The sequence below is a fragment of the Coffea arabica genome, chromosome 4e (assembly GCF_036785885.1).
Source record: "Coffea arabica cultivar ET-39 chromosome 4e, Coffea Arabica ET-39 HiFi, whole genome shotgun sequence".
Taxonomy (NCBI): domain Eukaryota; kingdom Viridiplantae; phylum Streptophyta; class Magnoliopsida; order Gentianales; family Rubiaceae; genus Coffea; species Coffea arabica.
The window spans coordinates 10,090,792-10,162,880 of record NC_092317.1 but is presented as its reverse complement, the minus strand read 5'-3'; the positions used below and the strand labels follow the sequence as shown (position 1 = coordinate 10,162,880).

General features: G+C 34.8%; 5 protein-coding genes and 1 pseudogene across 7 annotated transcripts; 2 read left to right on the top strand and 4 right to left on the bottom strand.

Moving 5' to 3' along the window:
- The first annotated feature begins 21,466 nt into the window (after window positions 1–21,466).
- On the top strand, window positions 21,467–22,928 carry LOC113741474 (uncharacterized). Its single transcript, XM_027269008.2, has 2 exons — window positions 21,467–22,155; window positions 22,494–22,928. The coding sequence occupies exons 1-2, from the start codon at window positions 21,596–21,598 to the stop codon at window positions 22,528–22,530; spliced, it is 597 nt and encodes a 198-aa protein (XP_027124809.1). The 5' UTR covers window positions 21,467–21,595; the 3' UTR covers window positions 22,531–22,928.
- A 12,565-nt stretch (window positions 22,929–35,493) lies between these two features.
- On the bottom strand, window positions 35,494–37,283 carry LOC113742241 (elongation factor Tu, chloroplastic). The gene has a single exon (XM_027270033.2). The coding sequence runs from the start codon at window positions 37,113–37,115 to the stop codon at window positions 35,637–35,639; it is 1,479 nt and encodes a 492-aa protein (XP_027125834.1). The 5' UTR covers window positions 37,116–37,283; the 3' UTR covers window positions 35,494–35,636.
- Window positions 37,284–39,002: 1,719 nt separating this feature from the next.
- On the bottom strand, window positions 39,003–45,642 carry LOC113742985 (probable serine/threonine-protein kinase WNK3). Its single transcript, XM_027271030.2, has 8 exons — window positions 45,156–45,642; window positions 44,986–45,023; window positions 44,622–44,849; window positions 44,292–44,515; window positions 44,030–44,187; window positions 40,816–40,993; window positions 40,591–40,728; window positions 39,003–40,466 (listed from the first exon to the last, which is right to left on the bottom strand). Exons 1-8 carry the CDS (start codon window positions 45,246–45,248, stop codon window positions 39,598–39,600), a joined length of 1,926 nt encoding a protein of 641 aa, XP_027126831.1. The 5' UTR covers window positions 45,249–45,642; the 3' UTR covers window positions 39,003–39,597.
- Window positions 45,643–49,540: 3,898 nt separating this feature from the next.
- Window positions 49,541–54,712, bottom strand: LOC113741440 (uncharacterized). Of its 3 annotated transcripts, none has more exons than XM_027268970.2 (7): window positions 54,477–54,712; window positions 53,965–54,136; window positions 53,068–53,154; window positions 51,039–51,293; window positions 50,825–50,911; window positions 50,530–50,663; window positions 49,541–49,770 (listed from the first exon to the last, which is right to left on the bottom strand). In XM_027268970.2, exons 2-7 carry the CDS (start codon window positions 54,106–54,108, stop codon window positions 49,668–49,670), a joined length of 810 nt encoding a protein of 269 aa, XP_027124771.1. In that variant the 5' UTR covers window positions 54,109–54,136; window positions 54,477–54,712; the 3' UTR covers window positions 49,541–49,667. The 3 variants fall into 3 exon arrangements, with proteins under 3 accessions (XP_027124771.1, XP_027124769.1, XP_027124773.1); XM_027268968.2 differs by having other exon boundaries at window positions 53,965–54,125; window positions 54,477–54,709; XM_027268972.2 differs by lacking the exon at window positions 53,068–53,154 and having other exon boundaries at window positions 53,965–54,125; window positions 54,477–54,703.
- A 6,991-nt stretch (window positions 54,713–61,703) lies between these two features.
- Window positions 61,704–64,459, bottom strand: LOC113740727 (berberine bridge enzyme-like 22; annotated as a pseudogene).
- A 729-nt stretch (window positions 64,460–65,188) lies between these two features.
- Window positions 65,189–66,817, top strand: LOC113740726 (berberine bridge enzyme-like 22). Its single transcript, XM_027268256.2, has 2 exons — window positions 65,189–66,166; window positions 66,230–66,817. Exons 1-2 carry the CDS (start codon window positions 65,189–65,191, stop codon window positions 66,815–66,817), a joined length of 1,566 nt encoding a protein of 521 aa, XP_027124057.1.
- Window positions 66,818–72,089: the final 5,272 nt, after the last annotated feature.

Genomic DNA, 72,089 nt, shown 5'->3' with positions numbered 1-72,089 from the left:
GGTAAAAGAGAAATATTAGAACAAAGATAAGTGTTTATTTAATGGTGATTTAGACGTTGATGAGTAGTTAACAGTGATAACAAGTAAGGATGAATGAATAGAGACTGTAAACCATTTTTTTCCTTTTTTTTTGTTGAAAATTATAACTCAAGGGCATTACAAGATTTTTGAAAAAAAAAGGTCGAGCATTTCGGGCCTAAAAAGTTACTTAAACAATGAAAATACGAGAGGTAGGTGTAATTTTTAGAACGTGAGGGGAACTTTTTGTAATTCTTAAAAACTTTAGGAGAAATATGTGAAATTATTCCTTTTATAAATAGTTAGAGATTTAATTGCAATTGGCTTGTTAAAAAGCCAAGCCAAATGCTAATACCTCTCCCTAAAGATGTTTCACACAATAGTAAAACATGTAGAAAACTCTCACGTGTAGGGATGGCAACGGGGCGAGTTTTGGGTGGGAGATCCCTCTCCTGTCCTCCATCCTGTTGCCAAAAAATTCCCCTTGCCCCGCTGCACTTCCCCCGCGGGTGCCCGTGGTTGATAATTTGGTTTTTTTTTTCTAAAAGTTTTTATTCAATAGATCAAAACTAAATTTAAAAAATAAAATAAAATACAGAGATGAAAAAAGGAGAAATAGAAAATAAATTATATCCTACTTTGTGTCACTTCTGTTTTAATATCAACAAATGTGTCCTTATCTTACTTAAATAGAGATATTAGAGGATGAGCGACATACTAACATCATATACTTTTGAATTAAAAAAGATTAGACGTGTTTACATACATACATAAAAGAGACTAATTTTTACATGTTTCGGAGCAATTCTATGTGCCTTAGCCGTAAGACTCATAAAACGATCTTCCTCCATCCTATGCCAGCTACCAAATTGATACAATTGTGTCCTGTTATATATTCTGATTGGACGTAATTGCAATTCCAATTCTGATAGAGACACTTAACAGAGATTGGATTGAAAAAAAAAATTTGGCAAAGAAAGGAAAGCAAAGGACAACGAACAATTACATCTTTTATTGTAGAGTAAGTTTTGATGGATAATAGGTTACAGTGATAAACACACTTAAACAGAAAATCATGTTGGCATCCAGCCCATCCCTGAATGCAAGTGTATGACCACTTTTTACTTTGTAACATGAAACATACTTTCCTACGTTGATTCTCCCTTTAATGGAGGTAACATTTATTCGTTGTAATTAGCTCCATTACCGTAGTCTAGTTTTTGTATGAAATTACCCGTTATTTACCATTATTTTCTATTGCATTCACGTCCTTGCCAGGTTGCAAGTTCCACAAATGAAATCTATAGTCATTACATGGTCTTATTGAGATAATATTAATATATTTAGGAAGCACTGCACTACAATTAAGAGGGACTAATCTTTCACAAGTTTAGGAGCAAACAAAATGAAAGAAGTCAACAAGATTGAAAAAGAGACTTCGCTTAGGGATCAAATTTTAGGGTATTGTCGCTTCCAGAGGGGATAAAAAAATGGCTGACCCACACAGTCGTGGATTGGGAAATCTTGATCACATGACGCGTGCTGTACGGTACCGTACTTGAGAGCTCTTTCCATATATTGCACAGATTTCAATGTGTTGTGTTTTCTAAGGACATGCTCTGTGTGCGTGTTTCATAAGTCATAGCCCCATTTTCTATGCATAACACATTTTCCACGTGGGTGAAGACATTTACGTTTACAAGGTTCCGGCCACTTTCTACGTCATGATGTGTCGTTTACGATCCTCTATTCCTTTTTCATCTGTTCCAAATTGTAATCTATTTTTTAATTAAAAAATATAATTGTATTTTAATTTTTTTAAAATATCCTTATTCAATATAAGTAATTGTTACTATAAACCTACCATATTTAATGAAAGTTGAATCTTTTTTTACCATCAATTCAATTTCCCATAAAGTTGTACCATATTTAATGTGAGGATATTTTAGGAAAATAGTAATCTAAATTTATTTTTCCAACAAAATTAACTACTTTTTTTTAAATTGTATGAAAAAAGAAACAGCACTATTAAAATGGGACGGAGGGAATAGTACAAAATACTTTGGTGAAAGAGAGGAAGTCAAAACCGGTTTATTAATGGTGGTGATTTTTGGCCCTTAACATATCTAGGATGTATCATTTTTCATCTCTATTCTCATTTCTGGCCACATCATCACGTTTAATTCTAGTTTTGAACTAAACTGAACCAAAGCTGAAAAAACAAAACAAAAAAAAATCATTCTTAAGCTTCTAAATTCATTCTCCAAAATTTAGAGTATTGTTGTAAAATTGGAAATTTCCAAGATCAGTTGTTTTTTTCTTTATAAGATGAATGTAAGATTCAATGTTTAAAATTTTATTTGAGGTGTTTTCATGGTCCAACCAAGATTTGTTTTGTTCATAATATCATTTTATGAATGAATTTTTAGATCTTCATAAATTATATTCTATCTTTTAATGTTGTCAAAATCACGTAGCACTTTATTTGATCATATGAGTAGAATCATGAAAAGAAATTATAAAAATATTATTTGAAACTAAATTGATGTAGTAAATTACCTTATTTTAAGTGCTACATAATTTAGACCAAAAAAAAATTTACTAAACTCTAGAAATTCGCTCATAATACATTATTACAAAGAAAACATTTCGTTTGGACCCTGAAAACACCACAAATAAAATTTTAAATACTAAATCTAGCATTCAACCTTTACTTAGTTTGAATATCTTAAAAAGAATAATATGAGTTTGAAAACTTTCAAAGAATGAACTTAGGAACCTAAAGAATGGCTTTTTTTCTTTTCTTTTCCTTTTTTGAGCTTTGGTCCAAATTAGTTCACAATTAGAATTAAAAGTGAAAATATAGCTAAAAATGAGAATTGGGATGAAAATGGTGCATTTTGGATATGTGAAGGGCCAAAAGAACACCATTGTAAAAGTAAGGGACTAAAAAAGGTGAAACCTCATACTCAAATTTTTTTTTGACTAAAAATTGTCCATTCTAATTAACCTTATAATTGGTTACCACATTAGTTTTTTGCAATTACTTACTAATATTTTGATATTTACTTAACCTTAAACTTGATTGCATGTTAGGCCTTTGTAAGTACTTAATAAACATGTTTTATAATTAATTGGTAGCATAGACCTTTTAATTTTTTTTATTAAAATTGTAAATGCTAATTAGTTGTAAAATTGATTGTCAGCTCATGCGTTTTTGTTTATTTGATTGAATTATCAACCCTTGTTATGCTTAAAATTGATTGTCACCTTATCCTTTTATTAATTATTTGACTAATATTGATAACACTAATTAGCATAAAATTGATTGCCACATTAGACAATTCTAATAGTTTGACTAATATTGCCTATACAAATTATGCTTAAATTTGATTTTAACCCAGGCCTTTCTAATAGTTTGACTAATATGTTAACACAAATTAAGTACCCTTAACATGTTTTGTCACTTTAGACTTCTGGAATTGTTTCGCTAATGTCGCCAATAGTAGTCATTCTTAAAATTGATTATCAACTTGGGACTTTATAAGCACTTATTAAACTTGTCAATACTATTTTGGCCTAAAAATAATTGCCACTTTTTGCCTTTATATCAATTACTAAACTTGTTAAGACTAATTAATGCTATATATAATTGTCACCTTACACATTTATAATTAATTACTTACTAAATGGATTAGTACCAGCAATATGCTAAAAGTAAGAAAATGAATTATTGAATTATGAAGTTGTCAAGATTTTTAAAAATCATAAATATAATTAAGCTAGGAATACACATACACAATGACGTGAGTATATGTAATATTCTTTATCATTGGCATGAAAAGAAATTAGGTGAGAACATGTTATTAGGGAAACCATGAGGTAGGAATATTATGGGTTGATTGATAAAAAAAAATTTTAAAATAGTAATATTTAATTATAATGTATAAAAAGGGTAGGAAAATTAAAAATTCATTAAAATTATTTTTTTAAAAAAAGTAAGTAAAGAGAAATGGATTTGATTATTATTATATATAAAAAGAATAAATAAAACAAAAGTATACAAACACTAATTACGCCTGGGTGACGACAACTGGAAATATAAAGTTGGCATTACATAGAACTATCTAACTCAACAACTTACTAATTAGTCTTTGAATTGGTTGTCACTTTAGGACTTTATAATTACTAATAAAAGTTGCAATTGATATGAAATTGGGTGCCAGTTAGGACCTTTTAACGATTATTAACTAATATTATCAATATTAATTAGGCATATAATTGGATGCCACCATAGAACTTTATAATTACCAACAAAATTTGCAATTGCTAATTGATCTCAATTTTGAAGACCACCTCTAGACTTCCTCATTTAAAATAATGTTGTTAATGATGCTAGTCCTTGAACTGGATGTTGCCCTTAGAACTTAATAATTACTTACAAAAGTTGCAATTGGTAATCAGACGTAACATAGGATACTATTTCAGGATTTTTAATTATGAGCAAGCTAGTAGTGCTAAAATTTGATATCTCTATTGGATATTATTATGAGAATTTGGCTAATAGGTACCCAAGAGACAATCATTAAAAAGGGCCTCAATTATTAAATTTTTTTTTGACAATTGTAAAACTAATTTGAAAAATGTCTAAATAGTAGTGCGTATTAAATATGAGTGTGTGCATGGTAAGTTAGATATAAATCCTTCGGCAAAATCTTATCGTAATTAATGTAGACTTTTTTTACACGTCATTAAATCTAATAGCTCTTTAAAGATTAACTATGCCAATTAGTATAATTAAAAAGTGCAAGTCAGCTTAGGAATTCTTAATTACTTCCTATTTTAATCCAAATTCGTGGCACATTTTCACCCACACAACCGGTGCCCTAGTTTTAGACTTTAAGTATTAGCTTTGCCAAAGATTAGGGGTGAGCACGGATCGCGTACCCGTTCTTAATATGATTTGGTTGACCCGACCCTAATATATCGGATCAGCCATTTTGTGACCCTAACCCGCTTCTAATGTCTTCGGGTATCCGAAAAAAGAGGTGGGTCATAGGGTACCCACCCCTAAAAAAAACTATTTTTCAATAAAAAAAATTGCTTTCCACTTAATGTCAACATGTTTTTCAATAAAAAAACATGCTTTCCAATTAATATTAGTACATATATAGTAATTAAAGTCCATATATCACCATTCTCACACATTTCATCCAACAATCAAATTGATCTCATAAATTAAGTACATATTAGAATTATAATATCTAATAGACAAAATGAAATTTCATAATAATTTTGAGTACATCACCATTCTCACACATTTCATCCTTCTACAACACAACAAACACAAGGATAATAAGTATTTGGCAACTTCCCCAACTTCCTCAAGGTTGTTATGGTACAAGACTGCATCCCAAATAAGTTGATTGTGAAATCAAGTTCGGAAAAGAATTGAATAGAACTAATTATTTTTGGAAAAAGTATAACCAAAATAACTTTGAAAAATCTTCCCCAACTTCTTTATATCTTTGGAATAGACCTTATGGTATTAAAGGTGATGAAAAAGAAAAATAAATTTCTTACACTAAATAAAAGAGACAAATTTAAGAGACATAATTGCAATAAAATAAATCAAATAAATAAATAAATGAAAGACACAAATGTTTTAATTATCTAGCTAACAGAAAATTGAACCTCCAAACACAAATCTTTGATTGAGTTGATGCAAAATTTGCAGGAAAAATCGATGAAAGGATGAATAAAAATAAAAAGAATGAAAGGAATGAACAATTTTTGTAACAGGGCTTCACAAATATTTTTTCATTTTGTTCATTTGATTTATGTTTCACCGAAAATATTCGCTTTCTTCAAACAAAATGAGAAGAGGTGGATCATATGGGATTAGAATATGAGACTGTAAGCCACTTCACTTGCACTTAGAATTAAAAATTATAAAGTTATAAAATGATCCCTAATTTTTTAATATTTATATAATATACCCTGCGGTTCGGGTACCCGCGGGTTTTTATTTTTCTGATCCATATCAGTATCCGATTTTTGCGGGTACCCAATCCTCATTTACCCCGCTAAAAAAAATAGGATCGAATATCCTATTTTTCGGATCGATTTTTCGGATCGGCAGGTTTTTTGGCCCATCCCTACCAAAGATAAGGAAAACTCCCGATCCAATGCCTCGCGTTGTTTGGTTTGTTAATAAGTGGTCATTCATATTGTCTGCATCGATTTCAATGAATGACTAGACTAACCACTTCGTGTTAAACGGCTTTCAAGCATCGATTTAACGACGTTTTGTCAAGAGAAATTCGAGGTTTGGCCGACGATTTCGCCCGTGCTAAAATTTTCTTGTCAGCGCAAATATTTTTGGGCCCCAAAGAAAACTTCGCTCCAAAATTTTGTGCCCGGGGGGATGTCGGCTAGCAGTGGAATGATGTAATGAGCTAGCAACCAAGTGAACCGTAACTTCGTTCCACGGTTTTCTAAATTTTAATTTTTTTTAACCTCAAATAGCTTTTAACTTAACGACCCACAGAATTAATCGACTTTTTAACGAGTTACATAATGTTCGGCGACCGATGGGACAATTAAGAAAGTCAACCAACGCCAACTGTTTTTCCCACTTGTGACATCTCCAATATTAGGGTTAGGACTTACGAGTTACACACTAAAAAGTCAGTAAAAGTTAATTGAGAACAATTCATCTCATCTGGACACCCTCACTTTTGGAATTGGTCTCTCCAATATTAGGGTTAATGATCAAAGAGCTCTTTTAGTTTAGTACCAATAGTATGGCATAGTACGTAGAATATATTCAGTTAATATTGGAAGCTCAATCCATTTTGGAAGTGTTTCATACTAATAATCCTCTGGGTAAAGTTTCGTCATCCCAAACAGAAGCAAAGAATAGACAAGAGGAATCACAAAACCGATTCAACTGGCCTTGTAAGCATGGAAGCGTTTATTAGTAGATGTCAAATCTAATTTGAGCACATTTTTAGCACATTAAGAGACTATCTGCATTGCGTTTTTGGGGATTTTTTTTTTTTTTTAGTTTTTGTAAAAAAAAACCTATAGCACTTAATTATTGAGGCGTAATATATGTGAGGTAGAAAAAAAAGTAATTTAAAAATTGTACTAAGAAAATTGTACAAACACATCTTTCTGTGCCCTCTTTTTTTTTTTATAGTATAATTCTTGAATCCTTAGAATGGAAAAATTAAGCTGTATCCATGCCATGCTATGCTTAATCACTTTTGTTCGAAGCTCTACTCTCCAATCTAATGCTTAGATTCAAACTACCGTGAATTGAGCTAATTACAGAAGTACGCATTACCTCTATGAAATGGTGACTCAACATAGCAAGTATAAATTATGTGGAAAAATGGCATTTAGGAATATCAACATGTTCAAACAGCTTTTGGTGTTTTTAAGTTTACAATTTGCTGTATTCCAAAATTCCCCCATCAAAGCTAGTCGTACAACCAAATATCTAATTAGTCCTCTTTACTTTAAAAAAAATATATTAATTAAGCTATATCCATGCCATCCTATGCTTAATACAAAATAAGGTTTATGTTTAGTTTGCTAAATTAGCAAATCAATTTAGGAATATCAACGTTCTTTATTCCCAGTCCCAACTCATTATGGGAGATCGCAGTCTTTATATATATATATATATATATATGTATGTATTTCTATTGCACTATGGAAGCCATTCTTTTTCTCAATAGAAAAACAAAACCAAATAAGTAATGCAGTTTTCTTGGGTACAGGTAGTTTGGACTCTTACTTTGGTAACTCTGTATTTAACCATTTTAGAACAAAACCAAATAAGTAAAATCTAGTAATGCATAATCTTGGCCGTGTCGTTGTCGATACGGTTAGTGTGAATATATTTTGTTCGTGTCATATCAAGACAAATGCCCGGTTTTGACAAAAAGAAAAAGGGGGGGAAAAATGTCTCGTGCCTTACGTTTCCATGTCTCTGTCTTTTTTTTTACTGTTTCTTTTATAATATATATAATAAACACTTCGTGCCATAGGTCAAGTCATTGGAATCGAGCCAACGTGATCCACAAAGACGAAATCCAATCAAAGCATCGTTTCCACATTCCAAAAAATTAAGAAACTTAAATTATAGCAGTAGTAAAATCATTGAAACATCTCTCGCGTCACGTTGATTTTTTGCTGAACCGTTGACTGCAAAGAATGAATAAAAAAGAAAACAATAATGACAAGGAGAAAATGAAATTTTGATCCAGGCTGCTGAAATTTTGATCCAGTTGAGACAGCATGGGCTTTAATTTCAAATTCTCTAGTGCAAGAAATATCTTGTGCCATGGAGTGTTATGCATGTTTAGTTATTGGGTAGTTCTGTTGGATGCTCAGGAAAATGAAATGGGGCTGGCCCAAAATCTCAGTCTCAATAGATTTGAATTCCCCTCATTTTTTTTTTCTTTTGAAATTTTAGTAACTTTCACTCAAGTGGGCTAATCTTGATTTTTTGTATATACAATTCCCCTAAATTTCCAGTTTTCATTTTGAGTCGAAACTTGTAGTAATACATTTCAATGTGATGATGATGACCATCTTTCTACTACCGTACACGAATTAAACATTGTTATACCCCTTATCCCTACAAACTAATTTTCGTTTTTGAAACCCCTTTGATGATCATCCCCCACCTTGGAGCATTCCATAAAACTTGTAATACATTTATTCTGAATACTACTATTTAGGGATAAGCTTTTTTTTTTTTTCCCTAATTGTTCTTTCTATTTCTTTCTTCTTTGAATAAGGATGATAACGGGTAGGTTTGAAGCAGGAGATAACTCTCTCTAATGCAACATAACTCCCTCTGTCCTTGCTCCACGGGCATTTTTTTTTCCCAATATTATCACTACTATGCATGCCTGCAAAATTCCCTTAATTCTTTGCAGATGGATGATCAAACAAGTAAACCAGAACTTTGGTTTTGGCTCCTGGTCGTGAACGACAATCTCAATTGGAGATGTCAAATCATGTTATCTCTACAATTAAAGGAAAGGGATAAATTCAGTAATCATAAAACATCAATGACAGATGAATTATAGCACTAGTCGTCAAAGGAATTACATACTTCCAGTTACGGGAACACAATCTCTTCACACATGTAAGTCAGTATTCTGTTTGTTGAAAAAAATGTAAGTTAGTATTCTGCTCAGAATGCATTTCTACAAGCTGCAAATCTTCTCTATTTTTGTTGTTGGTAATTTATCCTAAGAATTTAGTTCTTCCTTTGATAAAAGGGAGCTGTATAGTCTTCTGATTGATGAGTAACTTGAGCCCTTCCATTCATAGTTTTCAAGCATGGCTATGAGGATTTTTAATCTCAGAGGAGTGAAGAACTTTAGATGCTCTCTAGTTCTGCTAGCTTCTGTTTAAATTTTCTGCTTGGAGAAGTTAAAAAACAAAAAAAAGGGAAAGAAAAGGATATGATAGTTGATAAGCATCTAACTGGAACAGCTCTAGAAAACCGGAAAGAGTAAATACCATACAGAAGTCTCTTATTTTGAAAAAAATCTCCACATAAATCTCTCCCTAGACTTCTTGATTTTGAAGCCAAAGTGTTGTTACTGAAACTCAGATGAAGCTAAAAAAAAAAAAATTTGAACTGCCAAATTAACATTTTTTGGTTAACAACTATTAACATTAATTAGCTTGTCATTAAGTTGAAGCCCACAATATACTTGCACAAATGAACATCTATCAGTAGATCAAATGTGAGTTATCACATGTTGCTGGAGGGTAGGCTTGCATGGAAAATCCAATAAAAACAAGAGCAAAGTGATCGCTTCTGAGAAGAAGAATTCTAGACAGTATTTCTTGAATCTCTGGTCCTCTTTTATACAGTAACTTCTTGTTTTCATTAAATTTACTGTTCTTTTCATTCCTTACTAAAAGTCATACGATACTCCTCAGATTGTGTAGTGGATCCATTTTGTTAATAATGCTCCAGTTTCTTCTCTGACATCCAGTGGATACCAAAGAATACCTCCACCACAACCTAAAGAGAGAGAGAGAGGGGGGGCGGAGGCAATTACGGTAAGCCAAAGCAGTAGTAAGTCTATGAGAAAGTTGCTGGAGCATTTAAACATGATAGAGTGAATGCTTGTCGAATTAATGATTAAATGAAAGGTCGAACTCGATGTAAGCTGCTCCATTACTTTAGCTCTGTTTGCATGGCAGTGGATAGATTAAGAGAACCAATTCCTTGTATGCTCTGGTGTAGAGCATGCTTTGAGCAATTAATTGCTGTCATTTTTTTGTCATTTTTCTGAAGTTATTCAAAATAGAACGTGCAAGGGAAGGATTTTACTGACTGGAAATTTCCCAACAATCAACAGTAGTTTGTGATATGGTAAGATAGGAAAGAACAGAGGAACGATAAAGATGTACTCTCAGTCAGTGAAGTGGTACAATGACTGCATTGGACTCATGGTTCGAAGTCTCGGCCGAGTCGTCACCGTCTCGGCCCCTACCGATACGATACCGTGACGATACGATACCGAGATACTTGATTCGCCGAGAAATCGGCCGAGACGTCACCGCGACGGATTGACTCGGCCGAGTCACTCCGAGTTATCCCGAGTCAAGACGAGAAATCGGCCGAGTTACACCGTGACGGATTGACTTGGCCATTTCTTTTGCTATTTTTTATTATTTTTGTTTAGCATACTTTTTTTATATTATTAATAATTTTTAGAATATTAAATACTTTAAAATTTGCGTCTCACCGAGACCGCGACCGATATGCTGAAACCGATGTGGAACGTTCCGGGCCGCGACCGTGACCGCGACCACGACTTTGAACCATGATTGGACTAGAGCTGCATGCTTTATGACCTTCATTTTCTATATAGGATGACACAATTACCATTGACCTTCCTACAGTATTCTAGGCTTGTCTGCTCTCAATATACTGTGATAGATAAACTTAGGGAGGATCATTGCTTTGTGGACTTGGGTATCAGGTTGCTCTTAGCAGTGCAAGATGTTACAATGACTCATTAATCAATTGGGCATTGGTTAAACTTGTAAAGGGAATGGTTACATAATTCACACCTTGGACTCATATTTAATCACAATATTAGATGGTGTATTATTGGTTTGTCTGTCAGGATCCATTTTGGTGTCATTCTTGGCTTGTTGGGTGAATTTTATGGTGAACGCAATTAAAAGGTCTCTTGTAAAGGGATCGGATCATCCATCATACTCAAACGCTATTGAGCTATCAACAGTCTAGGAAAGATCCATCAGCAGTCTAGGCAGTTTGGAGTCAATGATCAATCATTATCCATTAATCCATTTCTCTTTTCTCGATCTTAGTACTAGTTCAACCTGAACCATCTCATTAATTCCTATCCACAGCCTTTCTTCTTTCCTTTCGTGCACTTCAACAAATCCAATACTGAGGTGCATAACTGGAAAGATCTAATTATTGCGAGTCCAATCCTTTCCTTACTCTCTCTCTCTAAAAAAAAAGATAAAAAGGGAAAAAAAAGTTGAGTGCCATCAATCCCATAACAGGCAGGCTTGTAAGCAAAAAAGATCCACTTAAATATAGACAGCATACAGTTTAAGAAAGGAAAAGTCAAACATAGTAGTACATGTATCTTTAAAGGAATTATAGTCCAGGCATCTCCTCCAACAACAACAAGGTCTCTGTTTGCCCTGTTTTACATGTACGTGTCCAACGCATATAAAAAAAAAGTACTTACTAAAAAACTGAAAATGAAAAGACGAAGTGGAAAACAGAATTCCAACTTCTCAGAGGATCACACTGCAGTAGTCCTGTTAAACCCTGTTTCAGATATATCTATGTATTAACAAATGTTATAAAACCAAAATAAAGTGAAAAATACTGGAAAGAAAGAAAAAATTCACCAGTCACGCAGAGAACGATTGGCTAGGATTATTATTGTGAACCCAAAGAAGAAGATGGCGACGGATTTCTGCTTGAGCAGGGGATCGAGGTTCATCCAGATGGCCAAGAGAAGCGCAACAGCGCAGAAGAAAATTGCAACGTGCTCCATGACAAGAGATGTTTTGTGGTAATGGCGACGTATGTAAACAGATGCCAACAAAGCTAATAAGGCCATCTCGACAGCCATGCAGAACCAAGGAAAGGTTGAAGCTACAAGGAGAGTTGCACGAGTTTGGAGAGCCTGCAAGATGACGCTAATGGCCGCGAAACAAGCTCCAATAACCAGCAACACCCACTGCATGTTCATCACGTTGTCAATCTGGGCTCGATCATGATGACTTTGATCGGGTTGCTGCTGCTCCACCATACGCGCAGGCTGCAGCTCCTCTGTTTCAGATACTTCACCACTAGGCTCAACTTGGGCAGTAGGCAACTCTGGTGGAATTGGCCTTACCCTCCTCCATAGAGGGAGCTGCTTGGCCAGGTCGATCACGATATTGACTGCAAGCCTGAATTTTCCCCACCACATTCCTTATCGGAACAATTAATGTGTGCTTCAAGGGAATTTTTTTTCGGTGGCAAAGGGGAATGTGTTTCTGCAAAGCTGAACGAAATGCCTAGGAAATGTCTTGATAATATGGCATTAGAAGGACTAATGTTTTTGTGCCTTAGCCTTAGGACTCATAAAATGATCTTCCTCCATCCTATGTCAGCTACCAAATTGATACAATTGTGTCCTGTTCTATATTCTGATTGGACATAATTGCAATTCCAATTCTGATAGAGACACTTAACAGAGATTGGATTGAATTTTTTTTTTTTTTGGCAAAGAAAGGAAAGCAAAGGACAACGAATAGTTACATCTTTTTATTGTAGAGTAATTTTTGTCAAAACTTTTAAATTAGAATATATTAAAGCAACTATAAAATATTCTAAATTTTATTTTTTTGTCAATTAAAAAAATCTAAAACTCTAGATGGAAAAAATCTAAAAAATTGATCTTAAGAAATTATCTTTATTTTTGGTACGTGAAATGAATATGGAGCTCAGTCCGTTAGCATTAACAAAAATGTTTGACGGAATGAGCACTAGTACACGGATTTAAGAGTTAAGTGACTATATTGAAACAAAAAATATTTGAGTGGTCAAAAGTGTATGAGTGGAAAAAGTTTAGTGGCCATCAGAGTTTTTAGGTTCAGATTGAGAAGTTTAGTGGACATATTGACCCTTAAATTTTGACATGTGATTTGCACGCATTTGGTTTATTTTGTAAATTAAGAGCAAAATCCGACAAGATGACCACATATATACCGTTTAGTTAGTTGAGTGGCTGAATTGTGATGAAAAATAGTTTGATGATGAAAAATAGACGTAGGAAATAGTTTAATGGGCGCCAAGATATTTTGCCCAAAAATTAATGGTACTAATTGGAAACGCTAGAAAGAAAAATTACTACACTAAAAAAATAAATCGGGGCAGGGCAACCCACTCTTCTGCTCCTCCGCCTTGATTTATTGATGAAAGCACGCCAATTTAAGATCATCTGGGTTGATTTAATTGGAAAATGAAAAGCATTTTTATTTTGCTCAGGATGAAATTCCATAAAGTATGTCTTCTGCCTGAACTTCTTTTCTGGTAATTATTAATGTTTGATTACTCATCTTAATAGAATGCATACGTATCATACTATAATTTATGGTAGATGATAAACTTGTAATGGTAGCTTCACAGTTTTCAAGCGGTGTGAGTATCTTCACTATCATAGGAATTAAGACTTTGACATGCTTTCAGGTTCTACTAGCTTCTTCGCAAATTTTCTGATTGGAGAATGAAAAAGAGGATTCTCTGATTCTACATCAAAGTGAACATAAGACACAAGAAGTACCTTATTTCAATAGGAGAAGTTCTCAGCATGACTCAAATCCTAGCTAATATTCTTGATTGTGAAGCCCAAAATTGCAGTTGAACGAATACAGATGAAGCTGAAAAAGCTGTTTAAACTGAGATGTAGTGTATCATTTTTTTTTTTTTTGGGTAGAAAACCGAACAAGAGAATGCATCATTTTTTTTTGGTCTAATAAAAGCATTTTTTTTTACATTTTTAGGAAAATCCAGAAATCAAACTTTTCGTTTCTTGGTTGCAGCCCAAAAAGTTATTGTCTTTCAGCATGTCCATGTCAGTTATCACGTGTCTGGGGGTTTGCTTTGGATGGCAAGACCGATAAGAGCACAGAGCACTACTAGTCTTATGTAACTTTATTCCTCGTGTATATAAGCTATCCTTTTCTTATAATTCTTTTTGTTCTTTGCCTAAATAGAGGGAATAAGGTGGAGCAGATGGTTTAACACCAACAATAAATGCCGTAAGATTCGCTTTAGATTGAAGTGGATTCATTGTTGATGATGCCTAAGTTTCTTGTCTAACTTCCACTCATATGATAGCCTATCTCTTTGAGCAGTTTATCACGCTCACCCCTGCTCTCCAATCCTTCCACTCAAACCCAAAAAAAGAAAAAGAAAAATCAAAGTGAAAATGGCAATCTATATCCGGGGTACTTGGAAAATAGAAGGCATTTTAATGGCAATCCACTGCAGTGAGTTTATAAGAAAGTTGCCAGAGCATGTAAATTGGATAGAGTCAGTGAAATGGAAATGCAGAACAGTGAACGATGCTTGTCAAATTAATGTCTGTGTGAACGATCATACTCGATAGAAGCTGCTGCATTACTTTTCCTATGTATGCATGCCAGTTGATTTGATAATAGTGTAGCGTTTTTGTTGTTTGCTCTGGTGGCAGAGCTTCTGTTTAGCAAGTATGTAATGTCATTGCAAATTTTTCTTCAATCCAATCCAATCCTAAAGATTTTGCTCCTCTGAAAATCACCAAATGATCAACAACATTTTGTAATAAAAGGAAGGAATAGCAGAATAGTTGCCATATTCCATCCGTTGGTGAACTGGTGAAAGATTAGAGTTCTATTGTGCATGACCTCTGCTTTCAAGACAGGATGACAGAATTTTCTTCTTGCAGTAACTGGCCATCTTTCCCAGATGCAGTTCAAGAACAAGATTCTGAGGACAGAACGCAGCGAGCAGCATTCGTTCAGGACCTTATCAGGTCAACTATGTTATAGGCTTGACATTCGAAATTTCGAATCTCTTCTTTTTCTTCTTTTTTGTGAAATAAATAATTCAGTGCCATCAATCCAATAAATAATAGGCTTTACACTCTTCATAACAGGAAAGATGCACTTACGTATAACCAGAAATTCAAATATAGCATGATGTCCACATTCCAAGAATGGAATAGTACGAACATGGTAATCCTAATACATCCTTGAGCTTATTTCCGAAAACAACAACAGCAAAAACAACAACATCTGCCCTGTTTACACGGATTCGTAAAATACACAAATGAAAAGACAAAGCGAAAAAGCATGAGCTTAACTTTTAGGAGAATTTTGTCGTCATCAAATCAGCGAAGATGTTCGAGCATTTCAGAGAATAACACAGTAGTACGTCCTGGCAATTCCTGTTTCAGCCGGGTAGATATGTATATAACAAAACAAATTCAAAATATGCTGAAAAATGCCAAAAAGAAAAAGAAAAAGTTAATAAACAAATACCTGAGCAGGAGATTCAACGATTAGCAAAGATGATTGCGAGGATTGCAACGATGTAGAGTGCGATGGATATCCCCATTAGCGGAGCCGGAAGTGCCACTGCAATGGCCAGCATGAATCAGTGGCGCCCATGAAAATTGCAACATGTGCCATGATAAGAGATGCCGTCTCGTAACGGCGGCGGATGTAAACGGAGACCAACAAAGCAAGAACGGCCAGCTCCAGAAGCATGCAAAGCCAGTGAAAGGTTGGAGGGAGAGGTGCAGGAGTACGGAGAGCTTGCAAGGCGGCGCTAAAGGCTGCAATACAAACTCCGATGACCAGCAACGCCCACTGCATCTTCATCACATAGTCAACGAAGTTGGGGTTCTGATCATCGCCATTATTATTTGGTTGCCGGACGGCAGGCAGGGACAGCTGCTCCTCAAGTTGAGATGCTGCACTGGGTTTGAGTTTGAGTTGTACGGTTGGCAATTGTGGTGGGAGTTGTTGGATTTTCACGGTTGGCAATGGTGGTGGGAGGAGTTGGGCGGCCCTGTTTCTAGACTCCCACCATTTCCGTACCGGGAAGCCCTTAGCGAACTCCATCAAGGTGAAGAAGAAGTTGATGGCTGCAAAAGCCTGAGTTCGCCCAAAATTTCTGAGACGGGTAAATCTCCGGAAGAAAACTTCTCAATGGGTTCGCTGCCGGTGTTGTGTTGTGTTTATATAGCAGTTGGGATCCTCTATGGCAGTTGTGTTTAAATGGGTTCATATCCTTTGTGAGACTTTCATATTCTGGATGTGAAAATTACTTTCAAAGCCTAGTGAAAACGAATAAACACGTAAACACACAAGTATGCAAACACACAAGCATATAAACGCAAATAAAAGTCTAATTATTATATTCGAGAGCCCTAACTATAATTTAAGGGGAAAATTGAAATAATAATAATCTAATTATTATATTTATCTAACTAAATATATTTTCAGCAAAAATTAAAATCTATCTATTACATAAACTAGCTAAATACATGTCTTGAGCACCTATCTATTACAACTTGACATTTTAATGCCTCTCAAATAATCATCAAAATTAAATAAAACAAATGAAACTTAAAATGAATAAAAATGACTAATTAAAGAAAAAATACTCAAAACATGCAATTACACTAAAAAATCATTGGATCACCTCCCTTGAAGTGGTGATCAAATAGGGTGAAATTTGCCCTGCTTATGCTCCAAAATAGAGTAAAAGAACTCAAATATTAGATTTGTGCAGCTTCTTTATTTATTAATCTTTCACCCAGGTCAGGGGCGGAGGGAAGGGGGGGCCAGGGGGGGCAACCGCCCCCCCTCCAATTGTTAAAAAAAAAAAATTCTAAGTAAAAATTTTTTTATTATATTGTTTTGCCCCCCAAATATTGATAAAAAATTTCACTTTGCCCCCCCTCCAATTGTTATAAAAAAATTTCTAAGTAAAAAAATTTTTATTATATTGCTTTGTCCCCCCAAAATATTGATAAAAATTTTCACTTTGCCCCCTCTCAAGGACCCAAACAATAATATTTGAAAGTTATTTGGACTTGATCCAAATAACAGAGACTCGCCCCCCAAATTGCAATTCCTAGCTCCGCCACTGACCCAGGTGTTTTAAATTTTTCATAGGACCATGACAGCTTTTTCATTTTTATGGTAGAGGGAACTCGGACAAATGGGTGCCGCAGATAAACTCGCAAACTGGAACATCGCACAAAAACTTTAAATCATACCCTTCAAATTGAAAATTTCTCTTTTGACAAAAAAACTTGAGAATTTCTCAGTCGATTGGCCCTCCAAAGAAAATATTTTTGACCTAATCTAGGCTTTCCATCCAATTTCCATTCACACTACGTTAACCACTCAATCAAGGAGTTGCCTGAATGACAAATTTCAGTGTCGGCTGTCAAGACTAATTTCATCCATGTCGCTTTCATTTCTGATAGAATTCATCCATGTTAGTCCCTTTATTCACTAATTTAATCCGTATTTTTTCCCTTATGTCGCTTTCTTTTTTCCCTTATGCCGCTTTCATTTCTGATAGAATTCATCCATGTTTGCATCTTAGACTAAGTCTAAGATGCAAGTCTAAGATGCAAACATGGATGAATTCTATCAGAAATGATCCATGTTTGCATCATCCATGTTTGCATCTTAGTCTACGACGCAAACATGGATGAATTCTCTATCATTTTTGATAGAGAATTCATCCATGTTTGCGTCGTAGACTAAGATGCAAACATGGATGAATTCTATCAGAAATGAAAGCGACATAAGGGAAAAAAGAGCAAAAATTCTCTATCAAAAAGAGCAAACATGGATGAATTCTCTATCAAAAAGACTAAGATGCAAACATGGATGAATTCTATCAGAAATGAAAGCGGCATAAGGGAAAAAAGAAAGCGACATAAGCGTAGTAGACTAAGATGATCTCGTAGAATTCATTTCTGATAGAATTCTCAGACCCCATCAGATGTCTGACAAATCTTACTCCTCATCGAGTGATTAACTTGACTCGGTTCTCTTCCATGAGAGTATCCTTGAGCCCAAGGATTAGCCCAACAGCCTTTAGCAAGGTTTTTTTCCTAGCCCAATGAATCTAAAGTCATATCCCAAACAAGTTCACCGCAAATTTTCGGTATGGGACAAATTGGAGGTATCACATTTACCTCTTTAAGGCTTGTGCATTCCCGCGGAACCTAATCAAAATCCAAACTATCACCTGCTTTGATTAGTAAATTTTGCTGTTACTATAATTTGATGAATGAATTGGAAATATATAATAGTGTTTTTGTTCCTACATTGGCCATCATATTCTTCGTTGAAGGCATATACTTTGCCTTTTTTTTTAATAAAAATTTATCAAGATTACTGGAAAGTCATAGAAATTAAGCATATAATTTCAACAACTGTTTTGGTTGAAAATACAATAAGATAAATTATCTCTAGACACATGATGTACATAATTTGCAGATAAACTTTCATTTTATGAGTTGTTTTATATAACCTACTAACTAAGGAGATTGCTTTTTAAAACAAGTAAATTTAATACAGTACCTTCTTCCAATCTTTTGGCATTAAAACCGCAAGAAATTATTCCGCAATATGATAGCATGAAAAGAAAATTTAAGGATTTTGAAGAGCTTATGGGTCTTCAAAACTTGACGAAGTATCAAACGTGACGAAAGCACTCACGTTTAAATCCAATTATTCAACAAAAATAAAACTAATACCACTCGGGTTTAAATAATTCTCACCCCAACACTTCACAGTTCACAAGCAGAGCACTCAAAAGTCAAAATCCTCCCCAAAGCTTCACAGTTCACAATCCACCCCAACACTTCACAGTTCACAGTTCACAAGTAATGTGTTAGAAAACATTTTTCTTCTTCCAAGTTTTTGCTGCCAATGCTCTCCCGGGCTGGCGTCTCAATCAACATGAGGCCACAAAATAGAGTGGAACTCAATTGTATTGAGACTAAAGATTTTGGGCCGGCCGATTGCACTTTCAAGGGAGGGAATAAAGTGAATCATGGCTATTTACACCCAAAAAAAAAAAAGTCGTAGATAGTCTATCATGGTTAGCAATTCTAGTTATTCCTATCCACATCCTTTCTTATTTTGTTGCATGCAATGCTATAAATCCAATCATCAGGTGCAGAATTGTAAAGCTCTATGTATTGACATTCCAATTCTATGTTCTCCATTTTTTTTTTAAAAAAAAATGTTTCGGTGCCATCAATCCAATAATAGGCTTTAGACTCTGAACAGGAAAGATGCATCATCTTCTATATAATTATAAATTCAATCGCAGCACATTCTGTGACCTTCATTTTCCAGCGGTAAAATGTCTGCATCGGACCTTCATTTTTCAGGGTTGCACGCTTTATGACCTTCATTTTCCAGATAGGATGACACAGTTTACCGTTGATCTTTCAAGGTCAAGATTTTGCCAAAAAGTATTCTAGGCTTGTCTGCTTTCAATAATACTGTAATACATAAACTCAGGGAGGATGATTGCTTCATGGACTTGGATATCAGGTTGCTCTTAGTGGTGCAAGATGCTACAACGACTCATTAATCAATTGGGTATTGGTTAAAACTTGTAAAGAGAATGGTTACATAATTCACATCTTGGAATCACAATATCAGATGGTGTATTATTGGTTTGTCTGTAAGGATCCATTTTTGTGTCATTTTTGGCTTGTTGGATGAATTTTATGGTGAACGCCATATAAAGGTCTCTTGTAAAGGAATCGGATCATCCATCATACTCAAATCCGTATTGAACTATATATCATCCACCTTAAAACTAATAGGAGATACTACTAGGAAAGATCCGTCAGCAGTCTAGGCAGTTTGGAGTTAATGATCAATTATTATGCTTGTTCCATTAATCCATTTCCCTTTTCCCCATCCTAGTACTAGTTCAACCTGAACCATCTCATTAGTTCCTCCCCACATCCTCTTCGCCCAATCCTTTCCTTAATACCTTTCCTTTTTCACTCTTTGTTTTTCAAAAAAAAAAAAAAAAGAAAAAGAAAAGTTCAGGTCCATCAAACCCACAACAAGCAGGCTTCAGAATAGGAAAGATCCACTTTAATATAAATAGGATCCACATTCTCAATCCTTTGGTTAGTTTTGTTCAGGCTTCCAACACCAACGCCTTCAGAGGAGGACTTATTCAAGAATCAACAGAATCAAACTCCATTCGATTGTTTTCTCAAGTAATGTAAAATAAAGTTAGATTCTCTTTGTTAGACTCGTAAAATAACTCAAAGTAATCATGATTTGTTTAGTTTGTAAATTGCAGAAAAACTTTATTAGACTACTATCTTCTTTAGGCACACACTGTCATATCTCTATTTTGATACATCACAGTGTGAAAACATAATCCATTGGATATAAAAATAAAAAAAAGTCTTACTCCAAATGACATATGACTTATATGACAAATGTAAACTAAATCATGGTCCATCTCCTTAATTTTAGAAATTCCTATATTTGTATCTATCATTTGAATATGTCGTGATTTTCAAAGTTGTTTTCTATAAATGAACTCCGAAAAGTCCTTACTATACTAAAAGCGCGAGTTGGAGTTGCTACAGTGCTCATGGACCGGTTATCCGGTAATTTTGAGCAACTTCAGTGGCTTTTTCATAGGCAGATAGACTGGTTATGCTTTAAATTTCGACAATTCCAATGGCATTTCATAGGAATTTGTTTGGGCTTGCCCTCTTGCTCTAGAGTTCAGACGCTAGAATTCTTTCCCCTCTCCCTCCAGTGGCATTTTTTAGGAAGCATATATGTGCCATATATAAAGCTTGATGCCCTTTACGGTGTTGTATTGTTAGTTCTTTTTTCTTCTTTTTATTTTTTTTGCCTTTATTATAAAGGATAAAATGGATTTATTCTCTAACAATTCACCGATTATGCGTGAAGTCCGACTCCGATTATCGTTATCTACCATTCCGAAATGTTCACACGTTAAAAAAAATGCATGAATTAAAAAGAATTTTTTCAAAAAAAAAAGGGGAAATGAAATGCCTGAATTACCCATTTGCTTGTGATTTAATCTAAGAAATAGTCTTCATTTCAAGGTTCCTGCCAAATTAGTCGAACCGTCAACTATTCAGTCTCATGGCGCATACTTTTCAGTCTCCCTAAATTAAAAATAATATAATTACGTCAGATGATCCAACCAATTAGGCATTAGCATGTCCCAAGTTAAGTTAATGCGGCGGCCAGGACCCGTCCGTCCCTATAAATACAACCGCGCGACATGCCAAACTTACATCCTCCTCCTCCTCCTTCTTATGCTCTAGTTGCATCTTGAATTTTCCTGGTAGTATACAAACACTTCCTGTCTGTCGTTCTGCTTGCTTTAATAATATATTACTGCCAGTTTTATACGTAATTGCCCATATAATATACATTCTGTGAGCACTGAGAAATGAGGGGACAAACCAGTACTGTTGTTTTGGCCTTCCTCTTGGTATGGGCCTTGAACCTCAAGCTCGCCGAGCTGCCGATTTTCAGACGGCAGAACAGGGCGGACGACTCAGTAGCCCCACAGCCACAACCCACACCCATCAACGACGACCTCGAGCGAGGTACAAGTGGGAGACTACCTGAATCTGATGATCATGGTCCCAAAATTCCCGACATGCCAACCAAGCTGCAGTGGGGGCAGATGGTCATCGGAGTTTGTTTTCCGGCTGTTAACACCGCCTTGCAAGCTCTCCAAACTCCGGCGCCTCTCCCCAGGACCTTTCCCTGGTTCTACCTGACATTCGAGCTGGCCCTTTTTGCTTCCTTGGTGTCTATCTACATTCGACGCCGTTCCGAGAAGGCATCTCTGATCCTGGAGCATCTTGCTGTACTCTTCGGCGCTACGGCTTTCCTCCTAGCCATTTCAATGCCTCTTCACAACCCAATGATTGAGATATGCATCGCCGTCGGCTGCATTTGTTTCTTCATAATCATCATTGCCAATCGTTCTCCGCGTGACTGGTACACCTCTGTTTTTTTTTTTTTTTGGATTTTGCAGTTATTTGGTATTGTATTTAGAACGAATTCCAAGTAAGACACAGATATAAAAGGAAATAAAAAGTTTACATACTTCGAGCTAGATTTGATTCAATTCAAGTTACAGCAAGAAATAAAAATCTGAAGCACTCACTTAATTTATGAACTATTAAAACAAAAAAAAAATTCGCAAATTAAGCGAATTTGACAAATGATCGCTATAGCAGTAAGATATCGAAATTTGAATGCCGTACCATTTGATAAATGAAGTCAATCCTGTAATTATTTTTGTCAAACAATAGGAAGTGTTATATATGTTGCAGGAAGGAATTGCTATTGGAAGAAGTTTTGCCATCATGAAAAATGAGCAAATTGACGGAAACAAGGAGATGTTAGCTTTTGGCCTCATGAACATCGTTGGATCTCTCACTTCATGCTACTTGACAGCTGGTACCATGATAACTACTTACCTTCACTTTTAAAATCCCACAAACAAGTTTTGTAAGATGGAATTATCTGCTGTGCTATCTTGGTTATTCAGTTACAACCGGTCTACGAAGAGCCACGTCGGTCATGCACAGGTCTTTTCGTCAGCTGATATTGTTGACGCGGGACTTGACTGCAGGACTCACATTATTTTACTATGTTTGAAGAATATATGGTAATTGTTCACTAGCAAGATGAAGATCTGATCTCTCCCATATGCTTGACTCCATTACTAGTATATATAATACTACTAGTCATCTCTGATTCGGAAATTTTTTTTTATTAAAGTTTTTCTTTTGGATGAGATGAAGTAGAGTTGATGATTCGGTTAGGTAAAGAGGTTGGGCTTGGTAATAGTGGAAGGGGAGTGACATCTCTACAGTATTAGTATTTAGAGGGTAACATAGGAGGAGAAGTGGGGGGTGAAGGAGGAGGGGAATTTAAGGTTTAAATTTTGAAGCTACTGGTGGTGGTGGAGATTTGGGTGGGCGAAGGACTGCTGCTGGTTGTGGTGGTGGATGGTGGTGGCTGTGACTTGTGATGATGGTGATGAATAATACAAAAGAAGTGATATGGTTGAAACGTTTCCAATTTAGGGCAAGTGTTAGTGAGATTCGAACTTATGACCAAATGAGGAACCACCTTGAGCATGCTTTGTTATTCGAGAAAATATTCCCCTCAAGAAAAAACAAAAAATTGTTGGTGTGCCCAGTTACCGGAACACAATCTCTTCGCACCTATAAGTCAGTATTCTGCTCAGAATGCATTTCTACAAGGTGCAAATCTTCTGCATAATCTTCTCTAGTTCTACTAGTTTCTGTTTAAATTTTCTGGTCGGAGAAGTAAAAAAAAAAGGATATTGTAGTTGATGAGCATCTAACTGGAGTCTGGAACAGCACTAGAAAACAGCAAAGAGTAAATATCATATAGAAGTGTCTTATTTTGATCATAAAATCTCCACATAAATCTGTTCCCAGAGTTCTTGATTTTGAAGCCAAAGTGCTGTTACTAAAACTCGGATGAAGCTGAAAAAAATTTGAACTGCTGGGGCCATTTTTTGGTTAACAACTAATAACATTAATTTGCTTCTCATTAATTTGGTAATTTATACTTAAATAATGAACATCTATCAATAGATCAAATGTGAGTTATCACATGTTTCTGGAGGGTAGTCTTGCATTGAAAGTCCAATAAAAACAAAGCAAAGTGATCTCTTCTGAGAAGAAGAATTCTAGATAGTATTTCTTGAATCTCTGGTCCTCTTTTATACAGTAACTTCTTGTTTTCATTAAATTTGCTGGTCTTTTTATTCCACATAATGCCGGATTCCAACACTAAAAGTCACACGATATTCCTCAGATGGTAGCACGCTTATTGGCAATCAACTGCAGTAACCAGTAAGTCTATAAGAATGTTTCTGGAACATTAAAACAAGATAGAGTGAATGCTTGTCAAATTAATGATTAAATGAAAGGCCACTCTCCATATAAGCTCCATTACTTGTAGCTCTGTTTGCATGACATTTCACAGACTAAGAGTAACAGTTCCTTGTATGCTCTGGCGCAGAGTAGCTTCCTTTTAGCAATTATTGGATGTCATTGAACTGAAGTTATTCATAATAGAAATTGCAAAAGAAGGATTTTACTCGACTGAAAGATACCCAGCAATCAACAGTAGTTTGTGATATGGTACGATAGGAAAGAACAGAGGAATGATAAAAATGCACTCTCAGTTAGTGAAGTGGTAAAATAACTGCACCGGACTAGGTTTGCATGCTTTATGACCTTCATTTTCCAGATAGGATGACATAGTTTACCGTTGAACTTTCAAGATCAAGAATTTACCTCAAAGTATTCTAGGCTTGTCTGCTCTTAATATACTTTGACAGAAAAACTCAGGGAGGATGATTGGTTTATGGACTTGGATATCAGGTTGCTCTTAGCAGTGCACGATGTTAGAATGACTCATTGATCAATTGGGCTTTGGTTAAAACTTGTAAGGAGAATGGTTGCATAATTCACATGTAGGACTCATAAATAATCATAATATCAGATAGTGTATTTTTGGTTTGTCCGTGAGGATCAATTTTTTGTGTCTTTGTTGGCCTGTTGAGTGAACTTTATGGTGAATGCAATTAAAAGGTTGTCTCTTCTAAAGGGATGGGATCATCCATCATACTCAAACCCTATTGAACTATGTATTAAAACTAATAGGAGATACTATTAGAAAAGATCCATCAGCAGTATAGGCAGTTTGGAGTTAATGATCGATTATTGTCCCTTGTTCAACCTGAGCCATCTGATTAGTTCCGATCCACATCCTTTCTTCTTCCCTTCCATGTCCTTCAATAAATCCAATAATGAGGTGCATAACTTGACAATTCTAAATTTTGTGAGTCCAATCCTTTCCTAATTACCTTTTTTTACTCTCTCTTTTTTTCAAATAAAAAGGAAAAAAGAAAAAATATTCAAGGCCATCAAACCCATAACAGGCAGGCTTCACAACAGAAAAGATCCACTTTAATATAAATAGGAGTACAATGTAAGAAAGGAAACTGCCTAAGAAAAACATAAAACTACTCGTCACAGGAAATATAATGCAAGTATTTCCTCCAACAACAAACATGCATGGTCTCTGTTTGTCCTGTCTTGCACGTACCTGTCCAACGCTTATAAAAACAACACGTACTAAAATGCTGAAAACGAAAATACAGAGTGGAAAAGAGAATTTTAACTTGCTAGGAGGTAGAAAATGATCGGTGGAGATGTTAAATCGCATACATCAGAGAATAACACTGCAGCAGTCCTGTTAAACCCTGTTTCAGATATATCTCTGTATTAACAAACTTTATAAAACCAAAATAAAGGGAAAAAGTCTAGAAAGAAAGAAAGAGGAAAATCACCAGTCACGTAGAGAACGATTGGCAAGGATTATTATGGTGAATCCAATGAAGAAGAGGGCGACAGACATCTGCTTGTGTGGGGGATGGAGGGTCATCAAGATGGCCAGGAGAAGTGCAACAACGCAGAAGAAGACTGCAACGTGCTCCATGACACGAGATGCCTGGGGGTAATGCCTACGTATGTAAACAGATACCAACAAAGCTAAGAAGGCCATCTCGAAAGCCATGCAGAACCAGGGAAAGGTTGAAGCTACAGGGAGAGTTGGACGAGTTTGGAGAGCTTGCAAGATAATGGTAATGGCCGCAAAACAAGCTCCAATGACCAGCAATGCCCACTGCATGTTCATCATGTTATCAATCTGGACGCGAGGATCATGATCATTATTACCGGGCTGCTGCTGGATCATAGGCAGGGGCAGCTGCTGCTGCTCTGTTTCGGAGAATACTGCACTAGGCTGCTCGAGTTGGGTGGTGGGCAACTCTGGCGAAATGGGCCTGTCGTTCCTCCATAGCCGGAGCCGCTTGGCAAGCTCGATCAAGGTGAAGAAGAAGCTGACGAGTGCAAGCCTGAATTTTCCCCACATTTCTGACTACGTTACTTTGGTGCTGGCAGAAATATTTGGAGCCCGCTTTTATACTTCCATTTGCAAGCCATTGGAATTGTAGAAACTCTCCCATTTTGGGAGTGCGTGCGTGATTCGGGTCAATGGACTGGAGAAAGTCTCCACTTCCAATTTTGCGAAATAAGGCAATTTCCGTGAAGGTAGAGCCCAACTGAAAAGAGTTAAATAATGATTCTCTGTCGGGGAGCCATCGGGGACTTTTGTAGTTCCTTTTTGTGTACTGACAATGCGACGGAAGTTTTGCGAGCGTGAATCTCGGAAGCGCTGTGATCCTGCGCCAAGATGAATACCAAAATGTAAAATGAAAGGAAAATTGATCCTAAAACACACAAATCAATCGCTCATATTTTCCAATGTATTTCTTTAAGTTCCTTACTTTTAGTATTAAAGGTTTTTTTTTTTTTTTTTGGTTTGCTTTGCTGGAGATAGTATGAAGAAGTAGTTTGCTTCCATACATGTTCAATTTGTTAGCACTTTATTAGGTTCTATGTTAACGAAAATGGAGAAAAACATCAAATATAGACAGACTTTTTGAGTCTTTTTTCACTTACTTTAAAGTAGTTTTATTCGACTATAGTAATTGAAAGCAGATTACCTTTGAGAAATGTGAAAGTTAGAAGAAAAAATTGTAGTTCAAGAATATCAACTACATTCCTAAGAACGTTAGTATTTTTTTCTTATAGCTAATGTTGACATCCGAAGATTTAGAAGTCTTGTATTCAAATTTTTCTTCCCTCTTCTGCTTTTTAAATTTCACCCTTCCCTTGTTAATTTTTTTTTTTTTTTTTTTTTTACAAACAAAAAAGTATGAAAAAGATATCTATTAACGAGAATGCACTTGCTAATTGAAAAGCTTTTTAACAATTGAAGATGCACTTTAACAATTTAACTTGAACAGAGAAGTCTGTCATGTTTGCTTAAATTAATTACCAAATCAATTTCACAATTACAAACAAAAACTGATTTTGAAATTAATTAGTCTGCCTTTCCACCCAAAATTTGCGCAGAGGATCCTTTCAGTTCTCGTATGGATGAACCTTCTTTACTTTGCTTTCAAATTTCAATTTTGTGTGAAAAAAAACCTCGTTTCCAAGCTGGGATACAAGTCGACAATGTTTTTGGTACTAGATGATGCATCATGCGAGAAAATGAGGAGGACGTATCATTTTACGGTGCACAGTTTTTTTGGATTGTTATTTTTTTTAATTTTTTTTTTAAAAAAAATGTATTATAGCGATTTAATATATGTGAGATAAAAAATTGACTGACAGATATGTTCACAAAAAATATAAATTTTTTTTTTTTAAAAAATGGCTTTTCAAAAAAGTATACAAGCAAATTATTGCTTTTTCCTTTCAAAAAAATGACCTTTTTTTTTAATGGAAACCTAAGAAATTGTCAAACTTAAATGGAATTGAACATCCCACTTGTGTTAAGATTAATCGGTTGAAGGGAAGTTGTGAAAAGTTAAAGTTATTACAACGTGCAATATCCTTTATCTACATAAGAACCACTTTCGGGTCAAAAGAAAAGCAAAATTGGCTGATTTTCCACATGCAAGCCACTACCGATCGTTTTGATTGGAGTCCATGCATATGTTGTTTGCTTTTGTACTGCATCCCGCGTCTCAGAAAATAAAATAAAACTCCAGCTGCTGCTGTGCACTTAAATAGATTTTAAGGCAATGCAAAGTATCCATAATGCGGAGTTAAGAAGGCAAGGATAAAAAAGGCAGCGCAAACGCGATTTCGAGCTCGGCTTCATTTGCATTGGAAAAGGTACGTAGAATTGGAAAATTCACAGTGTGATAGATAAATAATTTTAAAAAAATAGCAATTTTATTTTTGTTAAAAAATTGAAAATGCTAATCAAATACTAATAAATCTCTTCAGCATTGCTAGCCCAAGACTTCCTTCTGTTAGTAAAGAAATATCTTCCTTCTCTTCTCTTTTCTTCCATGACATTTACTTTTGTTGCGGTAACTATTGTTTTGATTACACTTATTTCTACATCTTTCTGCATTTGTATTCCTATGGGTTTTGCTCAATCTACTATCAGACCAACGTTAATGACATAAAGCACTGTAACTTTGATTAATCATTTCTTGCTCTGAAATGAGAATTTGTTGATTGTGTATCTGATTTGCTCTTATTTCTTGATTTTGTACACAACTGTATTGTGCACAATTTGAACTGGTATTTATTATAACACAATTTGAATCATTAATTTTTAAAAAATCAAATTTACTTTAAGTAGTGTAGCACAATCTGAACCATACGATTCTTTAAAAATCAGGTTAACCCAGATGTGAGCCTATCACAATTCGTTCAAGGAAGCTACATTGAATGTGAGCCAATCACAATTGGTTGAAATCTTAAACATTATTTTTTTTAAAAAAAAAAGTCTTAAACATTCAAAGTAAGTTCATCAAAACCAAAATTGATAACTTATACACTCAAAGGCTAAGGCATGTGGGTGGGGTAGTGACCAACTTCTAAGAAAGAAAAGACTAAAAAAAATAGATATCATAAAACATCTAATTTTTTCCAACAAACATAAAAGCATCTAATCACCTGCTGAAACCAGGGAATAATTAGATGGACTAATTAATTACAACCAGAGATTTCAATAATCTGAAAATACATTGCCTCGACTACGTGGCCCTTAGATATGCTAAACCCCCTATTATTCACTTGTAAAGTGGTAAAAGAGAAGCAAATGTAATTACGTGCACACTGGCAGTCACAGCCCAGTCTCCTTGCTACAGCATGAAACTGAAAATGATTGCTGACCACCGTACCCAAGCCAAAAAAAAAAAAAGAAAAAAAGATTGCTCATATTGCCACAGCAGCAATATCTCTCTTGCCACAGCCCAATCTGACTAAATGATGAATTGACCGCCAAAAGCTCATTCTTTTTCTGATCGAGTATTAAAGGTGAATTCGTGAATTTAAGTCAAAAGTGTGTTGTGACGTAAGCCGTGACGCAGTGGGGTCACTCAGCATGACGTGCCAAGTGCCAAGTCGGAGGACAAGATCGTGCCTTGACCTTTGTACTTATCAATCAAGTGGCTCTTACTTGCTTACCAAACTTGTCCAACATGGCGCTTACAAAAATAGAATTAGAAAAAAAATTGTATCCAACATGGGAAAGATTGGACAATATAAAAAAAAAAAAAAATATATATATATATATATATATGCAGAATAATCTAAAGAAAAATGTTAAGTGCCTTTTATTAACATTTTGGTTAGTATAAACATATCTTCATCTGCATTTTTTATTAATCAAAAGACATACTCCCAAATAAAGAAGATGAGATATAGCAGAAATTGAGAGGAGGAGGATGTTGGAAAGAAACCAGAGGGGGAAAGCTTTGCAGGTCCACATTTTGGCGAGTAAAATTGACGTGTCAGTCTGCAAGTTGCAGGGGGATGGTGGCAGTCGGAGGGACGTGTAAAAAAGCAATTAAAAAAATGAATTTGAGGGAAAGCTTTGCTGGAGAGTGGAGATACCGTGACATAGGGAAAGCTTTACCCTCAAAAAGATTAGGATGGCTAGATAGTACGCTTGTCTGATCTGGAGGTTCATCTTCAATTTTCATGCAAGGTAGAATAAATTATTAATGTTAGATAAAAAAAAATATTTACGAGAAACTGATAAATAAAGGAACGGTTGCCAACACTCCCCGTCCGCAAAAGGAAAAAAAAAAAAAATCCCAAGGTGGGGGCATTTAATTGAGCGAAAAGGAACAAAAGCATTTCTCTTAAAATAAAGGTTTAAAGTGGAAATGGAAGGGAAGATGAAATATTCATTGCAAAAAATAGGTTGTGGGAGTAAAGAAAAAGTCTGAGGCGATTTAAATTTAGTTAAGTGGCGATTTAAATTTGTTGATACTTATATTTGATATGGAAGGAAAACAAAATGGCATGTATGTGTTACGAATGTAATTAGCACAAAGGTCGAAAATTATTGAACTTGTACTAGTATAAATTATGGTGATATATAATACAAGATATTAACGCTAATACATTTTAGTTTTATTTCTAGAAAAAACATAGCTAGAAAATTATAACAGTTGGATTAGTAGGTATGCCTTTTAGATTAGTATGTTCAGTAATGTTCTACTTGGCGGTCCTCTTAATTACATTTTAGATTACAATAAGGGGGAAAAAAATATTAAGCAACGAGTGAAAAAAAAAAAGGTGTAGGAACTATGTTGAAAAGGGCAACGATAAAATATTGGAATCTAATGTGTAATTGAAACATAGGAATTTATTTATTTTTTTCAATCAAATGAAGCCTTAGTATGAAGGAGGAAATAACCAACTGGGGTTGGGCCAAGTGGTAAGCAGCTTGGTTCCGCTTAAGCAGGTCTCGGGTTCGAAACCTGACGTATGCAGCTATCCTTGTTTGGAGACTCGCCCACCACAGCCAGGTGTGCGACCCGGGTCGACCAACAGATTAATCAGGGCAAAATCCTGGATACCTTGACAGGCAACCAAAAAAAAAAGAAGGAGGAAATATGAGGATCGACTTGTCCGAATCAGGGTGCAATGGTCGGAACAAATATTTGTAGATGGTTGTCACTCCAATTGACGTTAAGTATGACGACAATAATCCCGATCAGTATTGAAATTTGTGAAGCTCTACTGTAAATTTGTGCGCAGCAGTGTGCAGTAGCGGGCAACTGCATAACCTGCCTCGTTGAAGACTTGAATACTTTAATATATTTCTTTAAGAACTAATCTTCTATATATTGACAATGTATATGTTATTGCGATTTGATATATGATACAAAATTTAAAATTTAAATTCAGATTAATTGTCATGCATCCAATATGATTATTGCTTATTGCTTTAGAAAATACATGTATTTTTTTTTTATATTACTTTGCCCTCAATAGAGCTTTTAACGAGCCGAATATTTAGCGTTTAGCCTTTATTCTTATATTATGTGAATAGGAATCAAATTCGATCGAATATTAAACGAGCTACAAATGTTGCTCGAATTTGATTCATAAATTTGTATAAATATTTGAGTTCCAATTCAAGCTCGGCTCATTAAACTAAATGAGTTGAGCTCGAACTGGAGTTTGAATTTGAGTTTTAAAATGATTTAATTTTTTTTTTGGAAAATTTATTACTTAGAATAACTTTAATTGTATTTCTTTGTTTTAGAAAATAAGCAATGCTAACTTTATGTATAATTACTTTTTTGAGTAAAATATAATAATAATAATATTAACTATATTTATATTTATTTTTATTTATTTTTATAATCGTATATGTGTTGGCAAACTATTCGAACAGTTCGTGAATAGGTTTATGTTCGACTCGATTATTAAATGAATTTAATAGTGTATTCGAGTTTGATTCGTTTATTAAACGATCGAACTTTTTTCGAACTCCAATGAACCAAACGCGAATATGTTTGTGAACAGTTCGGTTTGTTAAAAGTTAGTTCCCAACATGGTTTTTGCTTATTAGTTATTTCCATTCATTCCTCCTTTTTTTCAAGTTTTTTTTTTAATAGCAGACTAAATCTAACCTTAAAGATAACAACTCAACGAAACACTATATACATAGGAAACAAAGGCCTACAAAAATTTCATTTTAGCAACTATGCTGATATAGATTGACTTGAATTACATAAAAGTAGGATTATTATTCTAAAACAAACACCAAGTAAGACTTTAAATCTTTCAAGTGTCATCTCAACTTTTCACCAAATCTGTCTCCAGACTCTTCCACAAAGTCGGTGCAATTCTCTTTGCGCTCTAGAACTTTTCTACCATACATTGAATGTTAGTTATTGACCAATTAACTTTTACTCGATCTCGTATCCTTTATGACTTAATATTCCTGCACACAAGCATGAATTGTAATAAATCAAAAATATTACCGCAGGATGCTTTTAAATTCTGTGTTTGGGTTGACAATACGATATGCATAGTTTGCAGATAAACTTGAATTGTACGAATTGAAGTGTAGGACATGTTTTATATATGTGACATAGTAACTGAGGAGATTTGCTTTCTAGAAACAACTAACTAGAATGCAATAATTTCGTTTCAATCTTTTGGCATCAAAACCACAAGAACTTATTCTGTAATATGATAATCTGAAATGAAAATTTAAGGGTTTTGAAGAGCATATGCTTCTTCAAAACTTGATAAAGTATGAAATATAACGAAGGCATGGTGGAGATATCAAAAATAGAAAACTTAAGAAAAAACAAGAAATTTGGAGTAATTGAACTTGATTTTTTGTACTTGTAGGATTCTGTTGGTGGGATGCCACTCATTTTTTTCACCAAAATAACTGAGTTCTAAATTAAACAAAATGAAAAACCAAAAACCATTTTGTGCACGTGCAAATCACTTGCTCTGTTATCAGTTAGACATTGACAAGGTGATGTGGGTGGATTTCATCTCATCCAAACCCACCTGTTTTAAACAGGATTAGCAAGTGTTATTTAGCTCTGTTTTACAACTAAGAACCAACCCAACCAATCTTGAGCTTAAGCTATAGCTAATTTGTCAAAGGAGCATAATCTAGAATATATCTTCTTTTTTTTTTTTTTAAATTCGGGCATCTTAAATTAATCATACAAAATCTTATCGATTGAATATTGTATTTCTTCTAGAGCATGGCTCGCTAAATAAGTATAAATCCAGTAATGTCGCAGGAAAAAGTCGACCATGTTTGCACCACAAATTCTCTGAAAACTAAAAATAGCAGTCCACTCGAAACAACTTCTTCCCATAATGGTAACACTCACGCAGGCATATCAATGAGTCACATCTTATCAAAATCAAACCTAGATCCAATATATTTGAATAAGCTTTGGGTTTAATTTCTTAAATCCAGATCCTACCTAAATTTAGAACTTGTAAAAGAGTCATATATTTTAATAAGATTTGATTTTCTATAATCCATACCCAAACACAAATTCATATCAGACCTGATCCAAACACACACACACACACACTAATCTAATATTATATAGCCATTGGATCACATACAGTAAGATTTCATGACTATTAGATTAAATGATATGCTCTTAACTTAAAAAAAAAAAAACACAACTTAAATAGAAATAGTTAATAATAATTCTTTCTTTGAGTTCGTAATATTACATTCAACTTCTTGAATGTTGATTTTATCATTTATAAACAAAAATTAGATGATATTTATATCAACACTCGTTTGTGTTAATTTTTTAGTAAGAGTAGAATTAATTCAGAAAAGTATCTAAATATAGGAGACAATAAATGGAAATATATACATTCATAGAGTAAGTTATGCGTCCCCTAGAGACACTTGGAAAGAATCCTTTGTTGTTTGGCTAAAACTGTGTTGTTCCATACCAATATCTAGTAAAGGCATGTTTAGGTATCAGACAAGAATAAAGTTCAAATACATCAGCCAATGCTGCCATAGAAAAAGAAAAAGGAATAGTATGGAATCCGTTGAGTAAATAGAAACAACTCAAAAATTAACACTAACAGTAATTTTTTTTAAAAAAAAGGCTAAATGACCTATCTCGAGTCAAAATTATAGTGACAGTTAATTTGATTTGAGGAGGACAAGTATGATACATTAGAAAAAAATTGGTGTGGCATTAAAATTTGGAATTTCCCAATATCACTAGCCAATGTTGACGTGAGGACAAAAGCCAGTGCATTATTCACATAAGCCATTTTCTACAATCTTGTTGAAATTTGGAAATGGTTTCAACATTTTTGTGAATGTTTACTGTTTGTTTGCAATGATGAACAATGTACAGGACAATCCCCTACAACTGTTCCGACCTTGATATCTTTTCTCCCATTACTCTTCCCCTATGGTTCTCTGCTTTCTGCAACAAGGCTGCTATAAGTTCTCCCCAGCACACCACCATCACCTCCTGTTCTTCTCTCCCCTATTCCACATCACCCTGCACTAGCACAGCTCTTTTCCTTGTTGCCTTGCAGCTCCAAAACTCTAATCTGTCAACCCTAGCAACTTCCCTAAGAGTTGACAGAAGCTCCGAAACTCTAAATGCCCCCCTGCTTTTCGAGGGGCGTTTAAGACCTGTAGCTATGGACTGCACTTGACAGAAGATCCCCAACCCTCCCCTCAATATCTTCCCTGTTACCATTTCCACACATGTCCATCCTACAGGGTCGTGTCAATAAGCCTTTCCCTTTCCTTCACCACCCAACCATTTATGTTGACTGACCTTCCTCCTATCCTCTTCATGCACTTCCTTGGGGAATTTGCTATCTTCCCTCGCTTCCTAATTCCTATCATAGCAAAAGAACATACTTTTCTACACCCTGCCTAAAAGCCATCTAGAAACTGAGAGAGAGAGAGAGAGGGGGGGGGGGGGGGGGAGAGAGCATGTACAACCAAGATACATAATGAATGTACTAATTCTAGATCCTAACTTGAAATATTCAAACTTGCTGCCAAGATTGTATGCTCTGTTATGAGTGCAATAGCACTGAGTTTCTGAGAGCAGAAGCTTTGAAGAGCAAAAAACATAGGAAGGAATGAGGGAAAAGAAATATAAAAAAAAAAAAAAGGAAGAGCGTCAATGAGGTAAATACTAGTTTATTATGACATGCAAAGGTAGAAATGTTACATAGCCTGAATGTATAACTTTTTGAATATTTGCAAGACTAAATTAGACAAGTTTCACCCAAAGCAAAGCAGAAAACTGACGCCCCTTTGCAAACTGAATATAAGATGGACAAGTGAAAAAAAGAAGCAGAAGCCTGCAGATATAAGAGCAGAAATTCACATTGAGCATGTTAATAAGCAAAGAGTTAGCAAACTAGATCAGCAATCTTACATAGCAGAAAGCAAGAAAGAAATCAAACAACCTACAGATAACTCATTGTGCCATCCCACTTCAAATAAAATTACATGTGAACCAGACATACTCTCACTGCCTCAATTTGCAAAACACATTCCTGGCAGCTCCATCGAATGCCTGTCCAAGAGTTCAAAAAACCAACTTATTGGAATGCTTAAATGTGTTCAGCTATGGTTGCAGTAACATATATCAATGTTGAGGCTAAGTCAAAAAAATTCAATTGTAAAATGATATTATTTATCAGCAACAGGGTGTGCACATTTTGATTTACATATAGCTAAAGAGATGCTTGGCACAAGAAAAGTCATGAATTTGATTTTTGGAACACTATGTTGTAAATAGCAGCAGAAACTCTTATTAACAAGCAAAAACTATATCAAAAAGGTCAATAGAAGCTAAATAGTAGCTAAGCCACCAAACAGAGATATAGTAAAGGAAAACTAAAATCAGCAAAGGCAATAAGAAGTATTCTTCCATTCATCATAACAGCAACTTCTTGAAGTAAACTAAGGCACTAAAAATAAAGAAGTAAACAAAAACTCCATCATATATGCCACTGGAATCCCAATTTTGCACGGAAAGGCCTGTATCACTCAATGATAGATTGAATAACCCCGGCTCCAACAGTCTTCCCTCCTTCGCGGATAGCAAACCTCATTCCCTGCTCACAAGCAACAGGCACAATGAGCTCAACCACCATCTTCACACGATCACCAGGCATAACCATCTTTGATTCCTCATCCTTATCGTTCTTAATCTGAGTCACCTTACCTGTCACATCAGTAGTCCTCATGTAAAACTGAGGCCTGTACCCTGAGAAAAATGGAGAATGCCTTCCACCCTCCTCCTTCTTCAACACATAAACAATAGCCTCAAACTTAGTATGAGGCGTAATTGTCCCAGGCTTAGCCAACACCATTCCTCTCTGAATATCCGCCTTCTGCACACCTCTCAACAACAACCCCACATTATCCCCAGCCATTGCCTCATCCAAAATCTTCTGAAACATCTCAACCCCAGTAACCGTCGTATTCCTTGTGTCCTTCAACCCCACTATATCAACAGTTTCCCCAACCTTAACAGTCCCTCTCTCAACCCTCCCAGTAGCCACTGTCCCTCTACCCGTAATTGAAAAAACATCTTCAACAGCCAATAAAAATGGCAAATCAGTCTGCCTTTGTGGGACAGGAATATAACTATCAACAGCATCCATCAACTCATAAATCTTATCCACCCATTGGTTTTCACCCCTCTTAATACCAGGATTAGCCAACAAAGCCTCCAAAGCCAACAAAGCAGAACCCGAAATAATCGGAATATCATCACCGGGAAACTCATAAGAAGACAAAAGCTCCCTTACCTCCAGTTCCACAAGCTGAAGCAACTCCTCATCATCCACCTGATCCTGTTTATTCAAGAAGACAACCATATTCGGCACCCCAACTTGCTTAGCCAACAAAATATGCTCCTTCGTCTGCGGCATCGGGCCATCTGCCCCAGAAACCACCAATATCGCTCCATCCATCTGGGCAGCACCAGTAATCATATTCTTTACGTAATCCGCGTGCCCGGGGCAATCCACATGGGCGTAATGCCGATTCTCAGTCTCATACTCCACAGTAGCAGTGTTAATAGTAATCCCACGAGCCCTCTCTTCGGGGGCAGCATCAATCTCATCGTATTTCTTCGGTGTGGAGTTTCCCATGGAGGCTAAAGCCATTGTCAAAGCAGCTGTGAGAGTAGTCTTTCCATGGTCAACATGTCCAATAGTACCAATATTCACATGGGGTTTTTTCCTCTCAAATTTCCCCCTGGCAGCCCTGACCGTTAACCGGCCGCCCCGGGGGGAAGGAGCGGAGGAAGAGCAAGGGGAGTTGATGAAAAGGGTGGAAGGGGATGAAAGAAAAGATGAGGATAAGATAACTTTAGTGGGTTTTTGAGTAGAAATTGAAACTAAAGAAGGGCTAGAAGAAGAGGAAGAAGGGGAAGGGGAATAAGGGCAGATGAATTTTGTGGAGGCTGCTGTAGCTGCTGCTCCCGCTGTTGCAGTAGCTGAAATTGAAGCCATTTTTGTTGGTGGGCTATGAGAGATCGAGAGGCTTTGGGGGGCTCGAGAATGGAAGGAAGAATTGCTGTGGCTGAAGGGGTTTGGTTTGGGGAGGAGAGGGGCGGTGCGGGAAGTAGACTACAGAGAGTTATCTCTGCCTAGGAAAAATTGGGGCCTTTCAAAATTGGTGCTATCCTTTTCTAACCTCATTGGGTTGGATAGCTTGACAGGGTGCAGTAGTATGGGATTTGTGTGAAATGGGGGTTGTGGAGCGACACCTGGCAAAATTAGGTCTAATTGGGTCAAATGAAAAATTGACTCCCTCAATTTGAGGTTTTGTGATTTAGTGTTATAGGTAAGGCTGTAAAATATTAAAAAAAAAAAAATGGTGGCCAATGATTTTGAACCGTTTCATTGGCATTCTAAACCTGATATCAGAAAAGAGGTTCTAAGAGCCCTCTCTAATCACTGGACCGATCTGAATGATTAATGTATTCACTTAATATGTTATTGGAATACTGATAAATTCTTATAAAAATGCCTTCAATTGTAAAATATCTCTAGTATTTTTGTATTGAAATATGTCTGAAATGAGAAAACAGATGATATTCTTGAATAGAAAAACTTGGTTATGTTAGATAAGATATATCAAGTCTTTTGTCGTGTTATTTGATCCTAAAATGTCAATGACAAGAGTAATTGGCATTACTTAGTATTACGTTGCAGTCTCAAAAAAAAAAGTTATAATTAGCTAAGAGACCATGTACATCATTTGTCATACAATGCATACATTCTTATTCAAAAGCCAAATTTGCATCGTTCAGAAAAATAGTTTGTGAGAATAAGTTTAAAATTCCAGCTTGGAAACTTTTTTCTTTGAAAAAAGCTTTTTTTTCCCAATAGAGAAAAGAGTGGAATTTAAAAAGCAGGGAGGGACAAGGGATTAGCTCGAAACTCAGAAGCTTATTGATTTTGAAGTTCGATGGTTTTATATGACTAAAACACTATGATGTCAAAAAAAGATTTGTAATGAAAGATGTTGAGAAACATTTGCGTCTTGATCTTATTGAATTGACCTACTGTTTCCTAGAGCATATTCTTTCAATATGTGATTTTGTTCTTGCAAGTATCTAAAATCTTGGAAGTCTTTTGATTCTGTAATTTCGTTCACTTAATTTTATGGGACTAGCTAAAAGAGCCGTGAAGCCAAAATAATTTTGTTAAAAGAACTTTCGTGGCTGATACCATGGGAAAATGATTGATAGTGAATACCAAATGTTGACAGCATAATCAAGGCCAGATTTGAGAAGCAAAAAATGAGTCCCTGTTTGGGCCACGTTTTGAGCTTCAGATGCTCTCATTTGCTCCAAGTCACTGTTTTTTTTTTTTTTTTTTTTTTTTATCGCAACAAAAACATTTGTATTATTTACTTTAGCCTAGTCTAAAAAGGAGGAGGAGCCGATGAAATTTTCCCGTCAAAAGCAACCAAAACTTAAGGGTCTTGGTGGTACAAATAACTGTTGACTCCAAGTCACTGCTATATACTCCGCTTTTTTACCTTTTTCTTTCTTGACAGTGGGATGATTTCATTTTCCTTTTTCCTTTTGAAAGGAAAAGGAAGAAGGTCAATACTTAACCATTACTACTATTTATTGGTTCATTTCCAATTGAATTGAAAAACCATTGCAGCCCATCAATAGATCATCTCTTCTGTAAACGGATGTAAAATGATTGACAATGGAAACCCATGTTAAGTGTAGCTAGGGGTTTGTACTCTGTAAAAGAGTAAATGTATTGCCAAAGGCGAGAAACTACCTAGTGGAAAGAAGGGAATGCATGCATTTTACAAGCCTACAGCAAGAATATAAATAGCCTGGCAAAGCAGGCAACACAGGTAAACTCTTGAAATTAAGAGAAACAAACAACATTTATATTAAAAACATTATTCGACAGCACAACATCTGGGGAATGAATGTCATGTCCATATGTACAAGTATACAAATCATAAGAGAAAAAATCAATCACCAGTTTTATCTGTGATTTGACATTCAGAAACATTATATGCGTGTGAATGGAATGTAAATTATAATTAGATTAAATCAAACGAAATGCAATGAACCCTTTTACAAAGATTTACAAGTTTCAGTTAACTCCGCACCTCATCTCACAGCAGCATATGACCATCTACATTACTGCGAGAGATGGAGTGATGGATGCAGACCTTGCCCACAAGCTTTTATTCCAGCACATCATCAGAACAAATTGCTGCAATACCAGTGCCAGAATTGAAATTCCACTTGACTGCTCTGAAGCTGTATCTAGAAATAAGCCCACAATTACGGTTTTCAGATACGGTTGTGTGCTTGTGATATTTCCCTGAAACATGGTGCCTTAGCATTCTGGAATATCTCAAAACCTTCAAGGATGAGTAGATGAATGGTGCAATCGAAGAGCAATCCACATTATTATCCACAGGTGAGTTGGGAAAGTAAGACTGCAACACTTACATCGGCCAGCGGGAGACTGGATATGTAGAACTTTTGGCTGAACCATATTTATCATATTGCAATTTGTAGTCAGAGATCTTCAAATCGCAGTTACTGAGAATTCTAGAACAAGTATCTGGAGGTAGGCCCTTCAGAAGATCTAAGACAGCCACTTCATGCTTTCTTCTAAGTTCATCTAGCTCATTTTTTTGCTCAACCAGAAGCTGCTCAAGTTTCTCTTCAATTATTCTCAAATCAGGGGAGCAACCACTAACTGAATCATTAACATCCAACAGATGAAGCGGCCCATTGGCTGAATGGAAATGTGCAGAATGATCAGTTTCATCAGAGGGTGCATGATGGAGTTTGGAAGCTTCATCATCTTTCACATTATCATCAGGTTCAGTCTCATTCTCAGCAACATCAGAATTGCAGTGATAATTATGGCTATCAGGTGAGAGCTCATTTTCTTCAGTCCAGCTGCCTCCAGGAGTTGTTGAGTCTGACCCTGACAAATTCGAAGGCCGTGGTCCAAGGGGAGAGCTTCCACCCACAGTTTTGGGTGAATCAGACCAATATTTACGGCCTGAAGGCAGTCTTTCCAAAACTAAGCCAGGAGAACTAACACATTCATTTATAGAGGGGGAAGCACCAGCCTGAACTTCGAAGGTGCCACTATCTGACATTGTAACTTCGCCACTATAACTGCTGGAATTTTCTTGGGGTGCCCAATCTGGAATATATGACCGAATTTCAGCATCAATCATCTCTGCAATTGCTGAGACATCTTGATCTGTTAAGTCTAGCTCTTCAACCATTTCACTAGCAACAGCTGCTGCAGTATCCACCTCGATGTTAAATGGAAAATGGATATTGCGAATATTACCTGAACATGTGAAGTAAGTATGAGAGACATTGTTATTAGTCCTACTGACCAGATCACTGCCTTGAAACAAATGCATACATACATCAAGTAATTGGTCACAGTGAGAAGGAAAACAACAAATAACCTGTGGAGTCTGCAATTTTTAATTTCAAAAATATTGTATTCTGGTCTTTCCTTTGACCCTGCACAGTGAAATCTCGACTTCCCTCGGGGATGTGCTCCTTAGGAAATTGACCACCATCAGAATGACGACTATTTCCATCTGCAAAAGTTAAAAAAAAAGTAGAGTAGAAATATATCTCAATTCAAACAGTCAAAAGATACAAAGAGTTCACAAAGCTTCCCAAACCTTGGGGAGTTGGATGCAAGGATCGACCTATACTTCCACCATCATCATCAGATCGGAGAAAAGGGTCCAACAATAGTTCTTTGGCAGACAGCCGATCAGAAACTTTTGCTATACACTTTTCAATAAACTCTCTAACTCCAGGATCCTTTACTTTTGTTAATGATGCTGGCTTGATTCCCTATGAAGAAACCAAAAAAAAACATGACCTGAGATTTTAAATCTTAGTCAAAAAGCAAAACTAAGAGATACAAGCACATTGGTTAATACTGAGATACAATAATAAATTTCACCTACTCTGCAAACATGATTCAGTTTTGTCATATAACAAATTGAGAGCAAATTCTCAGAAGAATCATGTTTAATTGTTTGGCTTCCGGAAAGTAATAATATACCATTCACAAGGTGTTAGCAACCAAGTTAACCATGAATAACTTAATGATGTTAAGCAACTGGCCCGATCAAGGTAGAGACCTTCAGAGAGTCACAGTAGAGCAAAAACCCAAAGTCCACCTAAATGTTGGCCCTGACAACAGTATTGTCAAGGTTGGAAGGTGCTCTTTCATAGGTGAAGCTGAGAACCACTCTTCTAGAATGATGTGCAATTTTCGAAATTTGCAGCATTTGCGCCATTTTTTATGCTGAAAAGCTAATATTACTACATCTGGTTCAAATTTTTCTTCTAAATTTTTACAATGATTCAACATTTTCTTAAAGTTTCAACCATTTAATCAAGAAGGAATGCATGTCTACTGCCTTACTAGGAAATAAATTGAAATGAATTACTTGTGTTGTGGCACCAAAATTTATGCTACAACATTCACAAATGCAGTGAGTGTCATACTTTTTTCTCATAAGAAAATTGATAACAACATTAAACATGCATGAGCAAATAGAGGTTGCATCCTTGTGCATAAGGCAGCACATATCTTCAACTTAAACTATATTTTCTTTCTACTGTCAGTGAGTACAACTAGTGTAAGAGATAGATGGTAAAGAAGTGAGGAAGTGTCCAAGTCAAAAGACATAAAGCAACCGAACAATAGAGAGATTCAAAAATGGTAAAGAAGTACTCAGAAGATTAAAAAACTCTCTGCTGAAAAGCCAAACTTCCGCAAGCCATAGGCAAAAAAAAAAATGCAGCCGGCACATAGAACAATGATGACTGCCAGGTGCAAGAACCAAGAAGTCTCAGAGGGGAAGTCAAAAAGTAACCCAAACAAGAATGAGAGCGAAAACTGGCAAAAAAAAATACAATGATAACTGCAGAAGAAAAATAGTCATGTGTTGAGAAAGCAAACCTCAGCTATTCATAAGCAGAAAAAGTCAACCTGGCACGTAGAAGAACGTTCCAGGTAATGGCAAGGTTATCGTGGGGAGAACGTGGATCAAGATGGTCAAAATATTCATAGTGAGTAATGGACAAAGAAAGGGTGTAGTACCATATAGACAAAATGCAACAAAAATAATTTGAGAAGTGAAACGGTATTGTTAAGCCGTATCTCTAGGTTAGGTATCGTGAAAACATGGTCCCATATAGGGCCCACATATCAATGAATCTTCTCTTATAACCTTCAGGCAAAAAGATCTAGAAATCCAAGGGTAGTATGCTGTTCCCTAGGCACCGGGCATCTACACAACCCAGGAGTTGGAAAATGATGTTAATGTGTGAGCACGACTTAACATACCAATGTTAGCAAATATACACAAATTAAATCACAAGAATAAATACACCCCACACTTTCCACTTTAAGTGCATAGTGACTGCATACCCATTAGTGTGCTTAAGAGGATGAGGGTGGATAAGCAGTGTGCTTGTAGGGAAAATAGTGAGGACACTGGATGGTTGTGACATGTAACTGGTCAATAAATTAACCAGGTGAAATTACCAATTAAATTTGAAATTTAGCCTCATATGAGCATCTTTATGGCAAAACAGGTAATGAGATTTCACCAAAATCTTGTCTTTGCGATTCATCCATCATAGTAACATAGGGTTTAAGATGCAAAAAGCAAACAAAAAAGCCAAGGACTCAGCATTTCATGTAAAAATGATGTGTAAGTCACCTGGAAACAGAAGATGGTAGGCCAACAAAGACAGCTTTCAATAGCATATCAACATGTCACAAACCCAATAGACAGGTATCATGGTAAAAAGCATATTGAGCATAGAAAATATGAATCACTTCAAATCACATATTAGTTAGCACCCTAAAGTTTTACACTCCTAATTATCTTGGAAAATAAATTATCAATCTATCAACGTCATCTTATGTCTATGTTCTGTCCTCTTCTCCTCCCCTTTTATATCACAAAAGCCAACGTAATTAAGCACAAGAGGTAATTTTTTATCCTAAGGTCTCTGCGTAACTATCTGAAAAAAGAAAAAATAAAAATTCAAAACGAAGTCCTTTGATTTGCAAATTGGTGTAATACTTCATTGGTGAAGAAGTTGCAGGATGTGAAGAAGGGCTTTATGAAAGTTGTAACACTCTTTTTCTCTAATAAAAGAACTAGTAGGTTCAAAAGATGCACCACTAAAAGAAACAAAAAAAGCTTAGAATTTTCCAGAAGCAGATATCAACTAACAAAGGCAAGTCAATCCTGCACATCTCTTTGTAAGAGATCTGAAAAAATAAGAACAAAAAAGAAGCCCGACAAAAGTTACTAAAGCAAATTGATTCAAAGCCATAAGAAGATCAGATGCATGGACTGACCTCAGAGATCCTAACAATCTGAGCTCTCAAAGTTCCAAACAATTCAGAAGTTAGTAAATCTACAGTGATGGTTATGAGTACAGGGTTTAGCATATATAAATCTTGAACTGAACCCATCCCCACAGAGAGGCGTGTCTTGTATATCCCCTTCTGACATCACAACTGCTAATTCCAAGAATATGAAGCCTCAAGCTATCAATAATGCAATAAACAGCACTGTTTTGTACATACTGCTTCACTCCAAGGAGAACAAGCATGCACATATAATAAACATAATGCATGTCCACAAATATACATCAGCTGGAAAATCCCAGATTTTGCCTCATCACACTTGCCAGTCCAAAAAAAGATCATAAGAAAAGTAGTTCATTAAATTGAATAAAAGAAGCACCATGTAACATAAAATAGTGAGCAAAAGTCATAGAGGCCTCGTGGATGTAAATTTCTTAAATTCAACACACATCGTGTAAGATAGTGAACAAAAGTCATAGAGGCCTTACTGATGTAACCTTCTTAAATATCTGGGCAGCATTAGAGCATTCAACATAGGGATACTCAAACGTCACCAATTCTAACAAGCACATCCCAAATGCATATACATCTACCAGCTCATTATATTCCTCCTCATACAATTCTGGTGCCATGAACTCAGGAGTGCCTATATAAGGAGCAAAATTACAACGGCAACATGTCATTGAGCACTTAGGTAGACCCAATGTAAAGAATGTGAACAATAAATGAAGAAACAAGATCAAGACTGACCTATGACACTGTGAGCTGACCGAGCCTGTTGTAGGATAGCGGCAAGTCCCAAGTCACCAATTTTCACCTCTCCTTGGTTTCCATTAACAAAAATGTTATCACATTTCAAATCCCGATGTATAACTGGTGGATCATGACTGTGGAGGTAAAAAAGCCCTTCTAATATCTGCCTAGACCACTTCTTCAATGCTCGTAAATCAACATTTTTATGTTTCTTCCTGTACCTACACAGCACATTCAAAATTAATTGCATCCTAGCTGCTAAATAGATATTTCCATATCCACAAACTTAGCTTCAAAAAAACATAAACAAAATTATTTACAACATACTGTCGTAAATTCCCGGAAGTGAAAATCTCTGTAATGAAGTTAATATTCTCATGCTTAGAATCGACCCATGAGTTGTAAAACTTGATAATGTTCTTGTGCTTAAGGGTTTTTAGCAAATGAACTTCTGAATACAAACGCTCCATATCGTCCTTATTCCTTAAAAGATCAGACACCTTCACTTGATTCCATGCCACTTCAATCCCTTCCAGTTCATCAAACGCTCTATATCTACATTCCCATCATCCAGAAAAAAATATTAAAAAAATTAATCAAACAGCCACTCACCCTGTGCAACAAGCGTTCAAAAGCACCTATATACAACATATTTACACAATAAATAATAAAAATTCAGAAAAAGACGTACACTTTCTTGAATGCTCCTTTCCCCAATATTTCCTTGTACTGCCAAATGCAACAGAAAATACCCAAAATTAAATCTTTTTCTAATATGAATCCAGTATGCTTCTCATTCGGATGGCAGTTATGAAACACGCCTAAAGAATCCCAAATGCATAAACTCATAAATATACTTACCCGCCCATATCGACCACAAGGATCCACCTCAACAAATTCGGGTTCAACATCAGACTCATCCGGGTCTTGCTCCGAGGCAGAATCCTGGGCCATTGTCTCAGTTAGCTGGAGTTCAATCCAATCAAATCCACCAAATGAAAGATTTTTCTCTCTATCTGGAGGAAATAACGCAAACCCTTTTAACCCCAAAAAGGCAAAAAACTCAGATCAACTGGAGGAATTCAACTCCAAAATCCAAATTCAATCAAAATCCACTTAGGAAACTCAAATTTCAACAGTAAATTCGACAAATTTGGACTGATTACAGAAAAAGATCGAATTTTTATAATATGTATAGAAATCCCTTTTGAACTACGTATTTATATCTTGTTCAGAATAAATCAGATAAATAAAGGGGAAGAAGAAACGTGTATAACAAGTGAGGTGGAGTTTGAGAACTTTCGTTCACGCCTTTATCATATTCTACAGTATATTAGTAATACAAGTATTACTAATGACAGGAGAAAAGTTGCTTTTTATTTTTATTTGTTTGTTTAATCATGAAATTCAAAAGTCAACTTAGGATCACATGTCTTTTTCTACTTTTCTGCTAACTTTTTGTGGTACTTTGGCAAAAGCAAAATTAAACCTAAAGCGGCAATTTAGCATTTTTTTTTTTCATATGGTGCGTTTATTTGGATAGCCTATTTATTGGAAAAAAAAATATGTTGCATCATAAATATATTTTTATAATCAGATTTTTATTGTTAATCACTTCTTTATTTTACATATATCATATCACAAATTATTGAATTAAGATTGAAATACATAAATGAGGTTTTTTTTTTTAATCTTCCCACTCCTCCCCACACCTTTCCCACCTCTAATTGACAGGTATAGGATTCGAATCCTAAATTTGACAGTGCATATTCCTTTTGGTTGATTATAAAGTTCAACTTAAAATATCAATTTTTTTGAAATTATTTTCAAAATTAAATGTAGGTTGCAACATAATTGATTGGTTGTTGTATTTATCAAGTTTTCATTAGATTCATCAGGAGTGAAAAATGTTGCTTGTAGAAACAATTTTTAGCATATCATCTGTAAAATGATGCATCATGATATTGATCTAATCGATTAATCTATCATCTTCTACATAATGTTAATTTAATGATATTATTTATATACAAATAATAGATTCTGCCAATAAGGCATTGATTTTGTGATAAAATAACCAATTATTTATTTCAGTAAATGTGGGTTAGTTGTAGTGATGTAGACTTCATTAATTTTAAGTTTGTGACAAGTTTAATTCATCTCACAATAGTCAATTACATAAAATCCTACCAAACCAATACCAATAATAATATATTGAGCCGTTTTATGAGTTTTCTACAATTCCCTTGTATTTGCTTTCATATTACTTTCATTGTTTGAGCATTTAGTTCTATTGGAGCCTAATTTCTTTATCATATATCAGTCAGCACACATGCTTTTTTATTTATAGTGCATATACACTTATTTATTTCTCTCTTCCCCTCTCTTTTCTTTTTTTTTTTTAACTTTTCTCTTTTTAAATAAGAATTTAATACCTCACTTGACTAGTAGAGACAAGTTTAGACAAATTCTGTATTTATTCACAGCTCCATGAATGAAACTTTTTATCATTAATTGTTTTTAGAAAATATTTTTATCAGAAAAAAGCAAAAAAAAAAAAAAAAGGTGGCAGCCTCCTAGACTATTCTAGCTTTCACGAGGTTGGCTGCTAAATGTGAAAAGATTTCTTTTTCTCTTTTTTGGTACATAAAGATCACAAGCTTTGAGTCTTTGACCACCTAAATTTCCACTAAAAAGTGAAAAAAAAAAATGAATGGTCAAATTAAGCCACAAGATTGTTGGGCGGCAAGGCAACAAAACAAAAAGGTAAAGAGGTTAATTGCACGTAACGGCCTCAAACTTTTGTTCTCGTTTTGCTTTACCTCTTAGTCTTTTGCATGTTGCTGCTTTTAGTCCTCTACAAAGAAGTCATCCTTCAACAATCAGTCTAAACTATAGTTGCGTATGAATGGCAAAATTCTCTATCTTAATAAGAGATTGATTGCACTTTTAGGTCCATTTTACGATAGCCAATTTACAACGAATATTACCTCCAAATCATGAATAATGACTAACTTGTAATTGTTACTGTTATTTGAATTGGATTTACGACAATCAAAATGGCAATTGCATTCGAATTTCTTTTCGTCCACATACAAGTTCATTCTACACCAAAATTTCAAAATGAGGGAAGATCCCTAGCTTTTATAAAAACTACGTGGGGGATCATTTACATTTGCCGCTTTAATTGTAATGTCTTGTCAATTATAAATGCTAAATTTCTTCAAATTTTACTGGAGAATGAGTAGATATGAGGAGAGAAAGAGAGAGTTTGACCAAAGGATACATTCAACTCTACTTGAAAAAATTCATCGCTATATTTCAATACAATAATAGAACGAACTATAACTAATGAAACAAAGAGACGTTTAAAACTCAGTAAAATCAAGTTTCATACAATCAACAAGTTATAATGCATTAGCTACTGTGCTATCACATTATTTGACGCGACAACTAACCGTGTTTATTACTTTGTTCTTATATGTGAGGCAAACCATTGTTCAAAAATTTTGAGAGGATAAAATGATCCTCAAGCATAAGTTTAAGGGGCTAAGCGTAATTAAAACATACAAAGAAAGGGTCAGGAAAAAGAACTACTTCGGATTATTCTATTATTTTTCTGTTTGCATAAAAATGGAATAATCTTCAAGTGAGAGCCAATTTTTTGCATGATCAGTAATCATATCTATCCACCAATTTGTCTTAAAAGAATGCCTCAGGACTCATAAGTCACTAATTTCGTGTTTGAGCATCAGCCCACCAACCATTTTTTCCATTTAATGCCTCTTCACGTTCACTTAGAGCTCCTCCATCTTGAATCCAATTGGATTCAATAATTCATTCGCATCTCAACAAATAGCACAATTTTGTATTCGAGGAACTGGAGATTAGTACTAATTTGAGTAATTACACCAGGCCATGATGCTCGTTGCCTGATTCAGAAGTACATTATGCTTCAAGAAATGGGAAGCAAAATGGTTTTAAGCTATCCAAAAAAGAGATCTACTGTCTGCTTAACTCTATAATGACTATGACACTGAAGTATAAAATTGTCAAATAAGTAATATGGCTATTCTCTTTTTTCCCTTTTTCCTCCTAGCAAAAAAGGGATGAGATTTAAGAAACAGGAATGAGATTTAAGAAACAGGAAGAGGGCGGAAGGAGAGGGAATTTAAACTCAGAATCTCCCAAGTTTTGGAACCTCAACTTTAGCCACTACACCATAGTCTCGTCAGCCTGTGACTATTCAGTTTTGCCTCTCAAGTTCATTGATGAAGTTATGGGTACAAGCCAAGTAATATTTTCTGCAGAAATTGACCTTGTCGTCAGCAGATACCTCCTAACCGAACATCCAAAAGTCAAGGCTCAATCAAGGATTACCAGGACAACAACACTGCAACATTACAAGTTTTTAGTTCTTGTTGATAAACATAAACAAACAGAACAGCACTAGTTGACAAATCTTAAGATCACGGTCATAGTAAGCATGCGACAGTCGTCTTACTCTTTTGAGGTCCACTAGCACATGTTGATATAATGCAAATCTCAGATGTAGACCAAGGGTTAGTAGAATTATTATACCTTGCCAAATGTTAGTACCTTTTTTTCCTCAAAAGGGGAAAAAAAAGTTAGTATCTTTTATGATTGTAGAAGCAACTGTAAATATTTCACATTTGGTGTATGATATTATAATTTTTCGGCCAGTCTAAGCAGTAGCAATTGACCTTCAACGGTGACTCGTCTGATGAATAATTAACAATATTTATCTACTTATAAGACCTGAATACCAATTAAAACTGCTTCTGGAAGAAAACCATTTTAAAAAGCTAAATTAAAGCGTTATCTTTTGAACAAATCCTTTAGCTGGCCGTTCACATTCTTCATAGAGTACTTTGAATATTCTGCTGTAAGAAATTTTGTAACATATATACAAGGAATGAAGCAAGAAGATCTAACCAGTTTAATGGAGTAAAGCACAAAAGTATTGTTTATGACATGTTAATACAAATTATCTGTACCAACAGAAAAAGAATGCAGATGGTATAAAGTTGGTGGATTGCGTCACTTAACTGCCCTGAAAATCACAAGACCATAGCTATATTATTTAGTCTACGAGGTGAGCATTATAATGCTGCCATAGAAGAGTTAGTATATTCTAAGAATTTAGGCAGTTAGTCGAGCATTCTGATCCAATGCAGCCTCTTCCAACCAACTAATCAAATCAAAAGGATAAATGGACAAAACCCTGATAAAAAGAAAAATCACTTTGCATACAGAATTATTTGCATAAAGTCAGTCGAAGTGTCTGCAGAAGAAAAAATGGAGCCCTACCATTTTCTGAATTCACATACACTTTTCATCTTAGACAACGTGCTATTATTTCTTAAGTGCATTCATCTTGTCCCTGAGATAGTATAGCTTGGCCCTCCGCACTTTCTTTTTGTCCAGTACCTTAATCTCCTTTATATTAGGCGAGTACCTGAGATCACCACCCATTCAGTCATTACTTGAAGCACTATTCCAGTGAAAGTAGCTCATCACAATTAGATGTAGAGGAGCACATGCTATATATATATAAGCACATGCCAGAAGAGAATGTGATGGGACATGATTGAAACTTCACACAAATTATTTCATAAACTTGAGAGTATAGATATCAGAAGACAGAGAAGAGGTGAAGCCATGAAAATGATCAAAAGACGGGTGATGAGATGTGATGCAAACTACCTAGTTTCAGGGTGAAAAGGCAAACGGGTTCTAAACCCAGATAAATGCAATACGGGGAGATTCCAGAACTAATTGAGACATGCAAAATTCCAAATTAAATGACATTACCATCAGGTGGGATAATAAAGTTTAACATAAGACCAAAGACAACATGATCCAGCTTATAACCTACCAACTCAGAAACTGACTTTGAGAACCATTAGTCTTTTATCAGCCTATGTAAATCCCAGGCACCTGGTGGATTAAAGTTGAAGAGGTGGCCAAATAAAGCACTGCTGCCACTTACCAGATATACTGGCTACCACCTAAAGAGTTTCCCCATGATGATCCCAAACAGCTTAAATTCTACACAATTCCCAGAAAGAGACATACATCTGTTCTGGATGCTATGTGTAAGGAGGACACTCTCCTCAAAGCAGAAAACAAAAGGGTAAACAAAGAAGAGTTTCACTGTGGACATGCAGCAGGTCATTTGATTCTCAATCTCAATGACAATAAACTAAAGACTTACAGTTGATAAAGGGATTCAACGCCAACGCCAGCCACAAGTCTTCTCAATCTAAATGTTGTACTGATACCAGAATTTCGTCTTGCTATTACTATGCCTTTAATTACTGAAACACGTCTTTTGTTCTCAGGTACTTCCTGTTTTAATGAAATCACATGAAATTAATAAGTTATCTTATTACCATCAATCAGCAAATAAACGCATTTAGACGCCAAGAGACCTGATGTCAAATCTGCAAAGGAAAAGAGGCCAAAAAATTTGAAAACCATAATTTCCTTTTAACCAAAATCTTCCATACCACTTTGAGCTGGACCATATAACCAGGTTTAATTTCAGGAATCTCTCTCTTTGACTTCACTCCCTCAACTGCTTCCTTATCAAGAATCTGTCACAATCACAAGTTAAACAAAGTTACGAGTAGAGATGAGCATAACGGCAGAAGAATATAATTAGTGAAAAATAATAAAAGATGGAAGTAAAATTACTAGAAACATGATCAATAACTTTCATGCCTGCATTATGTGCCTTGCTGTTTTATCAAGCCTCTTAAATTTGATCCGTGTAGGTATGTTCGATGTAGTAACAGAAGCATCTTGAGGAGCAGATTCGACCGAATTTCCAATTGTTGAGAAGCACCTGTTGGTTGGCACAAGTCTAACCAATTGAGATAAACACGGTGCAGGCCCAGTCCAAGATTTTTCCCCTTTCGACATGCCATTGTTCTTGAATGACATCAAGAAGCCAGTTTCTCTACCAAACTCCTTGAGCTGAAAGAATCATCAGCATAAAACAATATTAAAATACAGAAAATGTTTTTTTGGTTATTAGCATCATGAGCAATTGGTTAGATATATTCCTGTAAAGCACATATTAGTAAAACACATTGTATCTTCGACATGAGTTACTTGATGATTCAAATCTGTTCCTCCCAGATAATGCACAAATGCACATCTGCGACATGACGTCCAAGGGAAGCATTATAGATCATCATGTTGACATATGCATATCAAATCACTTCACTTTTAGTTGCAGAAACAACAATGAATAAGAAAGCACCAAGCTAACCATAGGCAACTGTTACCATACAAGTTAAGGAATTTGGACAAATAAATTCCAAATCACTCCGGAAAGCAAGAAAGCGAACTTATCAAACTCAGGCAGTGTTCTCGTTCTGTAGTTCTCTATTGTCATACTGTATTACAAGACTATTTTTGTCATACTAATGGCTTTCATAGTTGAGTTTTCAGGTTTTATTATTTGTATGAACAAATTAGGTTGCAGATTTTTTTTTTAATTTCCTAACGTCTTGAATTCCATTTTCTATTTTCCAATATAAATGGACAGCCATTATATCTATATCTGTATTTCTATCTACACATTACCTTGACGTGCCAAAATGCAAACACCAAGCTTGTAAAGGTCAGGTGCAGGTCCTAGAAGTAAACAGCAAACATTTGCTTCTCTCTCCTACTACCAGCTTCTTTTAATGGAAGAAACAGCAATGCATCTTAACTTGCCTAAGGAACTTATTTTCCTATAGACCAATCTAAGTAATGCACAAGATTAAGAATCTTAATCCAAGTTTACAGTGATCTTAAGTATCTTTTGAAACATATATTGCTTAATTAGGGCATAACTCATACAAGTAAGACATTGGAGTTAGTTTATTTTGGCTTTCCAAGGAAGTTTAAGATGACAATATTCAACAAATATGCCAATTTTGTCATGACTTAGCACTTCTTTCGGGATAAAGATAAGGATCCCATAATATAAAGGGCTCAAAGTGCTGCAACCCACATAACAATGAGCATGAATAAGTAAGAGTAAGGACAATTATGTTCAGAGAAAACAAAAAACCTTGAGAAAGCAAAAAACCTTAAGAAATGCACAAAAACGTCCAGCCCCTCAAGAGTTTCGTGCGTACACAACGCAAATAAAAGATTCAGCAAAACCTGGTTTTAGCTCTTGGATATTGGCATCCTCAAAAACATTTCCAATAATGTCTTTCCAAATGATCCACAGAATTATGTGACATAATTCCTTCCATGAGCCACCATTTTTGGATGTTAAGAGGATTCTACACAGCCTACCTCTGGTCCTTTTTGACCAATGGGGAACATGACAATCAAAAGAAAGTTCTGGCTTTTAAGGCAATCTCAAGATACCATCTAATATAATATCAAAACTGTACAAATAAGATTCACTGTCAAGCGGATATAAACGGTGACGTGTGAGAAGAAAGACATTGGAAATAGTATAAGAACATAACAGCATTTAAATGTTAATTCAGATAAATCAGATTAGGGACAGGAAACTGCTGAAAACTGAGAAAAACTCGCCGCAGCTAGGAACATAGTTAATTCACCAATATTTTACTACTGAGAACAAGATAGTTTCTCACTCATTTTACTTGCTCAGTCTGTTGTCCTCAAAAAGTAAAGTTATTGTAGAAAGAATTTTTTACAAGCATGATGCTGTGCATGTACGCTTGAAAGTAAATTTCACTGATGTCCAAATGAATAAAATTAGGACACTCCTTACATATGCTTTAGAGAATGAGGTTGGCCATACTAAAAGCAAGCCATGTATGTTCCCCCTCTTAAGAACATAAGCATTTGTTTCCTCGTCCTAACAAAAGATAAGGACAAGATATACTGTTACAACGCAATATGTCGGTCAGAAGTGAACTCCAACTGGTGCCCCAATTTAATTACTGTTACAGATATCAGTATCTTTGAATTGATTATACTATTACAATACTAACAATCTTCCCTATTGCAGGCAGCAAGAATTAGAACAACAGAGTGGAGAACTAAACAGAACAGCGAAACCATTCCATTTGAATTCTGAGGGCCTGTAAATATCCTATATTTTACTGGCAAAGTGGCAACATAGTTAACTCAGTTCCAGTCATCCAATTTAACTCGTCAAAATGCCAGAACAACTATCTCATAATCTCCAAAAGCGAAACTTAATTCTGCTCATACCCATATAAACTCCCTCAGTACCATGATCAAGCTGTGTTCTGTAGACCTAAAGCCTTCAACAGCTAATCTCTTCTCATATATTTTCTACATAAATCACTATAGCATCCTACTTGACCATCACTTAAATTATAGATTCCACCCTTTTCATTCTACCATCCACTTCCTCTATTAAATGGAGGTTCTTAACACGAAACTAGTTGTGTAGTCGAGGACCTCGCTGTCTAATTCTTGTACTCCCAAGTCAAATTCAACATTAAAATACTTTTTCCTACACGGGACACAAGTAATAATCTTTCTCAAGTTAATTATGGAAAAATGAAAAATATTACAAGCGGCAAAAAAAAAAGAAAAAAAAAACAACTAACATACAACATACAAAAAAATTTCAAAATAAAACAGTTTGGCAACAAAAATACAATGAAAAAAATATCTTAAAAACCTTTTAACTGACCTGCAACCATAAGGGATTTGAACCAAAATGAGTGCTCGAGCTAGTGACAGCACTGTCCCACACTGCTCTCTTGAGATCAACATTTTTAAAATTGTTGATGGTCAGCCTCCCTATCAGTCGAATCTTTCCATGAATAGCTTGCATTTCTCCACACTATTATCCTGCAATCAACCTCAAAAAAAATAGAACATCAATAAAAAGTACAATGCTTTATCTTTTTAATTTACTTCCCAAGAAACCACGGCAGCTGAATTCAATCAACGCACAAACAAGATTAAATCTTTAAGCACTATTGGAGCAACCCATTATGCTAAATCTAAAGGAAATTGAAAATAAGTAAGTGCGTCTGATTCTATTCATTGTTTGGATGGGTTAATAAAGATTTTCATTAAATTTTTGTGCTTTTTGTGGGTTTTATCAGGTTGGGCATAATAGAAGAATTGAAAGGAAAAAGGAAATGCCTACAGAATATTAGAATATTGAGGAGGGAATGGCCTAGAACTGTTACTCACCAAAAAAAAACAAAAGGAGGAGAGGAGGGAGACAAAGGAGGATGATCCGATACTAGGGAAAATGAAATCTACAGGGTGGTGGCAGTGGTGGTGGTGGGTGGATGGTTGTGGCAGGGTTTAGGGCTTTGAGCGCTTACAAGAAGTTTATGGGATATTTTGTTTGATATAATTTCACAAACCTCCACTGAGGCATAAAATATATCTGCAAGCGCTCTCGAGTTCTAAAAATTATACATGCATCATGTGGTTTTTAAACCCAATACACTAATTTAACGATTCAATAATTGGGATTTTATAAATGTATATTTTCCTCTACTGTATGATACATGGAAATTATGAGGTTCAAAATATTATGATGGATGTTGTATTAAAATTTTTACTGCTTGCAAATGAATTTCTACAATAATTTCTCTAAAAACTACAACAAAATAGTAAACTTTATGTTCTTGTATATGTTTGAAAAGAATTAGTATATGATATTATAACGATATAGAGGAAAAACATGAGAAATCATCTCTTCTCTCTTTTTTATTCCCTAATAGCTATTAGATGTTTACTTTGTCATAACAATATATTTTATACAAGATACATTTGTTGGTTTGGATTTCTTATATATCCCATTTGTAAAATATTAGTTGTATGATGTTACGGGGAGGACTTTGTTTTTTGTGAAAACATATTTCATTTTTTGGTAATTTATGTCCTGAAAAGAAAATTTAGGAAAATAACTTATCTTCTTATTGTTTCAAAATGCTTTTAGTTTTATTCTTCAAAAATAAACTTTTCAAAATATTAGAAATTATTTATCTACATCAACCGTGTTAGGTGGGAAAAAAGAAGTTAAGAGTGTAGTTTAAATGGCATATGAAATAATAAAAAGGATATATTATGATTTAGTGGCTAAGGGTAACACCCTAAAAGTTAGAAGTGTGGTCTTGAGTTCTAGCCTCCCGTCCCCTCTCCGCTTCCATTTTCAATATGCTATATGTAGCAAGGCATACATGTAGATTGTGAAAGTAGATTAAAAGTAAACTCCCATTTGTACTGAAAAAAAAGTAAGTAAACTCGAATCTACGACGTCCATAAGGGGTATAAATAGTTGGGCAAGGCAAAGTTTATGAGTTTTACATTATCTTCATGTTCAGAATTGTATGTTATTATCTTGATAATGGAGATGATAGAGTGGTTAGTATTTTGCAACAGAGGGCTATTGGAATCCAAAATTTATGTCCAATATAATGAATCGATTGACATATAATCATTTAGATGTATATGTATATGTTGAAAATGGTAGAATTTTAAGAGTTACTTCTACTTTTAACTTTTCTTGGTGATCATGGTAAACTGAATGACACCAAAACTGAACGCCTCATTCAAAAATACTTATCAAATAAGACATTGCTCTAATGTCTTACTCTGGCTGGATCCAAAAGTATTTGTGGTTGGACATTACTCTAAATCCAAAAGTGTGTTATTTTGAAGTTTCAGTAGCGCATCCAGAACAAGGAATTTGATTTGAAAGGGATGAAATAATAACTCAATCTTATTAACTTTGCATACCATTTAGGGGAGAGAGGACACAATGAATCACATCGTGTAACCCTCCATTGCTCCATTGAATTGAGCTGAGAAGGTTGAGAAAGTTGTGGAGCCTGAAATCTTGAAATTGAGATTCAGATTTAGAAGACTGTGTGACTTTGCAGCAGTCACTTGAGATTGAGAAGAATGAAATTGCAGCATTCAATTGAGAAGACTGTGTGGCTTTGTAGCAGTCAATTGAGATTGAGATTGAGAACACTACGATGGCATTTTGTAGCAGATGGCTCAACAAGCAGGAACACATTGGACAGTGGCGGATCATGATGAACTAGGAGGGTATCACCGCGCTTCGCGCGGTGTGAGATTGTATCTAAGTCTGTATTATTTCTAAAGAAAAGAAAAATATATTATTATGGGAGTCATATGAGTTAAAAGGGTGTCAATGTATAAATGTAATTTTCCGTAATGATATTAAATTAGAAATTAGTTTTGCATTAATTATTTAGGGAGTTGAAAGCTATGATGTATATATACAAGCAATATCAATCCTCAATTGGTATGCGACTTGCATTTATACGAGTGTGATAATGTACTTTGTCACCATGGCTTTTGTATGTGCCAAAATCAACTGTGAATTTAACTTTTGTATGTTACAACCAAAGCTTCACATTTTATTGTGAAAATTAAGGATGATGCCATCTAATAGTTGATAAATTTTTTAAACCAAACACTTGATAATTCGAGAAACACATGATTCAGATTAAAATGACAGAACTCCAATAAAAAACAAATATAAGGAGGCCAATCGATTGTTAGGCCATTGCTGCTACTCTTACTTATAGTAAAATTACTTTTCCTTTAATTGTACCTTTATCCACACTATCCTGAAAAAATCCAATTTCTAATATTTATTGGTGACAGGTTCTGGAGTCATGTTCTAGACTTAACCTTCACAAAATCCTACTTGACTAAATAAATAAAAAAAATATTATGAACTCGTAAACAGAAGCAAAAGTGCCAAGACAAAATGTACCAAAAATTGGGCACAGTGAATTACATAATTGTGAATAGCTGCCCCATAAAACTAAGAATTCTAACAAGTTTCTTAGTCTTAATTGCCTATGGCTCTTAGACATTCAGAAGTCTTTAAAAGAGCAGCCATGAAAACGGACAGAGAGTGACTGACTAATAAGATCAAAAGTAGACTAATTATTAGCAGAAAAATTTCCCAACATCCAATAAGACCATATAGCAGCTGTTGCAAAGTAGGCAGGTTCTGTAGAATTTCCACACTGTTCAACTCTCTACTTTTGCTGCAACTTCAGGCATAGAGAAAAAGAAAATGAGCTGAAGACCACAACATAAATAGAATAAAGACAATTTCAATTTACTAAACATTACTGGTGTCGACCTATAGATCAATGCTTGATCGTGCTAAGAAGTTTGAATTATTTTCTCATGCAATAAATTCAAGAAGTTCAGGAGGATAAGAACATCTTTTGCAGAAAACAGAAGAGCCGATGAAAAAAAAAGAAAGAGAAAAGAACAGTTAAATAATTTCTAATTTTAAATTCAAGTTAGCATCAACTCATGTAGCTGAGTCTTTGCTTTGAGTTGATTGAAGCTAAAAAACCACAACCAAAAGGTTCCAAATAAATTGAGTTATGTGTTTGGATAGCAAAAATATCTCAAATAATATATAAACATATTTCCCAATCCAACTTTTTATATTCCCAATCACCTTTTTATCTCACATTCATCACATCACAAAAAGTGCTACAGTAATTATTCCAAATAATGTTTCAAATAATACTCTAAAGGAATCTTCAATATCAAAGGTTCCAATAGGTTCCAGAAAATGCAACCAATAGTTTCCAAAAAAATTGAGTTATTTAGCTTCCAAATGAATCATCAATATCAAAGCAATATAAAAGCAATTCTCTTTTCTGAACAGGGATATCCATTTTCCAAATAAGAGTAATCAATAACTTCAAAAAAGAAAGAAAAAAAATATCATTACAACGAACCCGCCATGGTTTTTACCTTTAACTATTAAGAAGTCATACAGAGTAAGAGAAGGAAATCAAAAGATAAAAGGAAGACAAAAAACAAAAGATATGCAAAAGCTACATGCCTCTTCTTGTCCTTAGGCAAGCAAGACACTGAGCTTACGTACAAAATCTTTGCTAATATGCAGAATAAAAAGTACTCTTGTGAGCATAAATGAATATAGATACTAGCAATGCATACCTCTGTTGCCAAGTAAATACACCAATGACTAACGTAGCCCCAGTGCTTAACTGAAAAACGTTGCATCCTTTTTTCTTTCTTCCTTTCCCTGACAATAACTTGATTAAAAACACAGGTGAAATTAGATTGGAGGAAAAATGTTTGTAGTTTATCTTTCAAAATAAATCCAAATAAACGTGACACCAAAAAAACAAAAATTCTTTATCTTTTGTCCCATGACAAAAAAAAAAAAAAAAAAAGGTAAAGGGGAACAACCTGACAAATAAAATACAAACAAGAAAAACTTTCCAAAGATCTGACAACTGAGAGATACACTCGTTTAGCAAATGAGTTTTTTGGGTGTTTGTCTAAAATTTTACTGTAGCTTACTGTAGAAATTTTTAAAAAAATTTTTGAAATGTGTTTTTTTTTTTTAATATTTTGAAGTGTATAATTTAAAATTTTTGAAAAGTTTTTTGAGGTTACTGTAGCTAAAGTTTTTAAAAAACTTGTAGCAAACAAACTTGGCAAAAAACTTATCTGCCAAACAAGAAGTTTTTAAAAAAAATTTAAAATGGTAGAGGCTTCAAGCGTGGCAATGATTTTCCAGAAACCAGAAAGGCTTCTCCAATCTTCAAAGAATATTTGCAACTTCAAGAATTATTCACGCCCAAATTCACATTCCAGGTGAATTAGTTTTTCGATAAAAGTACAATCTGGTTATGCAAATATAACTATTTTATTAGTTTCTTTTTTCTATACAATTAGAAAGAATCAATAATCATAGACTCATGGCACTTAAAAAAAAGAGTTGCAAACTTAGTTTTTAAGCTTGCACAAGATTTTGCTTAATCAATCGCAAATTCCCAATGGCTTAAATGGCTGTTGAAATATCTAGGCATTAACGCAAGACAAATATTAAAATACTAAATAAGTGGTTCATTTACCACGAATTAATTCCCTAAAACAACTCTTACAAGTTTAGTCCATCCATTGCCAAGTATCTTCCGTGTCTGCATACCATTTAAAAATTTCAGATTATCCCATCCAATAAGAAAAATTTGACCATCCAAACTGAAACGATTAGATTGGTAAAATTACGCAATGACCCAGAGGCATAATATCACGTACAAAGCCAAAGAAAATACAAGAAAAATAAACATTAATAAGATTCTCCAGTTATTTCTTCAACTGATTTGTAAAGCTGAATGATTTCAGAAAGATGAAAAAGTGGCAAAGGTACCATAATGTACTAATAGCAGTTAATGAATGTTCAATCCTATAACAAATTCACCATCATTGACCTCTAAGCTTATTCATCAAATCACCATCATTGACTCTCTGAGCTTAATGACAGTCCACCTCAATTAAGCTAAGCAAGTATGCGTTGAAAAGTTAAGACAAAAAAAAAAAAAAAAGGATTGCAAAAACAAAGAACGAAAACCTCTTCTTGGATAGATGCAGAACCATAAGAGATTTTTTAGTCAATAATCACAAAATGAAACAAAAGGAAGAAACTACAGCTTTGTAGCAATTTGATCCATTTTGTAGTTAACAAATACCTAATTTAAAGTTGCTAAGCAATATGATAATTTAATTACTAATTCTAGCATGTGGTTAAATTCTAATATTCGAGACTTGTTAATCTTGGTCTAAACTTTTACTGCCTATAAACATAAAAACAATTTATTCTAGTCCCTTGTATTTTAGTGAAAATTGCCATAGGGCTGAAAGCAATTGGTTAGCTTGTACAGTTCAAATTCATGGAATAAATAAATAAGAGGTTTTACCAAGAGATTTGCTGTGTCCGGTACAACTAAACTGTACCACGAAAGCCAGCCAAAAGGTGTGAAGAAGGGAATAAAAAAGCTCCATTAACAATAAAAAGCCTCTTGAATGGCAGGAAAGAAGGGAAGAAAATCCATTTTGGTAAAAGGTAATTTAGATCTAAATTGCAAGATTTTCCTGCAATAACAAAGTGACGCTCAACTAAAGTAATAACAAATATAGGGAGCACTAATTCTGCTATAATTTACATTATAGTCGCAAAATATCATCCTATTAAATACACAGGCCAATCCCTCGGAACAAATTGGCAAAATTTTAATGAAAAACTCGTACTCTAGCAAAAGAAAATGAAAGGCAAGATTTATGCAAAGACGAGGAAAAGGCACTTAAAAACAATAATCTAAAATAATGGAAATCCTTGATGACTTACAATGCTTTTCGTCATTTGTGGCTGAAAGCCCGGCGTCTAAGTACGCACAGAACTATCAAAAATAGATCCATCATTTAATGGGATAGAGATGCAAAGCAAATAAAGAAAACAGACCTTCTCCTTAATGAATGGAAAAGGAAGCTTGTGAAAGAGCATCCAAATAATGAATAACCAGGAAAATCACAACCGAAACTTGATTGAAAATTAAAAAAAAAAAACAGAGTGTATGAAAGTAAACTTTTTAATAGTGAATGACATAAAATATACCATATCTTGGAGTGTTTCAGCAGTCTTGAAGAGGAAAAAGCCCAACTTTCTCCACCTGCAATCATCACCAAAAAATCATGTAAAACTTAGATTAGTAAAAAGGGGAGAAAAAAGCGAAGAGAAAATTAAATATACAAAAATAAAATTCAGAATGCGTAAGCAGCAACTTTTGGATTACCAATAGAAGATAACGATCATGATGTCTGCAAAACACCACATGAAAACTATTAACTGCCCAATTTCCAAATCGAAAGTATCTAGGTTCTTAACCTTCCCCAATGGAGAAATTTATCAAATAACAAAAAATCATTCCACAATGTTAAAATAGTTAGGCAGATAAAAGATTTAAAAATTTATCTGAATAATAAAAAAATCATTGCACAGCATAAAAATAATTAGGCAAATAAAAGATTAAACAGTTTAAACCAAATACTTCAACATCCTAACTCATTAGATTCGGTTCCACCGCCGGCTTAACATAAACTTTCGCACTATCAACTGAATTTTAGAAATATCTAATTCAACTTGCTCCAATCAATAAAGTGAAAATTCACACTTTAAAATTTCAATTGTCCTATTTCCCGTAACTAACTACTACATCAAACCATCCAACCGAAGCAAAACTTTCCAGTTTTCAACACCCAATTTGATGACATCAACAATTTGTAATAAAAAAGAAACCGTCTCTATTTCCATATAACGACGATTCCTACGTGTCATGGGAGCTTTCACCCTTAGTCTATATGGTAGAAGAAGATAATGAATGCTTGTACAACCACATAGAGTCATGATCAATTCAACATGAATGCATTGTTTATTATTAAGATAAGATAATAAATGCTTATACAACCATATAGAGTCATGATCAATTCAACATGCACTTGATATATATCCTACAAGACTGGTTGTATTTTGATAAAGAAGTATATCAAGGTAGGCAAACTACGCAAATGCATATTTGTGCTGTTTTAGCCTCAAAATAAAAGTGGAATACTTTGTTCATTCCTAAAGAAGTTGTTAGGATCAACCTTACTCTTTATCCTTGCCAACTTTTCAAAATTGTCTTTGAAATACATTTCTCCCCATGTCTTTGCTTCTTCATACTTGTACCCCTCTCCATTGACCCCCAAATCAAGATCCCTGTAATTGATATATGCAGCTTTAGGAGATTGAGAAACAAATGGCTCCATTTTCTTATGGAGCCTTCTTACCCATTCAATATGCTTGTTGCTCTCATTTCGGTTATTGTGCTTCCAATTCATCAAGTATTGTATGTTATACAATGTCCCATTCCTGTGTGGGAATGGAAGTTCAGACTCGCAAATTTGACTCATTCTTCCACCAAAAGGATCTAATATCATCATGGGGCTGTCTTCTTCAAGAAACATTTTCTTTATCAATACCCATGCCTTATCTGGTATTAGTCGTGTAACAAAATCAGATTTTGCCTTGTAATAAGCAGGCGTGCTACTTTTGCTCACCAAATACTGCAATGAACTTTTAAGTGTTTTTGACGTGAAATAAAGCGTTGATTTGATCCATGGAACTTGATAGCATTCTTTCTTGATGCAAGGTTTCCTTTTGCAATTTTTAATTCCAGTGGGATCTTGAAAGCAACTTCTAACCTTTATCCCAAATTACGGCAAGTATCGGCTTGATAAAGTAACAAGCTTATCAGCCGTCCCAAGATACAAACCTTGAAAGGAAATCTGAACAATCTTTTTTCCTCCTTTTACAACTGGTGCTGGATTTTGAAGGATCATTCTCACGAAAAGATCTTCAGGAAATTGATGGGCAATATTTTGCCATCTCTGGATCAATTTTATATTGCCACGATCAAGCTTTCTACGAACTGTGAAAGCTGTAACCTGCTCAGGAACACAAGATAGTTTGAGTTTCCATGCAAGTATTACCCCAAAACTTGCTCCTCCACTTCCCATTATAGCCCAAAACAAATCTTCACCCATTTTTCTCTTGTTAAGAATTTGTCCATTGGCATCCATAACCCTTGCATCTACAACGTTATCAGCAGCAAGATCATACTTTCTTAACAAAGTCCCTACACCTCCACCACTTATGTGCCCACCTGATCCAACTGTAGGGCATAGCCCACCAGCAAATGCATGAGTTTTACTTTTTTTAGCAATCATATATATATATATAATAAAGTCGTATTCTCATTCTTATCACTTTATACTTTCTCTTTCCTATGTGGCTTAACGACACAGCAAGTAGTTTCAACTCGCTCTATAAAATAACCTACGTTCTTCCATCTCAATTTCCACATTTTTTTTAAAAATAACCTATGCTCTATATGGAGTTTATCTTTCTCTTTTCATAAGCATGAAATCAATTATCAATATCTATCTAAATTTAATTTCAAATATAAAACCGTCCTTATCATCCATGTATGACTTATAAAACCATCCTTATAACCATCCTAAGCATTCTATCCTATATTTGCGGCAGATTATCATTCTATCATAATCATATATTTGCGGCCGCTTGCTCCTCTTTTGATTTGTGAACTTCTAGGTATAACAAGGTATGACCCGTATAATTTTTTTAACATGCACGCCTTTAGTAAAACTATTTTTTATTCTTATCTTTTTATATTTTTATCAATATCTTTATATCCTTATCAATTCTTATTTCCTACCCAAAGTTAAATACTTTAAGCAACTTAATTTAAGATAAAACTACTTTTAATATTTTTTATCAATATCTCTTTATATCCTTATCAATTCTTATTTCCTACCCAAAATTAAATACTTTAAGCAACTTAAATTAAGATAAAACTACTTTTAATATTCTTATCAATATCTCTTTATATGCTTATCAATTCTTATGCCTATATATAGCCTCTAATAAACGAATTTCAAGCATCAAATTCATGGTTAGGTATTTCCAGTGCAAGCGGTTGGCCCATTAAAGCATCGATTTTGGGTTTTCACTCTTTTTGATTATCAGGTACATCTTTCTTCGATACACATTTTTTTTTAAAAAGACACGTTCATCTTCAATTGTAAGCATTTAGTAACATATCTTGAATTTTGTGTGTTTTGGTTTTATTTTCTATTTGTTTTGTATGAAGAGATAGGATTTAAACAAGTATTTTCATCGTAAGTTTTCATATACATTAAGTTCGTATTTAAGAAAGGTTATAATAAAATATACATTAAATTTGTATTTCATATCGACATTTTTATAAAATTGGCTAAATAATTTATTATTTTTCGACGATTTCCGTTCAACGAATGGGTACAAAACTGGTTGCATAGTAAAGTTGGCCTAGAGTCACCCCAGTTTGAATCCAGGCAGTTTCACTTTCCAGATCAATGTTAATGGATTTGAGATTGCATAGATCAATCATGATGAACGGGGATCGACAGCGGTATGAGAGGCCTTCATAGTCATGTCCCCCACTCTTGACTCTGACTTGTAAACCAAGCTTTTTGCTGCAAAGAATAATGGCTCTCATTTGGGCCTCATGATATGGTGTGACAATAAAAAGAGGGAATGCAGATGTTGAATTTGACCATCTTGAAATCTTTTGGGCATATTTCAGGAGTGATAAGTATTTTGGAGAATTAGGCTTGTGAATATATTTTTCAATGTTTTCTTTGGAACCGGTGGATATGCAATGAAGAAAATCTTCAAATGCACTACAGGTTACCAAGACAAATAATGGTTTCAACACAAGGGATTTAAGAGCATGTCTACTACCCATGGATTCTTTCCTTTTGATAGTTTTGTATAAGAAGAGGTCCTTTGAAACGAAGCACAAAAAGTATGTAATGGCCAAAGGGTAGGAAACTATGCACTCATGAAAATCTAGAACTTTAAACTTCTATCTTTTATGGTTAAAGAATATCTTTCATGATTTTCTATGATTTTCTAAATTAAATGGGTTGAATTATTGTAAAATATGCAGACTAAAGTGAGAAAAGATAGCAAAATAATGAATTCAATGCATAAAACATTAATTTGGATACTTTATTCTGTAGTAGAAACGCAAAATTTGGTTCCATAATGGTAGGAATTAATGCATATGATATGATTTGGTTCCATATGAAATGCATAGATCTACGTTGCAGAGACAAAACTGGTGCTTTCCCAATTTTGTCTCTACGTTTCAGAGCATATCATATGCATTAATTCCTACCATTATGGAACCAAATTTTGCGTTTTTACTACAGAATAAAGTATCCAAATTAATGTTTTATGCATTGAATTCATTATTTTCCTATCTTTTCTCACTTTAGTCTGCATATTTTACAATAATTCAACCCATTTAATTTAGAAAATCATGAAAATATTCTTTAACCATAAAAGATAGAAGTTTAAAGCCCTAGATTTTCATGAGTGCAAAGTTTCCTATCCTTTGGCCTTTATATACTTTTTGTGCTTCGTTTCGAAGAACCTCTTCTTATACAAAACCATCAAAAGGAGAGAATCCATGGGTAGTAGACATGCTCTTAAATCCTTTTTGTTGATACCATTATTTGTCTTGGTAACCTGTAATGCATTTGAAGATTTTCTTCATTGCATATCCACCAGTTCCAAAGAAAACATTGAAAAATATATTCACAAGCCTAATTCTCCAGAATACTCATCACTCCTGAAATATGCCCAAAAAATTTCAAGATGGTCAAATTCAACATCTGCATTCCCTCTTTTTATTGTCACACCATATCATGAGGCCCAAATGAGAGCCATTATTCTTTGCAGCAAAAAGCTTGGTTTACAAGTCAGAGTCAAGAGTGGGGGACATGACTATGAAGGCCTCTCATACCGCTGTCGATCCCCGTTCATCATGATTGATCTATGCAATCTCAAATCCATTAACATTGATCTGGAAAGTGAAACTGCCTGGATTCAAACTGGGGTGACTCTAGGCCAACTTTACTATGCAATTGCTCAAAAAAGTAAAACCCATGCATTTGCTGGTGGGCTATGTCCTACAGTTGGATCAGGTGGGCACATAAGTGGTGGAGGCGTAGGGACTTTGTTAAGAAAGTATGGTCTTGCTGCTGACAACGTTGTAGATGCAAGGGTTATGGATGCCAATGGACAAATTCTTGACAGGAAAAAAATGGGTGAAGATTTGTTTTGGGCTATACGGGGAGGTGGAGGAGCAAGTTTTGGGGTAGTACTTGCATGGAAACTCAAGCTATCTCGTGTTCCTGAGCAGGTTACAACTTTCACAGTTCGTAGAAAGCTTGATCGTGACAATATAAAATTGATCCAGAAATGGCAAAATATTGCCCATCAATTTCCTGAAGATCTTTTCGTGAGAATGATCCTTCAAAATCCAGCACCAGTAGTAAAAGGAGGAGAAAAGATTGTTCAGATTTCCTTTCAAGGTTTGTATCTTGGGACGGCTGATAAACTTGTTACTTTATCAAGCCGATACTTGCCGGAATTTGGGATAAAGGTTAGAGATTGCTTTCAAGATCCCACTGAAATTAAAAATTGCAAAAGGAAACCTTGCATCAAGAAAGAATGCTATCAAGTTCCATGGATCAAATCAGCGCTTTATTTCGCGTCAAAAACACCGAAAAGTTCGTTGCAGTATTTGTTGAGCAAAAGGAGCACGCCTGCTTATGACAAGGCAAAATCTGATTTTGTTACACGACCAATACCAGATAAGGCATGGGTATTGATAAAGAAAATGTTTCTTGAAGAAGACAGTCCCATGATGATATTAGATCCTTTTGGTGGAAGAATGAGCCAAATTTGCGAGTCTGAACTTCCATTCCCACACAGGAATGGGACATTGTATAACATACAATACTTGGTAAATTGGAAGCACAATAACCAAAGTGAGAGCAACAAGCATATTGAATGGATAAGAAGGCTCCATAAGAAAATGGAGCCATTTGTTTCTCAATATCCTAGAGCTGCATATATTAATTACAGGGATCTTGATTTGGGGGTCAATGAAGAGGAGTACAACTATGAAGAAGCAAAGACATGGGGAGAAATGTACTTCAAAGACAATTTTGAAAAGTTGGCAAGGATAAAGAGCAAGGTTGATCCTAGCAACTTCTTCAGGAATGAACAAAGTATTCCACTTTTATTTTGAGGCTAAAACAGCACAAATATGCATTTGGGTAGTTTGCCTACCATGATATACTTCTTTATCAAAATACAACTAGTCTTGCAGGATATATATCAAGTGTATGTTGAATTGATCATGACTTTGTATGGTTGTATAAACATTTATCATCTTATCTTAATAATAAACAATGCATTCATGTTGAATTGATCATGACTCTATGTGGTTGTACAAGCATTCATTATCTTCTTCTACCATATAGACTAAGGGTGAAAGCTCCGATGACACGTATGAATCGTCATTAAATGGAAATAGACACGGTTCTTTTTTTATTACAAATTGTTGATGTCATCAAATTGGGTGTTGAAAACTGGAAAGTTTTGCTTCGGTTGGATGGTTTGATGTAGTAGTTAGTTACGGGAAATAGGACAATTGAAATTTTAAAGTGTGAATTTTCACTTTATTGATTAGAGCAAGTTGAATTAGATGTTTCTAAAATTCAATTGATAGTGCGAAAGTTTATGTTAAGCCGGCGGTGGAACCGAATCTAATGAATTAGGATATTGGAGTACTTGGTTTAAACAGTTTACTCTTTTATTTGCCTAATTATTTTTATGTTGTGCAATGATTTTTTTATTATTCAGATAAATTTCTAAATCTTTTATCTGCCAAACTATTTTAACACTGTGGAATGATTTTTTGTTATTTGATAAATTTCTCCAATGGGGAAGGTTAAGAACCTAGATACTTTCGATTTGAAAATTGGGTAGTTAATAGTTTTCATGTGGTGTTTTGTAGACATCATGACCGGTATCTTCGATTGGTAATCCAAAAGTCGCTGCTTACGCATTCTGAATTTTACTCCAACATCCTAACTTTCCAGTATTATGGAAATAGCTACAGGTGGCAAAACGGATTCAAATTCATTTATGCATCCATATAAACCAAGTTTAAATGGATTTGGATGACTCAAAAAAGGACGATGACTTTAAATGGATAACCATTTAAAATCAATTAAATTGATGGATTTGCATGGATTATCCGCTAGATCCGTATAAATCCATTTAGCAAAATAGAATGCAACCGAAAGACGGACAGACCCAGGACTCACAACTTCTTCGTTCCAGAAAGCGTCATCGTTGTGGGCCCACAAAACAAGAGAACATCATTGCTGAACGCTTGTATAATTCACAAGAAAGAAGTGGAGCTAGAAACAAATAGTCAAAATATTGATAACTGGCCTCAATGAGTTGGTTAAATTTGAGAAGAATCTTTTTTTGTGATTGTCTTGTACTTCCTTCAGTATAGTTTCGTCTTTTTCTTTTTTTGTAGATTTTTCCCTTTAGTTGCTTAATAATCACATGTTCTTTGCTTTCTACTAATGGTCCGTTTGGAGTTGCAATAACTTATTAAAAAGTAATTCTTCAATAGAATTTTTAATAAAAGTACTTATTAAGTGTTTAAGTGCTTTTAATATATTATTTGGAGATATAGTTTAATAAGTACTTATTGTATTGGATAATATGTAATTTAAAAATTTTTAAATGTATTTATCTCTTTATTTAGTTCATAATATAGGATAAAATGATTATATTCAATGTTTTATTTTTTAAATCACAAAAGCTACTATGAAAGTGCCAAATTTAACCTTTTGCTAAAAATGCTTTTAACACAAAAAAGTTCACTTCTAATTTTATGGAATGATATTCACCAAATATTTTACTTTTAGCACCTAACAATGCATTTTTACCGGAAGCACCACAACCCCAAATAGGGCCTAAATCTATTCCAAGTGCTAAATTCATCATTATCAAATGTTTGAACTCAAGTTGCTTTTTTTTAAAAAAAAAAAAAAAATTCAGTAGGAAAAGGGTGAAACTTAAGAAACAGAAGGAAGAAAGAGATTTAAACTCAAAACTAATTCTTTAGATTTGAACCTTAACCAGTTACTGCCCCTTTTCTTCTTTTTTAATCTTTTTCATTTTCTCTCAAATTTTCTAGTAAGATAGTTTGCTATATAGAATGAAATTTTTATTGCCAATTTTTTACACATTATGGAAATGGAAAAAATCGCTCCTTTTTTTTTATTTTTGGGTAGCGGCTTGAGATAATCTTTAAGCATTATGAATCAGAACTTTCTTATCACATTATCTTTGTTTTAGATTTATTGGATTACATTCTAACCAATCATTATAATCATTTTGATGAATTCCTAATTTAATGAATAAGAATAGGATAAGCAGTAAAGAGGCGTGGGAGTGAACTAAAATTGTGAATCATCATTGAGGAACCAAAAAAACTTGCAAGGACAACAAAATATGGACTACGGAATATAGACAACGAGAATCCATATGCACACCAAAAAAAAAAAATACAGTACTAGTCTACTCTACTAACGGGTTAAATGGATGGATTATGGTTTTCCATTATCCATTTAAACCCTATCTATTTAGATCCATTTACTAAATGGTTGTAATTGAATTAGATTAATTTTATCCACTATCCATTAAACAAAAATCATTTATCAACCATTTATCCATTTTACCACTTCTAGAAATAGCTATGGAATCCGATTAAAACTTAAATCATAAAGAGGGGAAACGATAAATAGGAGGCATAATAATAAAAGTAAAGATTGGGAAACCCCAAGTTTTGGAGTTTCGAAAAAATAGTATTGATATCGTTTGTTGAAAAAAAAAATAGTATTGATATAAAAGACAAAAAGTACTTTTACGGTATTACCTCTTCATTTGCTTATTCCACCATCAGAGTTCATGGGCAGGAAGGCGGAAACATCCATATCGATTTTGTGGTTCACTGGCATATCATTAATATAACGCATCATCAAAATGAAAGACAAAGTAATAACAAGGAATTTTTTTTTTTTTTTAACTTCTAGCCAAAACATATGGAAAACATTGGACGCAAATACAAGAAACAAAATAAGGGTGTTTTCTAACCCAAAAAAAAAAATCTTCAATAACAATAAAACAAAACAAAATAAGGAATAATTGGACAAAAATAACCTCATAACATGTCAGAAAGGGAAACAAAGAGATGCATCTGAGGGAGAAGAGTACAATGGGGAAAAGAGGTCTTCTAGAAGTGCAAAAAAAAAAATAGAAAAGCTTTTTTAACGCAAATCTACAGAGCAAAAAAATCACCTTATTAGTCTTGCAACCTGAGGAAGACGAAGATGGCAGAGGAGAAGAAAAAAAAGGTGAGAGAATGACGAAAAAGAGAGAGAAGCACCCGGTTAAGGTTTCTGACTTTCTGGCTTCCAACCCATCGCCCAAAAGAAACATCCCGTGATTTGTAAAAAAGGACAGGCAATGGACGAGAGTGGTTACCTCGTAAATGTACAACAGAGCCCAATTCGCAAGCATTCAATCACATGCACTACTCATGGAGGACGACAACATACGAAGTTGTCTAATGACAAAAAAAACTTCGAAAAGCAACTCCTTTCATCATTGCAATTACTTAAACCTCGGAAAACAATGACAAAACCCAGAAGGAAATGTACGGTTCCTCGCTCACAAACCCCGAGAAGAAGTTGAATTTCCGCCCGGTTAATCACCCCAGAGGTGACAAATCCCACATTACCAATACACCCCTGAAAAGAAACACTAGTAACTCCAAAATACAATAAAAGAGTGTCCAATGTAAATAGGAATAGACCAATGCTAAAACCGTAATATCAACTGATTCTGAGTTCAACGACCACAATACCAAACCAACTGCTCTACTGTATCAGCAACAATTGCAAATCCAAAACCGTTTAAAATAAATTTAAATATAATTGGCCAAGCAGAAGACGAAGCCCACATCCAGGCGGAGACCACCAAGGCCAGTTCACCATTCATGTCAGCAGAAGCCAATCACCTACCGCCACATGGGCGGACGACGATTCCTACGTATCATCATGGGAGCTCTCACCCTCAGTCTATATGGTAGATAATGATTTTGTCAGAAAAATTTCTAAAAATATGATGAAATTTAAAAAAATTCTACAAAGGGGGCGTTTTGTGCATGGTTTTCTATCTTGGGGGTCTTCACGAAATGCGAAGTGGACATGAATTTTGAGACCACCGAAATTAAAAAAAAAAAAAAAAGAAGCGTACCTCGCATTTTACAAATGCGAGGTCATATATACCTCGCATTTAGGAAATGCGAGGTCATGTATACCTCGCATTTTACAAATGCGAGGTAATGTATACCTCGCATTTGCAAAATTCGAGGTTAGTAACCACCATAGAAGCTCATTTCCTTCATTCTTTTTGACGTTTGATTAATACGTATTTTGGACTTCTTAACTTTAGTAAATATTTAAAAGTCACTACCACTAAATATGTCACAGTTATTATTTCTTGGCTGTAAAGTTGTGTGAATTTCATTTCACTCGACAACAGTGAGACTAACAATAATCCTTTTTTGCATTTAAAATAGCGATTGGTGGATTCAAAAAATTCATGAGTTTTGTAGCTTATTTGGAATTAGTCGGAAAAGGGAGAAAATGTTTTGAAAATTGCAGTTGGTGTAATTAGTGCAGAATTGTGATGATCCGAGCTCGTATCCTATAAAACCCAGAAGGATCCGACCGCGGATCGTTTGAAGCGGAAAAAATTAAAACAGGAGATCCGAGCCCGGATCATTCAAGTTCCAGTTTGATCCGAGACCTCGGATAAACTTCAGCACTTGTGGATCCGAGCCATGTAGGATCCGAGGACTACAAGAACAGATACGACCTCGGATGTGTTCGCGGATAAAACAGAAACGAGGGTTCGTTTCTGCACTTTTCAAATATTTCTTCCCTCTTCTCACCGAAACCCTACCCCGTTTTCTCCAATCTTCTATTTAATCTATCAAATCTCTAATCCTTCACCATAAACACCTCCCTAACCCTTGTATGATCATAAACCGTAAGCTATTTCACCACAAAACATCATCAAAAGTGGATTTTGATATTCAAAAGGCAATTTTGGGCCGCACGGAATTTGTTTTATTTGTGGGTAAAATTGGACTTGTTTCTCCCTCATTTTTCATCATTATCATCCTCCAGCATCCTCCTTTACATTTGAGGTAACAATTTGCAATTTCTTTTGAGATTTTATAATTCCTATTTTTGCATAATTTTTTAAGTTTTTGAGTAATTGTGATAAAAGCTTATTTGTTGAAATTTCTTGATACAATTGTGTTACATTGTGATAATATATACATTTAGTTATGGTTGTTTGCTTAGATTTGAGAAATTTGTTAATATGGTGAGAAATTTTATAATTTTTCTCATGAAAGCACA

What these genes read in the sequence shown, in the direction of transcription:
- LOC113741474 (XM_027269008.2), top strand. Translation starts at nt 21,596, where the DNA reads ATGAGGGGACAAACCAGTACTGTTGTTTTGGCCTTCCTCTTGGTATGG. An exon ending in AATCGTTCTCCGCGTGACTG is followed by an intron (nt 22,156 to 22,493) that starts GTACACCTCTGT and finishes TATATGTTGCAG; the next exon opens with GAAGGAATTGCTATTGGAAG.
- LOC113742241 (XM_027270033.2), bottom strand. Translation starts at nt 37,115, where the DNA reads ATGGCTTCAATTTCAGCTACTGCAACAGCGGGAGCAGCAGCTACAGCA.
- LOC113742985 (XM_027271030.2), bottom strand. Translation starts at nt 45,248, where the DNA reads ATGGCCCAGGATTCTGCCTCGGAGCAAGACCCGGATGAGTCTGATGTT. An exon ending in AAAGGAGCATTCAAGAAAGT is followed by an intron (nt 44,850 to 44,985) that starts GTACGTCTTTTT and finishes ATGGGAATGTAG; the next exon opens with ATATAGAGCGTTTGATGAAC. An exon ending in GTCAGCTCACAGTGTCATAG is followed by an intron (nt 44,188 to 44,291) that starts GTCAGTCTTGAT and finishes CTCCTTATATAG; the next exon opens with GCACTCCTGAGTTCATGGCA.
- LOC113741440 (XM_027268970.2), bottom strand. Translation starts at nt 54,108, where the DNA reads ATGCAAGCTATTCATGGAAAGATTCGACTGATAGGGAGGCTGACCATC. An exon ending in CAAATCCCTTATGGTTGCAG is followed by an intron (nt 53,155 to 53,964) that starts GTCAGTTAAAAG and finishes ATCTTTTGTTAG; the next exon opens with GACGAGGAAACAAATGCTTA. An exon ending in GTTGAATCCCTTTATCAACT is followed by an intron (nt 49,771 to 50,529) that starts GTAAGTCTTTAG and finishes TGGTGATCTCAG; the next exon opens with GTACTCGCCTAATATAAAGG.
- LOC113740726 (XM_027268256.2), top strand. Translation starts at nt 65,189, where the DNA reads ATGGGTAGTAGACATGCTCTTAAATCCTTTTTGTTGATACCATTATTT. An exon ending in TGCCGGAATTTGGGATAAAG is followed by an intron (nt 66,167 to 66,229) that starts GTTAGAGATTGC and finishes CCTTGCATCAAG; the next exon opens with AAAGAATGCTATCAAGTTCC.